A 57,070-nucleotide genomic window follows, 5' to 3' on the forward strand; every position below is an offset into this window, starting at 1 on the left:
GTTAGGTTAATGTTGGTGTTAGGTATGAATTGGTCATGGTGGTTAAGGTCAGTGATAATGTTTTGGATAGGCTGTCCACAATGAATGGAAGTCAATGCAAAATCTGGCATGAGTCTGCATGTGTGTGTGCGTGGAGGAGTAAGAGTCGAGATTGAGGAAGAAGTGGGAAGTAGACAGACACGGGGTCCTTGACTGTTGTCATGGCAACATATTAGAAAGCCGTAGGGTAAACAGGTGTCTCCTTTTAACTTAATCAATCCCGCTAAATGAGCTAATCAGCCCTTGCGATGTGATCCACGGGGCAGAGAAGGAGCCGCGTGAGCTCCTCACCTCGGCCTCTCTCCAGCAGGTCCGCCGCCCTGATCCGTCCCGGGGTCAAGTGGATTTAGACGCCTGCGTGGCGTTCTATTGGCTCGCCACGAGAAGATTTCCACCAGCTAATGCTGTTTGTGTATATGACCACCTACCATCATCATTAGCATCTGAGAGAGAGAGAGAGAGAGAGAGAGAGAGAGAGAGAGAGAGAGAGAGAGAGAGAGAGAGAGAGAGAGAGAGAGGGCACGTGTTGTGTGGATTATTCCAGCCGCACATGCTATTATCATAACAGTTCCGATAGCTATGTCTCCGTTGAATGGATAATCAGCAAGGTATTATGTGCTGGGATAATAGCACCATGTGATAACTGTGAGATGCACTCCCGGCTAACGTGCGTGCACAAGCGTACAAATTATTACGAGCAGGGGTTCATGCTGCATTCTGGTAAAGCTGTGTACTGCCACAGATCTGATTACGATAACAACAGACTATCTTGCGATGATGATTATTAGGACGATCGCGGCGATGATGAGGGTGTAATTTCCAGGGCTGAGCTTACCTTTGTGTGTTCAACAGCCGTGTGTGTGTATTAGTGTCACTGTGTGTGTGTGTGTGTGTGTGTGTTTGTGTGTGCGAGAGAGAGAGAGAGAGAGAGCAAATGGATGTAACAGAAAATCCCTGTATGTGTGAAAGAGACATCATCTGTCACATTTAACACAAAAGTAGCAGCATCCCTTCAGTGAGACAGTTTGTGGAAACGGTTAAATGAACTTAGTTTAAGAAGCTAGTGAGGAGATGATCTCACGCTTAGTTTGTGTGATGATGCACCTGTGTCTGTGGGACTTGAAACTAATGTTAGCACTTGTCATCAGGAGAGACCTTTGCACTAATTATCTCATGGCTGTCTGTCTCACATCCTGCTCAGCAAAAGGGAAAATTCGAGACAAGTGCATATCCACTTGAGGTCTTTATCACCTTCGATCTCGATCAAGGATGTTCAGAGACGCTTCACAGCAACAAAAACACTTGAGTGGGCGGGGGGGGGGGGTAAAGAAAGGTGGCCAGCAGCTGAAATCAAAGACTCGCTGTTTATACGATTAAATCTGCTGAATCGAGAGGTTTGCACTGCTCTGGCGTCTCCGCGTCTTATTTTAAGAGGGCAGCTTTTTTTTTTTTTTTGTTGCCTTACATCCCCCCCCCCCCCCCGCCGCCGCCGCCGCTTTGGGCATGTACACATTATTAAGCTGCTCAGGCCTCTCACCAGCATCAGGCCTCCACCCCTCTCCCCCCACCACCGCCCTCTCACCCAGCTCCCCAGAGATAATCAGGGTATTACAAATGAAAAGTCAGAGCCATAAATCAGAACCCCACCCGCCTCCTCCTCCTCCTCCTCCTCATCCTCCTCCCCCACAGGTTTCCACAGTCTCTCCCCCTCCCGTCTTCGTCTAACCTGGACAAAACGGTGGCTCCGCTCGTCCTGCCCGGTGAGAAAAAGGACGGGCAGAGCAAGAGACAGAGGAGATGTGGACGGAGGGGGAGAGGGACTAATGAGGGGGGGGGGCTCGGTAATCCGGGATTTCCACCGAATGACGACAGCAGTTGGCCCATGTCATCCATCAAACTCACATCTGTGTCACAAACATTCCTGTGTGTGTGTGTGCGTGTGTGTGTGTGTGCGTGTGTGTGTGTGTGCGTCTCTGTGTGCTTGTGTTGCAATCCCACATGAGTCAGTTGCAGCTGGTCTGCTCTGTGCTGCTAGGATGTACATGCAGGGACAGAGGAGGACGTAGAATGATTTTCAGGAATTTAACTTTGATGCTCTGTGATAATCATTCATCGAGAAATTGAGTGATGGAGACACAGAGGATCTGGGTTTTCAAATCCACCAGATTAAAACATGCTTTTTTTTTCCGTTCCCTTTGCAGAAACTACAGCAGCCACAGACCGATGAGAAAGCGACATAGACTGGGTGAAGTCCTCAAACGTCCCTATAGCAACAGATGAAAAGCTGCTGCCGCTGTGTCAAACGGACGAGGACACAGGGAGTGACAAGCAGACTGATCCAGGTTTCAGCTTCAGACTGCCGCAGCAAACAGACAGAGGGAAGGAGGGAAGGAGGGAAGGAGAGAGGGAGGGAAGCATGTCTCCCTCCCTCTCCCCGGCCTGTCAGTCAGTCACAGAGGGAGAGAACGACAGGCCACAATGGGGCCCTTCAGCGCCTGGGCTGAAAGTTGTAATTTAGCATGAAGAGCCATCGAGGGGCGAGACTAAATATAGCCGCACATATACATTGTGTCTTGTAGAGAGAATAGCAATTAACAGCCAATTAAATGAATGACTGGGGTCAGCAGCAGCAGAAAACTAATGGTGGGTGTGTTGCTGCGCTACCGGATAATCCAAAGAGACAATAGGAGAGGTTGGGGAGAGAGACAGGGCAAATTTGTTTGAAAAACTTTTGAGCAAGGCAGCATAATGAGATTTGAAGGGTTCCAATTATCTGTGTCACCTTAGCTTTACGTACAGCATGTGGCTGCCATGCACAGCGCTGGGATGCACATAATAACTATACTGTGTGCACGTCGCTCTGCGTTCACTCACTCAGACATTAATGCATGTATGTGGTCGTCATTAGGACGAGAAGAGAGAGAGGGGGAGCGAGTTTGTTTAAAATGAGTTTTTGCACAGAAAATTTGACCAAAATGTAGCTGCAGCTGTGTAGCGTAGCCGCCGCATCACTCCCATGTGTGTTAGTGTTTCACCAGTCACCGCTGTCCGGCTCTGACTGGCCAGCAGGTGACAGCCTCACTAAGTCACTGCAGTCGCCCAAGCACAACAGAACAAGTCCGCGTCTAATTGCCTTGCAACTCCTCGTTTCAAAAAACAAGGCGAGTCATTAACGCCGTTCTGGCAGCCGTCCCTCCTCCACCCCACCACCCCTCTCTCTCCCTCTCTCTCCCTGCTGCAGCTGATAACACCTTGTTCAGAGCCAGTGATCAAGGCGGAATCATCTCCTCCTCACCCCCATCTCCTCTGCAACTCCACCTGCGTAATTGCTGCACCTAACCTTTTCAGTGCTGCCTCCGTTGGGAGTCAGCCAGCCAGCCCAATTGGGCTCAGGGTATTAATAGAATCTCATTTCATGCCTCCATCGGATAAAACAAAGGTTGGGTTTCACCGAGCAAGTTTGATCTTATTACTGCGACTGTTGAGAAGCGAAAGGTGCACGGTGAAGTCAGGAAGGTGAGTGTGTTTGTGCAAGTAGGGCCAGACCACGGGTGGTAGCAGGGTGTTAGCCAACAGTGTGAATGATCACAGTAACACTGCCCATCAAGAAGAACTGGATTAAACAACGAAAAATGTAGTTTGTCCTCACAGATATTGTAAGGCTCTCTCACAACCTTTGAAATTTGAAATTAAAAATAAATCGGAAAATCTCTTGTTGTGATGTGACCGGCTGACATTTGGTTATGATTAGGTAATCATTTTATTTGGTCAAAATTACTTGGTCAGATTTGGAGCAGGGCCATTTTCATTTTAAAACATCCTTCTTGGGTCATAGTAGAACACATATACAAGTCTTATTTAGAGAACTTAATTATTTATTAATTTGTTTGATTGTTTTATGCCTTTTTAGCCTATTCATACACCGAGGGGTTTGCTTTGTGAACTCATCTTAAGCTTATTAGGTGGCTTTTACTATTCCTTCATTTTGTTTTTATTTCCTCTTCTTTTATTGTTATTTTAGTGTACAGCACTTTGGTCAACTCTGGTTGTTTTCAAATGTGCTTCATAAATAAAATTGAAATACTTTGCAATAGTTAGAACTGCAGTGGAAAATGATAGTGCCCAGTGATTTTATGGTCAAATGGACCCATCGAGGTCCGTGACCGTTCAGTGCTGCCGTTAAATGAAACTCATTAGTGGCTAAATACTCGATGAAGCATTCTCTGAGTTAACATATTTCTCATTTTTGTGTCAGTGGAGCTTCTTCACATTGACCTTCTTTAATTAAATCCAAATGAGAGCCTGATTGCCCAGTTTGTTATAGAGCCACCCGGAGCTGTTCCTGCTCATGAATCATGTACGATTTGTCAAAGATCACTGACATCATAAATAAAGTGAAAAGGTAAATTGTTGCCCTACGGGAATTTTCAGGATTTTATTTTTCTCTTCCGGACACACACTTAATCCATTTTTTGGTTTGGCACCTGCTGTAGGTATGAAGGGACAGAGCAGCGCAGGTTCAACGTCCTTTACCCGACGTGGAGCCTTTTGACATGTTGCATTTTAATAGCACTGTGCTCCCATTTAGAGATCAACGCCAGCCTGGCCCGGCTCACGCTGATGTGAGCTGTTCGTGGATGAGATACATCTTGGGAAATCTCTTTAATGAACGAACACAGTATAGAGAGCGGTGGAGCAAGCTTTTTTCCGCTTAGCAGTCACATCACTAACATACTGAGGAATGCATGGCCACATTTGGCATTTAAAATGTTAGCCTTTTATCATTAGTCGCACTTTCTCCTCGTGCCTTCCTCCGTGCTTTGTCTTCCTGTTCCTCGCTCTGCTTCATATCTTTTAGCTCTGTAACTAGGGCTGTGGCAGACACTTTGCAGGCTGTTTTTCTAGCCTTAATAATGCATAGATGTTGTGGGTGATGTGGCAAAGGCATCTTTGTTCAGGGAATCCCTGGTGTGACACAAATTGATGGAGATCTATGAGAATCCAGCTTGTTACGAGGGAGCCGGGGCCATTTATGAGGTGGGTGTGGGTGTGGGGGGGTGTGAGCCGGCAGACGGAAGGTAGAGGAGCAGGGAGGGGCGCAGCAGGTCACCGAAGACCGTCCACCGGCTCTCATTTAGAAAACGATCGAGAATGACAAAGGTTTGCTTTCATCCGTGGCCGGGGAGAGGAACAGAGGAGGGATCATTATACAACATACGTTTACACACACACACACACACACACACACACACACACACACACACACACGCACACACACAGACTCACAGAGTTCAGCGAGTCTGCTAGCCTCAGCTCAAACCCCTATAAATTAAAAGTCTGACCAGAATAAAGCATTTATTTGCAATATGTGCAATAAGGAGGTGTATGGGTGGGTGGGCTGCTGTCTTAATTGGGAATTAATGAGGGGGCCGATCGAGGTAGGAAGTGAAGCCTGGCAGGGGGTAGAGCGAGCAAGAGAACGAGAAATAGAAAGAGAGGGGTGGGATTACCTTGCAACAGTACATTTGGGTGGGAGGGATTCTCCTTGCGGACTGAGGGGACAGGAATCTCCCAGATCTCACACACCAAATACTTTTCAAGTTTAAATAGTCAAAAGACAGAAACAGGTGAGTCCTGAGCTCTGAAGCCGGAGGTGCAGGGAACGGTTCCCTCGGCAGCGATGTTGTTGTTTTTCGGACGAACCTTCAAGTGTCGCTGCAATTTCCCTCTGAGTTGTGGGGAATCATTTGGAGCACTACTGTGAGTCTGCAGGGACTGCTCCACTTTCACCCATAATCTCTCATTTTCATTCACATCAGAATACATTAATGAGAAATGAGGCTCTGCCGTACATTTCACGGCTCAGGCCTTTCAAAGAATACTAAATATAACAGCTTGCTCTCTGTCTTTCTTTCTTTCTTTCTTTCTTTCTTTCTTTCTTTCTTTCTTTCTTTCTTTCTTTCTTTCTTTCTTTCTTTCTTTCTTTCTTTCTTTCTTTCTTTCTTTCTTTCTTTCTTTCTTTCTTTCTTTCTTTCTCCCCATCTCTGTTTCCACACCATCTCTGTCTATTCCTTTCTCTCATCTATATTTATGTACTCCATATTGAAAAGTTCTTTTGGCTTCACAGTGAAGCTGTGCGTGGCTCCTCACTGCAATTACTGATTAATTACAGGGAATTAAAGCAATTAGAACTGCAGAGATATACAATTAACGAACACACGCTTCATGATGCCACACACAGGCTGTGCAATCACTAGATTGCAATGCAAATACCTCTCTTTTAATCTCTCACAGTTTTTCTCTCATTTTCTCATCCTGCTCTCCAGCATCTCCTCACTATGTTCTCCACAAATACTCACAAACACACACACACACACACACACACACACACACACACACACACACACACAGAGAGAGCAGGGTGGGGGGAGGTTTTCCAGTTCATTAGATAGTATTTAATTTGAAAACACCTCTGTGTCGAGGGAGATGCGAGTCCCCCCAGGGGATGAAAGCTGAAGCAGTAGTGGGCGATGACAAAGGGATTCCTCCATCTGTCCCACTCAGTCCGAGAAAGAGAAAGAAGACACCAACAGCTCCTCACCAACCACAGGAAAGTGTGAAGTGATCTTTGTGTCCAAATTTGAGTTGACATTGTGAATTGAGAGCAGTGAAAAATAGCACTAATTATAAATATGCACCCTGAACTCACACACAGACAATGCCCCTCTTATTGTCCACTAGACAACACGAGATGAATCAGAAATCATTTTAATTTGTAGAGTGACTTGTTGATGCTTATGAAAAGCTCTGCAGTGACGACAGACACATGTTGGGCCACATGAAGCTGTAATGCAGTCGAAACAATTCAAAACAATCATTTTTAGTCACCACCTAATAAACAACAGAGGATGAAACATGAAAACAGAAAATCAGTGGAACTCAAACATAAATCATACAGGTCCACTTAAAAATATCTGCAGAACCGTTTGACGAGAGTCATATTTTGGTTATATAATCTCAGGTGTATATTTTTATTAAATGGACAATGGATAACATCGGTTCAACTGTTTAATTCTACAAATCATGGGTAGCCTTATACCATTTATTAACTAATTCAATAAAATATTATACTCACTCATGAAGGCAGCATAGCGATTCAGCTGTGTGCTGTTTGTATGGGTTTCCTCATGATGCTCTGCTTCCCTCCCACACTATGAGAAATGTTAGGTGAGAATCTGCATGAGAATATTATGACTGTGAGGGAGCGTTTGTCAATCTGTGACGGCCCCAGTGACTGAGTGACTGACTGGTGATCTTTTCAGAGTCTGCGGTGGCTGTGAAAAGGATCGAGTGGGTAGAGACTATTAATGAATTCTTGACTCTCTCACCCAGCTCGGCAGCGATGCGAGTGTGCAAGTGTCTGTGAGGCTGTGGTTTGCGTGAATCACTGCGAGTTAGTGATGAAAAAGATGATTTCCATCATCTGTTCTGTCGGGATACAACAAATAATCTCAAACATGGGGGGGAAATGGTGGCGGAAGCACAGAGGCACTTGTAAGAGAGAGCGGTAAATACATTTCACTGGAATCGCGTGTGTATAAACTATACTGTTATTGTACATTAAAAGAAAACTGACAGCGATAACGTTGACAGCCCAAAGACAATAAAAGACAGATTTGCAGTTCGGGGGCCCTCGGTGTCCCGTCTCTGGAGTTTCCAAAACAATAACACACATTCACTCTGAGCAGTGCACAAGTTGAAGAGCAAAGAGGTTGAAGTAAGAACAATTTGTGTAAACAGGAGATCGGAAAAAAAACCGGAAAATAAATAAAACCTGAAGAGGAGAGATTGATAGGTGACAGGATGCTCCTCCATTCCTCTGTCTCTCTCGTTCTCTCTGTCTGGCGCTGAGAGGGTGATGCCCTGAAGCCATGCCCACGGATACACTCTCCTTTTTTCCCCCACCCTCTTTGCTTTTATTCAACAAAAAAAACCCACATCATCTTTGTGACTCGTATGAACTTTCTCTTTGCCTTTAAAAAAAACTTTTCTTTCCTGCACAAATTCATCCTGTACATCTACTCTGTTTAATTAGTTTACAATGATTCCACAACAGACCACCAGGCTCCCAGAGCTTATATAAAAGCTGAAATATTCATATACATACATATTTTTCCCTTCAATTTTTTTCTGTTTTAAAAAGGAACATTTTTATGCACTTTAGGGTTTGCTATATTTATGAGGAGGGCAGGAAGTGTCCCCACAGCAACGCACAGTGACTCATCCCAGGGTCTCGCTGCAGGGAAGAGACACACTCACACCCTCTGCAACACACATGCAGACAAATACACACGTGTGCAAACACACAAGGGAGGAAAAAAAACATTATGGTTGGAGACACAAGGTCAGTGTTCTTAGAAAGAGGAAAATAAAAGTCATGGTTACAGTAAGCAACACAAAAAAGGTAAAATGTTAAAAAAAATATACACAATAAAAACAAATAAAGCCTGGCACGTCAATGGTTAGCCCGATGTTTCACCTTTAAATCTGTCTGAATCTTTTGCAGTCGGACAGGGGACTGTCCCACTGCTCATGGAAATGAGTTCAGGTCAGTGGTATAGCCCAAATAATGACGCTGACTAGAAAAATTCGCAGAGATCTAGATGAAAAGATGAAATCTATGATGACATTCTATTTACCAAAACCAAGTAGATGATGTTTCTCTCAGCTTATGGACACTGCTTTCCCTAGAGCTTGTTTTAAAAAGAGCAGAGGGTTTAGAAATCAACACACAATCATATCATGCCGTCTATTTTCAAACTGCCACCATCTACAGCTGTTACTGTCATGAGCAGATTTACATGAAGGTCGTGCCATCACACGCAGACCAGCCTCAGTTCACTGGCTGAACACGCCAACAATGCTGCAGCAGTAAATACTGGAGGCATTAGCGATGCACAGGGCAGGTTCGGGTCAGCTTTCAAGAAAATATTGCGGGTTGCAGGCCGGGTGGATTCAATATTCCGACCGTGTTTAAATTACTTGCAGAAGCGTGCCGTACAACAGGCTTTGTGTTGCAGAGGAATTGCATGCAGTATTAAGAGGAGATTACTAGTTATAATAATAATAATAATAATTCATTTTATTTGTAAGGCACTCTTCATCCGAGGATCTCAGAGTGCCACAAGTACATAGTTAAAAACAAAGTCCTAAAAAAACTCAACTCAAAGTAAAAACGCCTTCTTGAATAAAAAGGTTTTTAGGCCAGTCTTAAAAGAGTCCAGGGTCTGTGTTGCCCTCAGGTGGTCAGGGAGACCATTCCATAAGCGGGGCGCTGCTGAGCAAAAGGCCCGGTCGCCCATGGTGCGGAGCTTGGTGTTGGGAACCCGAAGGAGCGAGCTACTTGTAGATCTGAGGGTGCGGGTGGAGGTTTGGGGAGTGATGAGTTCTTGTAGGTAGGGATGTGCATGTCCATTTATGCAGTTATAGGTGAGGAGTAGGACTTTGTATTCAATCCGGGTTGAGACAGGGAGCCAGTGGAGTGAGTGGAGAATTGGTGTTATGTGCTCATATTTACGGACTCTCATCAGTTCCTCTCTTCTCTCTTCATCAGAAAAGAGTTAAAAACACAAATACAAGGGTCGTGGGTCAGGCTCGGGTCGTAGATTGTGGCATATATTTGAGGGTGAGGATGGTTGGCTCTCGTAACAAGTCTGGTGAGTGCAGGAGATTAAAAACCATGACCTGCACGTCACCAGTAGGTATGACAAAAAAAGACAAGAGCCCATTTTCATTTCCCATTCTCACGTCCCTGCTGATCCTCACTCCCCATGAGACGAATTGTTATTTGTGAATGTGGGCTATACAAATAAAACTTGATTGATTGATTGATACAGGCTGCAGAACACCTTAACCGCTCTGTAAATGGGACAGAGTTTACCATCACTCTCGCTCCGCTCCTATTGTTTCCCAGTTTAACACGTAATGACCGCACAGCTGTATACTCACACAAACGACATCTAATGCAGTCAGCTCTGATAATGTGCACTGTGGCATGTTCCATTTCCATACCGCTGCTTAGTGCATCACCATCACAAGAAGCCATTATGGTAATACGGCACCTGAGGGAAGAGAGACGGAAAGAGTTGCCAAAGAGACGGAGGGATAGGGGAAGGAGGGGGAGAGGTGGACAGATTGAAGAGGGGTAAACGGGGGCTTGTGTTGACAATGGAGGACAAGGTTGTGTGATTGGATGTGATCTGTTGAAATAAGTTTCCTTACAGGATTAGAATCTAAGTGGCACAGTGGCTTCAGCATTTGAACACAGGAAACAATGGTTACGTTCAGCAACATCTGCTCTATGAACTGAAAGAAGATACAACAGCCAAGGTATTTCTGTGCTTCCTCAAATTCAATTTCTCCATAATTTGTACAGGACTGTTGCCTGTTCTGGTTTTGAATCAATCTTAACTTGATTCTGTCTTTGTCAACTTAAAGCTATTGTTGGTAATCCTAGAACGAGCAGGCTTCACTTTAAAGAAATGCAAGTGATACATTCCACACCCTACCATACAGTCAACGCTACGCCTCCAAAACACATTTGCACTTTAATACTATTTTTCACACCTGTATCCAGTCAATGCAAGCTTTTGAATCAGCGTTGGTAAGTCACTGAGCAATATTGCTTTCCACCCCAGGACGACTTGTCCAAGGTTTCCCCTCTGACATGTACACATCTAACCGATCAGAATGCATGTTGTTACCAATGTGACATTTTGGATCAGTCACTGTAGCAGAACAACTTCCTCCTCTATCCAGTCTGATACAGAGTTTATTTGTCCTTAGCTATTACTCAGTTATTTATAACGGTTTAGTTGTTAAAAGATTTGAAAAGCTTATTAGGATCACAAAGCAGGCAACCAACTCATCTTCGTCAAATAAAATTACTATATTCTTGGTGGCACTTATTGCGATGTGTAAAGGCCTTTAGACCACATTTTTAACAACCAGAATTTAATTACTCAATATTATCTGTTTCTTCATTTTATTGAAAGATTTTATGCAGCAAAGCCTGTAGACTATTACAGATATCAATGGATATAGATCCTAAATATAAAGTAAATTATCTTCATATTCTACATTTACACTGAATCTATTCAGGTAAGTGTGTGGCGGCTGTCAGGAGTGGGACTCTCTTTTCAAAGAGCTACGTCAGAAACATTTTCAGAAACTTCTCATCTCCAAACGTTACTCACACTTTGAAAAGCCCTCCTGCTTCTGAAGGCTTTTTACAAACTGTTACATGTGTCTTGCCCACAAAAGACAGCTTATAACACCATAAATGCAACTTTATCGACTCGGTTGCAACATCACATGCCGGTTGGTCTCTCGTGATTCCTCGCTCTCCATCTTCCTCCTCACTCACTCTCTCACCATTATCACAGTCTCACCTTTCCCCCCACCCCCCCACTCCCTCCGCCTCTCTCTCCATCAATAACACACAGTGACAGCTTATGTAACATGCCAAGTTCCAAACTGAACTCAACTCTCCTTGATCTGCAGCCTTTTCCCTCTTCTTCTAAATGACTCACTTCTGTTATAACACTTCAGTCTGAGTGAGAGACACAGCGGAGAGGGCGGGAGGAAGGGTGGCAGACAGAGACATGACATGAGAGGAGAGGAAACGCAGGTTTAATTATTCATACCTACTGCAGCAAAAAAAAAAAGATAGTGAGCAAGGGAGAGAGAGAGAGAGGGATAGAGAGAGAGAGAGAGAGAGGGATTGACCCAAATGGGGAGGTATTCCTAGTGCAGCAGTGCACTCTGGGAGCCAGAGCTGTGTCACCCCGGGGCCATGGGTGTGAGGGGACTCCGCCATGAGACGGCAGAAGAAACCAGAGAGGAACAAGGAGGGAGGGAGATAATCATGAATTCTATCCAAACTCACCCATAAGTTTTATTCTGCTTCTTTAACGCACTTCTGCTGTTATCTATGTTGAATTCCCTTTTTACTTTCCCTCGAGTCCACCACACCCTTCCAACATGAACACTGGCGAGACAGAACCCAAGTTTTATCCGTAGTGCTCGCTCGGCACAACATCCTCCAAGGTGTGTGCAGCAGTCTGTGTGCAAATGTGTGTGTGTGTGTGTGTGTGTGTGTGTGTGTGTGTGTGTGTGTGTGTGTGTGTGTGTGTGTGTCCAAAGCACTCTCTGAAGCAGGGTAAATGTGAACCGGAGGACCCAAATCCTGCCGTCCCACGGATGCTTCATCCCAGGGATGGCGTGCCGCTGTGGGGATGAGTGCTGAGAGAGAGAGAGAGAGAGAGAGAGAGAGAGAGAGAGAGAGAGAGAGAGAGAGAGAGAGAGAGAGAGAGCAGGGCCTCCCCGTTCAACACTGGTGCTCCCCAGAGACCAGCTCCCTTTCATCTCCCAGTCTCCTCGGGGTGCTCAACAACAAACCACCGACGGAGGGAGAGGGGAAAGAAACATAGATGAAGAAGTCTCGGCCAGCGGGGGAGATGGCGAAGCTTGAGCGTTCCCAGCGTGAGGTCAACCCGGTCTGTTTATCTTAGTTTGGCTGGCGTATCCGAGAACCGGCTGTCAACATAACCTTTTTTTCCCCCTCGTTACCAGAGGTTATAGATATGGAGCCAGGAGGTTGTATGAGCACAATTGTCTTTTATTTTTCATCTCTGATCCTTTTCGCCGAGAGCAGTGTAGTGACTGTCTGGACGAGGATGTTGAAACTTCTTAATATTTCAGAAGAGTAAGAAGAGTAGGGGCCTGTGTGGCAGTGGCCCCGGTGATTAGCAGTGATAGTGATAGTGGGAGTGAGGGAGGATGGGAATGGGAGGAAAAGAGAGGGAGTTTTACAGAGATGAGTTGTGGCAGGTGTTGGACAATGATGGGAACAAAAGAGAGATTTGAACATCACACTTCAAAAAAACTCTTTCCCCCTTTCTATTCTGTGTGAGCCCTGCCTCATCCACCGCTGAGTCTTTCTTCCTCTCCCTTCTTCCTCTCTTAATTGCTGCTCGCCGAATCCCTTGTTCTTTCTTCTCATCCCCCCTGTGTTCTCCTTGTCTCCCTGCTCGGCACCCCTTGTCCCCATCTGTCTCCTCTCCCTCGTTTTAATGTCGTCCTCTTGAAACCCCCCCCACCACCACCACCACCACCACGACCCCATCCTCGTCTCCTCTGTTCTAACCCACTCCGCTCCGATTCTCATCTCCTTCATCCCTCTCTCCTTGGCTCTGGGTTCCTCTGCGATGAGGCACTCGCACGTGGTTTCGGAGGAGGCAGTGAATCGTCACGGACGCGGTGACTAAACTTCCGATAAAATCAATGTTTAATTCAGATGACTGCAGGCCATTGACAGAAAAAGTGGAAGCCTTTCATCTATAAAAGGAGCGAGAAAGAAAAGGGGGGATTGAGAGAGAGACAGATGGAGGGAGAGGACTGACAGGATTAATGAAATTGTCATCAGTTGTGTCTTTAGCGACGAGAGGGAACCAGCAACCCTCTCCATAACCTGCACTGAGAGCCAGCATGCAAATGATTTCTCAAGTCCCCTGTTGTTGTCCCTCTTCCGCCCATCTTGTTGTATCCAGCTGTATCATCTGCCCCTCTTCACATTTTTTTCCTTGTCATTCATGTCCTCGCTATCTTTTCTTTTTTAGATTATCAGTCTTTGTACCACACTGCTTGGGGAGTGATTATAATAAATGTGAAAATTGATGGTGGAGTAAAAGCCACAAAGCTTGTCAACCTTACATGTGAAATATGGTGAGCCATTTCCGTAAGGTCACAGACATGTATACGTGAGGTTGCTTACACACATGCACACATATTCAGTTCAGGCAACATGCAGAATTTCCCTGCACGGCTGTGTGTGTGTGTGTGTGTGTGTGTGTGTGTGTGTGCGTGTGTGTGTGCGTGTTTGTGTGGACGACATCACGTGGTTGTGAACATCAACCCTGCCGGCTCTATGTTCAAATGTCAGACCTTTAACCTTTTCAATTTGACCTGAGGCGGCGTCCAGGCACGTCAGTCATCGACAGACAAGACAGAGGGGGGGGGGGGGGGGGGCGGGGGGGGTAGATAAGACAGAAAAATAGAAATGAAGTACCAACACTGGATCCTTCTATCTGCTGTAGAACAGATTGAAGTGTCATGCAGAGAGAGAGGAGAGAATCTGTTCCTGTACAGGTGGCGAACAGAAGGTGAAGGCTGAGGGGAGGACGGGTGGAGAGAGGGAGGCGAGGAGAGAGGAGCGAGTGAGGAGGGCTGTTACTCCCATTACATAATGAATGAGGTGAGATGCCACATATTTGCTGTGGAGGCTTTAATCATTTTATTCAGCTGTATGTTTGAGTCCCTGAACCCAGCACCAGCATGTGCACAAATCCGTCCTTCTATATTTGTGGGGACATTGCGTTGACTGTTAACGATGCAGAGGCCCATCAGCATAACCTCCTCATTATTCTAACTTTGACTATAAACCCTTGACGTTTAGCCGTATGATCACATAACACACAACAGTAAAAGCTGCGTCTTTGTTTTTCTTGTCCACTGTATGGGGGGGGGGGGGGGTAATTACGAGGTGAGAGCAGATGTGCGAGCGTGCCACTACTATGTGCGCAGCGCAGCCTACATGTGTTTGTGTGTGTTCAGGCACATGCAATTGTGTCAGTCCGAGTGATGAGCTAACAGGCAGCCCAAAGACTGACAGGTGACCACACTACAAAGATAGAAATGTCAAGCTGAACTGAGTGATTGGTGGGGGGGTGGGGGGTGGGTGGGCCGGGTGAGGGGTGGGATGGGATGGGATGGGGGGGGCAGCGTCAGGAGAGGCGGTGGGGAAAGGCAGGAAGCCCGGAGTGATGAGTACATCTCTGCAGCCCCTGTCACTTCCTATTAGCAACACAGACACACAAACACACGGGCTGTGATTGTAATTAATTCATTAGGCTGGTCTGCAAAGTGTGCTAGTAAGTGTGCGTGTGTGTGTGTGCATGTGCATGTGCATGTGCATGTGCATGTGTGTGTGTGTGTGTGTCTGTGTGTTTGTGTGTGTGTGTGTGAACAACGTGAGCATCATTGCAAAGAATGAGAGCTGACAGAATCTATGATGGGACGCTGTGGGTTAAACCAACGGGAAGTTGCCGCACACACTGTGACACGATTAGCACTGTTTACATTCAGTTCCGCCCACTTGTGTGTGTTGGATTAACAGACTGGCCGGTAGGTTTTTCCGAATACATCAACATACTGAGAGGAAGAGCTGGGGATCGAACGATAAGTGGAAGAGCCGTCTACCTGCTCCGCCACAAATGGAGCGACGCCTGCAAGTGACAAACCTCACTCTCCACAACCATCTATAATAGACACACTATTTAAGCACAGAGACATTTCCCATCATCCCCTCTTGCTCACACTACTCCTGCAGTATTGCTACCAGTTGCTTCAGCCCCTCCAACCCCACAGCTTCCACCTGAAGGCTCCGACGGGGGGGTTTCAAGTATTTGCTCATCACTCCCATCATTCCTCTGTATTCATAAGGGGGAGTGATTAAGTTGGAGCCTAGACACCGAACTCTAACCCTGTTCTACTGCTGCAATAACAGTTTGAACGTGAGTTGTCTGCCTGAACTGTGTTGGGACCAGTACAACTTGAAAGCACAACCTTCACTTCCTGAAGAGACTCAAACAACTGTATCGGCAACCAATCACCTTGCTGATGTGTCCTTCAGTGACACACAACGTAACAGAGAACCACCAGCTACACTTCTGCTTCCAAGTGATCCTGTGCTCACATGTATGCGGTGCAAAAGCACGACACTTTTTATTCAGTTATTATCTATATTTCATCTGAAGTTCAGGAACCTCTCGGCTTTTTTAACGTATCCACAGATATTTTTTGTTTGTTGTTTTCATGGCAGCGGCTGGAGATGTGCCTTTGTTTTCCTGCTGCGTCTCAGTTTTGGGGCCATAAGAGAAACTGAAATGTATTATCAAGGGATTGCATTGTTTTTTTAGCTCTGCAGGCACTGGACAGACCCTGGGACTGATATAAAGACTACATGCAAAAGAAAGTGAGCACCCTACTGTACTGTAATTAAAAATGAAAAACACTGTAGTCCAGCAGCTAAACCTTCTTTTGGGAAGGACTCGCATTGAAAGCTCTTTTTTAAAGCCATACTGTCTGTAATCACACAACAGTCAGGTGCACATAAAGGTGACATCTCTTTTTTCAGAGCTGGCGGAAACTATATGATATCACTGAGGAGTGTCGCTCCGTAACTAAACAAAACCTCTGGGTCGGATCCAGGTCCGCCCACAAACTTGTGGGTGGCTGCTTCACGAGTGAGGCCCACTAATCTGAGCTCGGGCTCTGACCCAGATCTCACTGAGCGGGAACCACCCTGACCATCTGTGGGTCTCCACACCCTCCTGGCACCTCACACTGCACAAGAGCACCAGCACCATAACTGTTACATTCTTCTTCATATGAAAAGTCCCTGTTAAGGAACGGGAGATAAGGGGGGAAGAAGGTAGAGCAACATGAGTGACCGAAATACAAGAATGTGGGAGAGAAAGAGAAAAGTGGCTTAAAAAAGATATAATTTGCCTTTGTGTTATTCAGGTCAGTTTGACTTAAGGTCATTGTTCCTGTATATATGACCTGCTTAATGACATAGATGGCACGAGCTGGCTTTCAATACCATGTTCTGGCTCTTCTTCCTCCTCTGGCACGGAGCTGTTGGTCTGGACGGCGGCGGCGCAGGGCGGGCGGGCGGCGCGGTCGAGTCGACCTTCTGCGGTGGCCGGGCGGGAGGGCAGGAGGACACCCTGCACCCCCACCCAGGCCTGCCGAGAGGCCATCTGGACGGGGGAAACACATGCAGAGTACCTGGCCAGACCTGGAGCTCGACACTGACTCACAATCGCAGTCACATGCACTCGCAGTCCGACACATGTATACACACACAAGCGGCACAAGCAGCATGGCTGGGAACAGACGCACGGCTGCACTCACACTCACACGTACTCGAAAACCCGATGTGTGACAGCAGAAAATTCCCACTATTCAAGCAGTGGCATGTAATCTAAGGGTGCATATATGACACATAAAACGATCTTTGTGCATTATGTGTATAATCAAGACTACATCAGTCGACTATATCCAGGCTGAAACTCCCACTCAAACCCACACACGCCTTCCACACAGCACTCGTCAGACTGCGGTGATGTTAACGTTAAGCCCCTCGGATTCTGCCAGCCCATGAGTGTTTCTCATTTGGTTAAAACAGTTTCTGCCTGTGCTGCTTTGGAGAGTGCTACATTTGGTTAAAAGCCATTATTATGGTAATGTAAGGGTGCTTGAGATAATGGCAAGATGAGAGCAGCTCGACTGCCTCTGACATAACAACCCTACTCTATCTATCTCTTCAGCTTCTTCTTGCTCGCACTCTCTATACTGTATTTTGCCTTCTCTTTACCTCACAGTTTCTCTCTCCACTCATCTCTCCGGCTAAAGTGGATTTTTTTTATTCCACCAGATACCTGCTTGCCGCAAAGCTATTTTGTGATTAAAATCAAACATAACAGTACAAGAGCTTTCTGCGCTTTTGCTGTGGCCACATTTCAACGGTGTTTAAGAGATTGCTTTTCATCTGTTGTTGTCGATCTGAGGTATTATTGAAAATTATGTGGTATCCAGCTTCAATCTGTTGCCGTTCAGCCTGGGCACTACCTGTGACACCAGCTAACCGAGTTTGTCCCCGGGGAGAGGATGCACGGCAGAATCACTACTGGCAGCAGAAAACAGAGGATCAGCTCAGAGAAGAGGAAGCGATGCTATAAGTCACTGGCAACACATTTTTCAGGTCACTAGCGTTGAGAAATTGGAAAGCGAAGGACAGGAAGAAATGGAGGAGGAAAGTCAGAGAATGAGGGAGAGACGAGCAGAAAGAGAAAAGAGGGAAGATTGAGAGCAAAGTAATTCCATGCACATCGAATTCCCCTTAATATGATTTTGTGTTCTGTGTCTATTCAAGTCAGCCCTGATTTGGTTGTGTGTTATAATCGCATCAGAGCAGGGATTTGCTGTGGCTTTTTCACTGCTGTTGTGTTGTTGTGTTTTTTTTCCTCTTATTGGAGTTGGCATCAGCCTTCATGACACAAATCCCCCCTGATAAATTAAAAATGATTGATTCAGAGTCAAAGATGGAAACTGCACCGCAGGCAGCGAGCGAGTGTCCCCACTCGTGTCCACACACAAGTGCACGTTTCAAGTGCGCGCATGTGCACGAGTGCTGCTACGCAACGCAGAGTGCAAGCCCCAGTTCATGCAAGCGTGTGAGCGCTGCTGCCGGAGTGCATGAGTACAGTACGCCTGTACGTTTGTGGCTGCTGCAAGACGGAAGGGTGGGCTTACTCCATTGGATTCCTGACACTTTTAAAGAATGTGAGAAGATGGCAGATACCCGATGTGTGAACCTCAAAGCCATCGGCGTGCATGTAAGACTCTAAGCTGCGCATCTTGCCAACATCAACTAAAAGCGTGAAATTCTGGACCAAAGAGTGTGAAAATCCACCGAGAACACAGAGTGAGCTGTGAATACCTCCACCGTCTCTATCACATACATTTATGCCACAACATAGAATATGTAGGCCTAATTAAGTGAGTATATACACTATAAGTCTACTTTGTCTTACATTCACTTACTCCTAAAACAGATACACTCTCTTTGTGACACACACACACCCTCGTTGTGGGCTCTGGCTCCCCCAATTAAGCGGAGGAGTGTTGTGGAGCATCGGTGTCGGGGGATTCTGCTTTCTTCTCCTCTGTCAGGTCCCATCACAAAGGCTCCTCATTAGTGTCAACCTCAGCTGTGCCACCACTTGCTCCTTCCCTCTTCCTCTCTCCCTCTCCCCTGTCTCTTTGACTTTTCTTTCTCCACATCTCCATCTCTCTGTCTTCCCCCTGTTTGACTTATTCACAATGCCTTCATAGCTGAATACCTTCCCTGAAAGCCACCGCTGATCACCCTGTCGACGCTCCTGTTGCCGTCCAGCCCTGTCGCTCTCCTTCTCGTGAATCGCACTTCTCATAGGAGATGGCAGAGCTGCCGGTAGCATCGCAGGGTGAGAGCGGTTTGTCACATCTGCAGCGGTGACAACAAACAGGTGCGTTTTCACAGCGCTTTAATGGCAATGAGCGCAAGAAAAAAAAGAAGACATTTCAACAAAAAGAGGTTTGCAAAGTTAGTCTGATCATTAGACCAGCGGAAAGGATGGAAGAAAAGTTGATTTGTGACTTGACACGCAGTATCATAGACATATAATGATGTTAATGATCAACGTGCTGTGAACACAGCGGCGGCAACAACATGTAAACAAGGCAACAGGGGAGTTGGAGTGAAAGCACGGGGTTCAGAGATCACTCGATGCATGCAGAGGACGAGACGTGGAGCAAAGGCAGCGAGATAAAACAGATGATTGTTGTTTGTTTGTTGTTGCCGTTTTTCCCTTGAGCAAAAGTTCCCTCTACCCCTTTACCCCCTACTGTTACCCCGTTCTTCCATCTCTTCATTTCCTTACACCCTCCCTGTAGTCCGTCTCTGTCTTTATCTACTTCTCCCTGAGTGTGTGTGTGTGCGTGTGCATGTGTCTGTGTGTTTCTGTGTGTGTGTGTGTGTGTGTGTTTGTGTGTGTGAGAGAGACTAATTTCATTCTTTAATTAAGAAAGTGAGCTTTGATTTCAGGGAAGGGTTATGGGTGCCATATTGGGATTCAGCAGATCCTCCTCTCACCGAGTTTCACTCCCTGAGTCCCAAGTCCCAGTCTGAACCTACTCGCTCTCTCTTAATTCTCTCTCAAACTGCTCTCTCTCTCTCTCTCTCCCTCTCTCTCTTTTTCTGCACAGTTTAGTATCAAAGATATGATAATTAGGCTGAACAGAAGTTCATCTGGATTCTATTATTTCTCTTTAATTAATAGTGTATAATAATGACATAGAGATACTCCAGTGCACTTTGCAACTCGTGTATATGTGTGTGTGTATGTGCGTGTGTCTGTGTTTGTGTTTGTGTTTGTGTGTGTGAGTGTGTGTTTGTGTGTGTGTGAGTGTGTGCGTGTGTGTGTGTGACTGAAGCTGTGCCTGCACATGCATGTGCCTGAATATCTTTAAGAAAACACAGAATTTCTAACCCTGAGACGCCTCAGATAAAAGATGCAGAATGTCATAAACTCACGAACTTCTCTCTCCCTTCTCTCCTTCCCTTCTCCCTCTTCTCTCCTCTCCTCTCCTCCATGCACCAGCCTCCCTTCACCGCATTTGTGGAGACCTAATGAGGACATTTCTGTCACGCTCCTCAATCATACACACAGTTGCCAGCCCCTGCCTGCTCTAAATCCCAGGTATCTGAGACTTCACTCCTTTTTTCTCCCAGATGAAAAAAACAACACATAAATAAATAAACAAACAAATAAAAGCACATTTAATGCAGTGCAACGATGTGAAGAAGAAGAGGCAGGGGGAGTATAAGAGGGAAGACTTAAAAGGAGACACAGTGGGAACAGAGCAGGGCTGAATTCACTAATCTCCGAGGAGGCATAAAGTGAACATGCCAACCACCTTCGGCTCCAAGGAAAAATTCCATTGGTTTGGTGATAAATAGGATTTAAGTTAGGGTGACAGCTCCTCTGTATGTATGTGTGTTTGTGTATGTGTGTGTGTGCATGTGCGCCCAAACGAAAGTGTGTGTTTCTGAGCGCCTAAGCACATTCGCCTGATATGCGGCAGTGGGCATCCTTCCAGCTCGCCCCAGATGCTTTGCTCTGCGCTCGTTGTGACTTATCTCTCAGAAACAAAGATGGATGTGTCAGTGCGCTTATTAAAACGTGCTTTTAGCCCTGGCCGCCACTCTTCAGGAGGAAATCGCTTTCTGGCGAAGATTGACAGAAAAGAAGAGAGAAAACAACATCCTCATTTTAGGCCCAACATCTCGGACATGATTGCTCCCTTTAAGCTGGGTGTTCCTATTGAGGTTTTTAATTGTTGTTTGCTTCTTTTGCTCAGAGCTCCACATTCACCACCCAGGCGTCCACGGTTGGAATCTTTAATTACCTTCAATACTTGTCCCCCGTATTTCAAACAAATGCATGATTAAATGTCTGCTCTGCAGTATGTATATGCCTTTTCCTTTCTGTGTCCTCAAAAACACCACAGTTAAGCCAACAGTTTTCGCTCGTTGGCTTGTTTGTTAAACTGATGAGCTTTTTTTTTTTTCTTTAAGCCACAGTTCACAAACTGACAAAGGTTCCTCTTGTACGGTGGCAGAGTAGCGACGTGGTTTTTGAACACGCCCTGCTCAGATTCAGATTCAATCCGTCTCCTCCTTTATGATATTATCGCGCAGACATGATGGTCTCAGCTTACAGAGGAAATGAAAAGATTGTTGTTGACAAATCAACGGTGACAAGAGTAGCTGAAGAGATCCCTCCAGCTTCACACAGGATTAGCTGTGTGCCATCTTAAAGACAAGCAGTGGCCCATGTGTTGCTATTTCCATCGGAGATGAAAACAAAGGCAGGGGGAGAGGAAGGCTTGTCTTCAGTCTTGGCGAGATGATGGGCTTTCTTCATTCAGTATTAGCAGATTAGACTTGTGTTGTGAGCCATTCACTCCAGAAGATACTGGTGTGTGTAAATGCAGGAACACAGCGGGGCAAAAAAGGGGGATGGTTCACATATAGATTCATAATTAAAGACGGAAAACAATATGGAAGGAGAAATGTTGTCATCTGTTCTGATCTACTTTAACAATAATGTATCTGTTTCAGCTCCATCTTCTATAGGCCCTTTGAAGAGACTGTCAGCTGAGAGGAAGTTTGCATACGTTTGATCTTAACCTGATACCTAATTCATGAACCACACCACTAAACTGCCATTTGCACACATGTAGCTGTCGCTTCTGCCAATCCTTAGCCTGCACATGCATCTGTTACGTTCCAAAGAATAAAAATAAACCAATAGAAAACAGCGGATGGAATCTTTAATTTGACCAAAGTGCCACGATGTGAGATGGCAGATCCCCGCTACCTACCACCAAACATGCAACTGTAATTCTTTGCTTTGTGCCTCATTCCTGATTTCCCTCTTATGTCTTTCCAGAGTAATTGCTGTAATCTAAGGGAGGAGAGGAGCAGAAAGGAGAGGAGATATGTGGAGAAGTGGGCAGAGAGGGTCTGCCGGCACATCAGATCACATATAACACAAGTGCAGCTTAAACTCCTGGGATTCACCTCCCTCTCACACTATCCGGCCATCAACAACCGCAGGTCTCCGTTTGGTGCATGGCTTTAATTCCTCATTAAATGCAACGCTTTCCTCAGAAGTGTCACAAAAGTGTGACAAATGTTACCTCAATCATTCAACTGTGTTACAAACACACAAGACACTGGATATGCAAAACTAGATCTTTTGCATGCTTAGATATTCACCAGGTTCTGCAATAAAAATAACAAATAAAGACAAATCCACTGTCGGCCAATCAACTGATTCTAGACATGAACTCTGAGGATGTCGACACAGTTAGGTCCGGACTGGAGTTTGACCTTCACACATAAACAATGTGTTGTTGATTCTCTGGGTTCACATTAGAAATATCTGATTTCAGCAGGCATGACCTAATGCATACATAGGTCGCGTAATTTTGTTTACAGCCCATCGACACTGGCGTCGACACTTAACACCGAAAACTTTCTTGAAAACCTTTGTCTGTGTCTTCTTTGTGTATGGCACCACTTTACATCCTGACATATTTGTTTTCTTTTTGTTATTTTTTCAGTTTTACGCCTGTTGCATGTCAGAAACGTCACCAACAGGCCCAGGTACTCACAGGGAATCCTCCAGATGATCTCTTGCTGTGGGGAAATTTGCAATATTACAAGAGTCAAAAATAGGCATCAGTAAGTAATAATAAGTAACATGCAATACTTAAGTATATATATAGAAAAATATGAATGGAATAAAACCTATGCAGTGTAAAAACAAGAAGAAATATGTACAGTGTGACAATATGTACAGTGAATGGATTGTACATGAACCCTTATATTGCACAGGCAGAATGAATATTGCACAGCTACGAGTGTCAGACTAGAGATAAAGTGCAGTCCATAAAAAGGTGTGTGTAGTTCTACTGGGACCAGAGCTGGCTGTACAGTCTTAATGCAGCAGGGGAGAACGGCCTGCGCTACGTCTCCTTCCACTTAGGAAGGCTGATTCACACTTAGGGTGAATCAGCCTGTCGCTGAAGGAGATGACAATCAACCACTCTTTGGAGCGCCCAGTCGCTAACACGTATTAACATGTTTTCCACCTCGCTGCTCCCGGTGGATGAGTGGACTGATCCTGACGTACAAGGTGCACGCAGAGCCAAAGGTGCACTGACTTCTGAGGGTGACTTCCCTGGGTAAAAGCTTTGGCCACTAGAGGGCACTGTTCTGGAGCTGAGATTGACAGTTTCATGATGGGTGCATTCATTATCTGTACTGACCGACCTATTTGGCAAAAACAATTTGCTTGCGCTGTCAGACCTGACAGGCCTCGGCTGACACGGACACACACTCGCTTTCTCTGTCACTCTCAAACAAATTCACACATGCCGTCGAAATTCTATTCTTTTCAGGACCTTATCACTAACACTGACTGCTGCATTAACCTAACCAAAACCATCTTATTGTTACCTCCAAGCCAAGTGAGGGATGACTTCACTTTGCAGGTTCTCACACAGATAGAAATACAGACCTACACACACACACATGTAGACACATGGTTTCATCAGGTCACCACCTCAGCTCATAATCAATCTTGTCAGCCTTTAATGTGGCTCTGAGTTTATGAGCGGCCGAGCCATGGTGGCTACGACGTGCTGCCCATGTTAGAAACGCCTCTGTCTGCTTCCTGCCATGTCCAGGGGGGACAGCCTCTACAAGCCAATCCTGGCCTGTCCCGTGCCCTCATGTGCCACCCTGCCTAGTCGTGTGGACATCTGCCATTCTGACTGGTGTCAGCGCCCGTTGACTCTCTTTGGCTAATGGCTTGTGACACCCTTGTACCCCGGGGCGCCACGCTGTGCCGAGTGCTGGGCATCTCGTTTGTGTAGAGCATCCACAAACCAGCAGACACATTGACCTATTCTTTTGGCTTTAGCATCAATGTCACACTGCGAACCGCCGCTTGTTCACTCCGAACACCTCCAGATAGACCCGGATGCCAGATAACCTCTTCACTGGAAAACATCAAAGAGACAAATAAGCTTGCCGACGAACACGCCTATCAGGGGAGCGGTGGAGTTAACCCTTTCAGCGGAGCACCTCTGGGACAACTTCAAACACATAAAGATGCCAGGGGCAGGAAGAGCTACTGATTACCACAGCAACTGCCTACAGTGGTTGCTATAGAGACAGCTCAGGATCCAAAGAAAGTCTGAGCATGCAACTCAGGCTGTTCCAAGTTGGTGCAGTTCTGGCAGTTGAGCACCAAATATAAACTTTCATAGAAGTGCAATCAGCAGAAGTTTCTTCCAAACTTTGAGGCAGTGGAAAATATTGTGGGATGCATATGCACATCAGCACATCAAGCTCCTACAGGCCTGTATTAAATGACTCTACTGTTGACCAACAACGGTATGCATCCTCTGTGTGCTATATATTGTAGACATATTGTTATATAAGTGTTAGCTTGGGGAAAGCTCTCCCTCCTGTCTGTCTGCTCGTCCTGATTTCCTGCTCACCCTGAGAGCACACTTTTGTATCAGACAACATAGCGTGCTTCTATTTCTGTGCACGGTGCTATGAAGACATGGTTTTAATGCTTCTGTGCTCCGAAGCTGTCCCTTAGTGTAAACACATAGAAACATGAGGAAAATATCCTTCAGTTGCACTGTTCCTCCTACGCTGCTCATGTCTACCGCAAACATGTGACACAGTCAAGAGACTAATTCCCGCTGGTTTCAGGACCATCAAGCCCTGGCCTGTAGCCTCTATATTAGATCATTGTAAACACATTATAAGAGAAAAGAGGCCAAGGTGTATTTGTATGAGTCCCAGGTATGGCAAGTTATGATTACCTATGGTGGGATAAATCTCAGCTTCATAAAGATGGTGGGTGCAGAGTAACGTCCAGAGGCGTGTGAGTGTGTGCATATGCACTTCTTGTGCGTGTGTAAGCGCACACGTATGCATCTGTGTGTGCGTGTGTTTGTGTGTTTGTGTGTGTGTGTGTGTGTGTGTGTGTGTGTGTGTGTGTGTGTGTGTGTGTGTGTGTGTGTGTGTGTGTGTGTGTGTGTCTACGAGCTAGGAGGCTATTGCTGCACCAAAAGATCCATTTAGAGGTAATATGTTCATTCTTTCTAAAGGTGAGACGAAGGGAGGGTGGTAAAGGGGGGATGAGGAGAGAGATGAGCGAACGTGTGGACTTAAAAGCCTCTGGGCCTTTAAGAGATTACTGCCTTATTGCTTTGAGACTATCCAATCTGACATCAGCTGTAGCACTAAGAACAGCTGACCACACACACACACACAAAACTCAGAAAAAAAGGCACGAAGCAATGATGGATAAAGTGATGGCCAAAGGAAACAAAGCAAAGAGAAATAAAACAGAGAATCAGTGATAAAAGAAGAAGTCAGTTATTAAAATGTATACTAAAGTATATGTGATGTGTGGCTGTTAGTGTGTGGTGGGGTCAGTGTTAAATAAAGGAAGCTGCAGGAAGGAGAAAGTAAACGGAGAAGAAAGTAGAGGAGAGCAGGGGGTCAGACAGGTGGGTGGAGGAGCTGGGGCGGTGGAGAAAAAGTCTTTCCTCAGACCACTGCGGCGTTCGGAAACCTCCATTCAAGACCAGAGGGGGGGGGGGGTGGCAGCGTGGGAGTAGGAGAGAGGAAAACCCATAAAAAGAAACAATGTGGAGGGACAGAGAGATGCAGGGACCGATGTCGCAAGAAAGTGAAAGATTGTGTAGGTGGGAAAGAAGGTGGAAAAAGAGGGTTAGGAAAGGACAACAGGCACAGGAAGGGGGCGTGGAGTATGAGCAGAGGAGACAGAGATTGGGAGAGAGGTAGTCCCATCTGTTGCCCCCTCAGCCCAGTGACAGTGTCGAGAGGAGAGAGGAGAGCCTGGCTGCTGGAAGCCACCCACTGAGCAACTGTAACCAGGGGAGCCCTGCCTGCCTCCCACTCTACATTCAATAACAGCCAGTACCTTTCCTCCCACCACACTGTTACTTACAGGCTCTACTTATTACCCCACCCACACACACACAACACACTGTGTATACTGTCTCACTCCGCACACAGGCGGACGTCTGATTAGTCAATAACGACAGAAATAAATTCAAAGCCGATGGTGTGAGCACGGTCACGTGACACGGAGGTTTGCTGCACCTCCACAGGGTTTCCTCTGGCATTTCCGAGAATGGGTGTCACGTTGACATGCTGATGCAGGTCGGACGACGATCGCTTAGTTTCATTTCCACAGCAGAACAGACTCACAAGTTGGTCGTTATTGGAAAAAAGGCATATGTTCACACCTGAAAGACCTGACTATGGTCTAAACCAGTTTAGTTTCACATTGTAATGTAGATAGCAGATTTAAGACTTCTGTCTGACACACTTACAACCTATTGTCATCAACAGCAGACTCTCCTTAACTTGACACTGAATAGTTGGTGAGTGGGCGTCTGTCTGACATCAGTATGTTGTCATTTCAGCAGAATAGCAAACTTTTTTGAATGAAGTGCATGGAAAAAAAGTTCTCTTTCCGTTTGAAGAGAGAACATTATTGAAAAATCTTGGTATTATTACCTACAAAATGAAAGTCCTCGTCGTTCAAAAATTATTTCATCGGAGGCAATGACCTCCGATGAAATTTTGGAACGACGAGGACTTTCACCATAATGTGTGGAACGAGACCATCTCTGTTGTCTGTACTAAATGTTGGTCTGTTGGCCTGGACCGTGGTCAGCAAAAACCTTTCACCCCTCAGAGTGCACAAAAAAGTCCAAAGGTCTGGTCATACAAGGAAAATAGATGGACCCGATGTCCCTTGTCTTAGCTTAGCATATTAGCATGCAAATGTTCCTATGAGCACTAAACACAATAAAAGGTCAAACTGAGGGTTGTCTTTAGTTTTGCGTGTATTTGGTTAAAAACCACTGTCAAAGTGAGGTTTAGGTTTCGGATGGTACCATGTGAGAAATCAAGGGGGTGAAGAAGGTTGTTATAATTCACACGGAGGATGACATTCTCAAAAATGCAATGGCATAAAAATCTTATTCTTAGACTAATATTAAAAAAATTAAAACATGTTGAAAATTTAAAAATAAGGAGACATTTCACTAAACATTTTAAAAAAGGTCACTTGATCTTGTGCAGCAGGGATTGCACATGTCTGAAATATTTCACAGTAATCCAGCCATTAGTTGCAGAGAAAAGTCAGCAGACAACCATGCTTGCAAACTTAAAGCTGTGCACCGATATTGAAAATAGCTGTTGCCATGTCTCAAGGTTGTTATAGTCACTGCCGGCAAAGCATCTCATACACTTTCTGTTTCAGAGCAGCTTGATTTTGTGCAACACATTTACAGAGGAAAGCAAGAGAATCACCAAGATTTTACTGAGCTGCTAACAACCTCAAATAGCCTTATCTTATAGCTCAGGCCTGGGTAGCATGCAGACAGTAGATATACAGGGTTTGTAAACGATAATCTTTCATCCAGCTCCTCAGGTGTTACATCAATGCTTCACTAGAAAGCCTGTGTTCACAAACACACTCACACACTCGCACGTCTGCTCTCTCTCGTAATACTTAAACTCCAGATGACAGAACTCAAGCCTTGTCTGTGCCCTTGGGTTGTAGAACAGAGTACAGTGGAGAGAGGAAGTAAGTCAGTGAAAACATGAAATCTGATAAAAACCCAATATAGATTATGAGCAAAGGGCAAGGAAAGAGAGAGAGAGAACAAGGAATAGAAAGAGAAGGGGAGTGGGTGAGAGATCCAGAGGCCGATCGCTTCGCAAAGGGCAAACATAATTCCAGAAAGCACAGCAACCGAGAGAGAGAGACAGACAGAGAGACAGAGAGAGACAGAGACAAGGACAGAGAGAGAGAGAGAGAGAGAGAGAGAGAGAGAGAGAGAGAGAGAGAGAGAGAGAGAGAGAGAGAGAGAGAGAGAGAGAGAGAGAGAGAGAGAGAGAGAGAGAGAGAGAGAGAGAGAGAGAGAGATGCACTGAGAGGTATCCAGAAAAAGTGAGTAGGTGGAGGTTAGCCCTTGGGCTTTCCCCAGAATCCAGCAGCCTCATTACAAAAGCAAACACACGCACACAAACACACAGACACACACACAAGTAGGCACAGCACAAAGGGCTTCCCCCATGCTGGAACAGCTGTGAGGCCTATGATCGCAGTGACGCAGCAGAGCAACCAACACCTGTAGTGTAACACATGAAACACTTTGTATACATCGGGCCCAATGCTCCTAAAGACACATGATTACATAACTAATGCTGTGTGCACACATTTCTACTGTTAACAAACACATTGTGTTACATTGTCGTTTAAAGGCCCTACAACGTTCTGCATAAAGTGCAGGGTTCTGACTTTTCTGGAGTTTCTGTTGTTTGTGTTGCTGCTTTGAACAAATAAAGAAGCAGAATTACAAGGGAGGGAAACCCATTAATGTCAGATTATTGATGTAATATTTATAAAGCCATATCAAGAGGGTCTGTTTCATTATTCAAAGCAGCAGTTGTACAGTGTGTGTGCTTGCGTGTGTGTGTGTGTGTGTGTGTGTGTGTGTGTGTGTGTGTGTGTGTGTGTGTGTGTGTGTGTGTGTGTGTGTGTGTGTGTGTGTGTGTGTGCGTGCGTGCTCGGCTCTGACTAACAAACTGCAGCAGGCAGCGGATGTGGGTGGAGAAGGGCTTTCCCAACGCCATTGAACAGTGAAACGCCTGCTACTCTTATGTAAACATGGACAATACAGTACAGTACAATACACACACACAAACACACAAACAGGGATGTTTATCAGCTACTGTGGGCAGCTGTTACATAAAGACAAATACTTCATCTAGTCTTTGGTTGAATTTCCATCATAATGTTGCTTTAACTGTTTATAGGACGGAGCAATTTAAACGACCTTCTGCGAATAGCACTGCTTTAGATTCTACATGCAGATTTCTGATTGAAAAATCAGGTATGACATAACATATTCATAATAACAAACATTTTGGACTTTTAGGTCAAACCATAGACTGTATATAAAGATGGATGACGCGTCTCCACTTCATACTATCGAGTAGATAAACTTAAAATATCTTGGATACGAACAGCGCCATTTTGCACATTTGGAACCAGAGTCTATACAGTATAGCGGTCGGGGGATGGAGCATGGGTGGCGACGTCCCACCAACACTCATGCTTGACCAATCATGAGTCAGTCTCAGCTGTCAATCATGATGTTGAATGAGGGTTTATTACCTACACTGGAGCCAGCCACCAGGGGGTGATCAAGATGCTTTGACGTCACTTTTTGGGAGTAGTCACATTGTCCATCTTTATATACAGTCAAACTAATCATATTTCATCAAGCTTACTGAATCAGGACTTGTTTTATTGAAATTGAATGTTTATTATGCAATTGATGTTGGGCCGTGTCTCCATGTTTGCGGCAGCTGAAAAAAATAATTTAATTTTAATGAATTTAACTTGTTCTGTGTTCTCCTCCCTCTCATTTTAATGGTGAAGCTGTTCCAGAGGTCAGGGTGGTTTCCTTCTGTTCTTGGTATTTGACAATAATTTGTTACAGGCTTCTGTCATTTTTTCAGCTTTCTATGAATGCACACTCACACACACATACACACACACACACACACACACACACACACACACACACACACACACACACATTAATGCTACCATTTGTCTGCTCTGTTCACTGGACCAGTATGATTCATTTGTTCTGTTGTCTTCGAAATGCTTTCTACTTCATTATTGATGAATGCTGCAGTACTTTCTTAGTTCGTGGTGCACTGTACATCAAGCTCAGTGTGTGGATGTGCGTGTGCATGTGTATGTGTGTGTCTTTAAATGCAAATTACCCCTATAGTAATAACATCCTTATTAAAGTGCAGATTATTTGAATGCTAATTTAAATCTGCTTCACGTTACCCTATTATGTATTTGTGATACAATCAAGCAAAAGTGTATCTCTCTTTCTCTGTAAACATTGGACACCTTTTGATCATCCCTTCCTTTCCCTCCATCCCATTTCTTGACCTCTGCTCTTCTCTAACACCTCCAGCCCTTCTTCCCTCTCTCTACCTTGTCTCTCTTGTTTTTGTCTCTTCAGAACATTACAGCTCAGCGGAAGCCCCAAAGTTCTTGTGCCTCGCCCCTCCTGTATGTGTACTTGTGCATGCATGTGCTTTCTTATTTGTCTGGTGTGGGGAAACAAATTGGTTTGTTTTCACTCTTCTGCTCTGCACCCAGAGAGGTCTTCCAGGCAACTGTCAGGACGAGCTTGTGTCACTCATCTGCGCCTCAGCACGATTCTCTCATTCGCTGTCTGTGTTTTCAAACTACCACAAGCACATCTGGACCACTGGTGAGCCTCTAAGCACTCCGTTCATGTGTCTGTGTGTGTATGTCAGCAGTTGGTGAGGGAGGAGAGCCATCAAACGTGTATAAAACAAGACCCATAGGTTGTCTGATCAAATTAACAGTCACATTTCATAGCCATCATCTTTAATATAAGAAATGTATTAATAATATTAATATTAATAAATGTTTTAATCAAAACACTTTTTAACCGCTAGTTTCTTAGATAGTTAGTATACAAACTTAATATCAACTTATTAAGAGGACAATTCGAAATCCACTACACAACTTTCTATTAGAATTTGAAAGCCATATAAAAGTTACAATGGTACAAATTGAAACTACTTTATAAAAGCATAGAGGAAAACTACAGCTCCCATGAAAATGTGTGAAAAGTGTGTCAGTGCAAAAGTCATTAAAGTCAGAATCTCTTACATTATTATTATTATTAGTGACATTATTATCTGACCCCTGTTATCTATTTCAACTATTCACATCCACATCCACGGTCTCTGCTTAACCTAACTCCAATCTTTGGACTGTGTGAGGAAGGGGGGGGGCCTTCACATAGAAAGACCCTGACCGTAATCTTCTTGTTGTGAGCCGACAATGTGAATCACTGTGCCACCAGGAGCAGTACTGTTAACCTCCATAAAAATCAGGGTGATATTTCTCACCAAAGACACACACACAAATTCTGACAGTAGTTTTACGTTGTTGGTTAGTTCTGACCCTGTCATGCTACACTGGACAGGAGTCAGTCTCCCCCACATCCCCTAGAAAGAAATCCCAAATCCTAAAAAGGGTCTTCCCTGACTTGAACCCACCCTTCCACCAAGTATTAATAAAAACAATACTAACAGCAATGAAAACATTGTATTTACTCCTTAAAGGCTTTTTTACATACATCGTTTTTAAATGGCTGAAATAAGAAAGTGGTTTTGCTGCTCTAATCTCTACAAGCAGGTCATTCCAGATCAAGGAGTGCTGACCACAATAGCTCAATCTCCATATGTCCCTTAAATAACTAGGGGGGCAAAGCATCTGCAGCAGCCAAGTGGCAAGGAAGAACACATCATGATATAACGAGGCATATGTAAAAATGTAATTATCTATTCTCAAGCCAATTATAAGCCAAGCGTAGGGATGCAGGGACCTGTGAAATAAGATCTTGTGTCTTAGATCCAGTTAAGATCCTGACAGCTGAATTTTGAACGAGCTGCAAAAAGAAGACATTTCACCAATGTCAGAAAATGTGGCAGCACAGCAGTCAAGAGGGGGAGTAATAAATGCATAAGTAACAGTTTCGAGATTTTTTAGCAGAGAGGAATGGTCTAATCTTAGAGCTGTTTCTGAGCCAATAGACTGAACACCCAGATTTCTTGCAGTTCTGGTTTAAGAAGTGGGATAGCAGGCCATGTCTCTCTGAAATCTGCCAGTAGATATGACAGTGTGTGCCATGACGGACAAGCTGCACATATTTTTAGTTTTGTTATTAAATGTGTGGATCCATATCATATTAAAAGAAGAGTGCTGCATTTCTGGATTGCTCCCAGCATAAAGAAGAAATGGGAATTTCAGCGTGGCCCCTTGTTAAACCTCCCCATGTGTACACCACTCAGCAGCCAGAGACAGGATACCCTCTTGTCTGCGTGCGCACAAACATTGAATTTACACACACACACACACACACACACATCCAGCCACCCATGGCCTACCTGCCCAACTGATCCCCGCCTCTATACCCCCCCAAATCTGTATCAGTTATGTAAAACGTGGGGCGAGGAGTATGGGAAAGGTCCCCAGAGAGCACCGTTGTCATCATACATTAAACAGCACCCCGGGTCTGACTAAACACCCGCTCATTAATACATAATGAGAAGAGTGGTTAAATTTAGATCCTCCCTCCATCTCCTGCCTCCCTCCCTCTACAGACCCCCGCCTCAGATGCGAGCCTCTCCATATGGAGAGCAGAGGAGCCGGCCTGCACCGTCCTGCTCCACGTTGGGCTCCTTCTTGTCGAGGCTCAGAACCATGGAGAGCGCAACTGTGACGGCTGCTCTGCATGTGTGCGTGTGTGTGTGTGTGTGTGTGTGTGTGTGTGTTTGTGTGTGTGTGTGTGTGTGTGTGTGTGTGTGTGTGTGTGTGTGTGTGTGTGTGTGTGTGTGTGTGTGTTGACAGCTCACCAGGTGTCCTCTCAGTATGAGTTCCTCAGTAAACAGAAGCCGAGCGGTAAACACCAGCCCTGCTGACGGTAATGATGTCAAACCCATGTCTCACCTTACCTCCCCTCTCTCAGCTCTCTCAACACTCACTCCGTCCATGCTCTCCCTCATCCATGTCTTTCTTCACCCTGCCCTCTACACTCTCTGCATCTCACACTTTACCCCGACCTTTCTTCCGCAACACTTTTGACTTTCAGTCCTTGCTTCCATCACTCCTGCTTGCCCGGCGTCCTTTCTCCCTCTCCATTCATATGTAATGTCGACGGCTCACTCTTTTTCCATCACCAAACGTGTCAATGCTTCCTCGCCTCGGTGCTCCGTCCAGTGAACACTTTCCTTTCCTCTTTCCACCTTTTTCTTTTTTCCCAGGGACCTCTATCCATTCTTCTGTCTGATTTAAGCTGCAGGACTATTTTTTACTCTCTCCCCTAAAGGGCAGATGGATTTCTTTTCATGATTCTGGAGAACAAGAAAGATGAGGAGAATTTGAAACCCCAAGGAGCAATAGAGGGGATAGGCTAGAAATAATGGGTGATAGTGGGAGTAGAAAGTAGCAGACACCTTGGCAACCTCCAGCTTTTTACCAGAGAGGAACAGACACAGAGTCATTTCAGAATAGATGTGTTTTCTGAAGATACATAAAGGGAAATTTGTGTTTCAGGGAATAACAAGACTAGGTCAAAACCTTCTACGTCTTGACCGTGTGTGGTCAATGTTGTAAACAACTACTTTCAATGGAAAGTACCTAAAGCCTGCTCTACAAGTAGCTAAAAATCACTAGCAGTGAATCTAACACAGAACATTGAGAAGACATGTAAAATGTACAATATGTAAAGGCCGGCGCATGCTTCTGCGTTTTCACGGGAACGGAGACGCAAGAGCCCTTCCGGGCCCCTCACGGCCCTTCCTACGTCCTTACGTGCGTCGGCCAATTTTTCTAACTAGACGGCAAAGCCCCGCAAGCGTCACCCGGCCGCGAGGGCTGTGATTGGTCTACTGGCTACATCATTTCCGGAGTCGCATTTCCGGTTCATGCCCGGAAACCACGGAAGATTTAGAAGAACGAATATGGACCAGATAGAAGAGCACTTGGCAGAAGAGATCCGACACTATGTCCACTAGTATAACCCGTCACTAACCGGCGGATTTTTCCGCCAGAAAAAGGCTCTGCGGAGCCGCCGTGGCGATGTAAATAAATCGCTCTTCTTCGTGCAACACACGAAGAAGAGCCGACTTCGACAAAAAACATTACTGCGCCTAGTGTTCTGGAGGGGAATTGCATGGCAACACGCGCAGCGGTTGGAGAACCATGAATGACGAGTCCTGCGTTACAGCTGCGTGCCTGCGGGCCCCTGACGACGCAGAAGCATGCGCCGGCCTTAACTCTGGCCGCTAGGGGGTCTCTTAATCGAAACAATAACAGACCCAGTTTGATGTTGTTTGGAAGCTGCGTGGGAGTTGTTGACTTCACCACCATTGACGATGAAAATCGAAATGACACAACTCACGTGCAATTCATGTTCATAAGGGAAGTGCATTAAAGTTTTATTCGAGTTATGCAGCAAACAGCAAATAATATTTGTGAACCATTACGAGTGAACAGTGGAAGGAAAAACACAGTTGACTGGCTAACTGGCTAGCAGCGTGATTATCAAAGTAAAGGTAAAAAATTATTGTCAATTCTGCCATATAATGTTATTTCATTCATTATACGTCATTTGTCCCGGATGTTATAGCAGAGCTGGGCAAAGCCACGACTAAAGCAGATAAGACGCAATTAAAAGGCCACTAAAATTAAACATCCTGTTACCTTAAATAAAAGAGGAATTGAACATTGTTAGAAACACTTTGGATAATGTCGGTACACATGTCAACGAAATACAAAACACAGGTCTAGCTGAAAATCAACACTTTAATGAAGAATTGTTTCATTTCACAACTAGAATGCCACTGAGAGCACATGCCTCTGCCTAAGCTGAATAAACTTACAAATGATTGTTTAGTTCTTATAGTAGAAATATGCAAGTAAAAAGGAAAATTAAAGTAAAAAATGATTTATGTGTCATAAAACATAGTTAAAGACATTTTAAAACAAAATCCCGGATCGACATCTTCATCCGCATTTGCAGCAAAAATTAAAGAGGTCTTTCAAATCACTAGATAAAAGCATCAATTAGAGTAGCTATATTAACTTTAGTATATGTTTATATCATATAGATATAACATAATATAGCTAGATTTTCAACTCATTGGAAACGGTGAGATGCAACTCCGGAATATGTTCTTTTTGTATGCAGTCTGTATATAAACTAAAGCAATACATTGGTTGATTCCTTTAAATTAAATGGTAATACAGTTGTTTCCTAGCAACCTATTTATACATACGACCAAAGTCTATGATAAACTAACACTCTTCTTTCAACTTAAAGGCATAGGAGATCATCATCAGCTGTTAAATGATTCAATGTGTTTACTCGTGTAAAAATGCCATTTATAGAGCATTAATGTGTGTGGCAGAGTCCAATATACATTTGTACTATTTAATGTTACACATAACCTGTGTAAGAAGTGATTATCTGACATGTCTAAGCCTCCAAAGTCAACATGTGGAACATTTGCGACAAAGTTTCAGTGTCTCCCATCTCAACTTTCCCCTTTTTTGTTGTTGTTCTCCATGGGAGAGGGACGTGACATTGTGCTTGTATTTCCGCCTTTTAGCATCTCTGTTATTACATTTTAAAGTTTGCTTACTAGTTTAAGATTATTGTGTGGTATGGTAACATTTTTATTTCTGTTATTATATTTCTGTCTCTCAAATGATGGGAGATCGCCTCCAAAGGTCCACGGTCGGGGCCTTTTCTTCCTAACACAACACACAACACTGGACACAACACTCTCTTTGCTCTGCTGCTTGTTGATGAGCAGGTCGTGAGGGCGTAAAGCTCCATAAAGCTTTACAGCAAGAGGTGGGTGTACAAATGTCAAAGTCTATCCAGTATCAAATTTATCTTGAATAAATATGGTTTACATTTTTTATCTAAATTTGATGGCAGAAACGATGCACAGAATAAGCCTAAAATAAGAGCGCAGACACCCCCCCCCACCAGCTAAACCTTCTAGGTGACTGTGATCATTTCCAGGTAAGTCAATCACATACTGCTGTGGACTCCTGGAGGCTGTGAAGGTCAAAAGCTCCACCTCTGGTTGGCAGCCAGCTGTCAGTCGGCCCAATCAGGTCGAGCGAGTGAAGGAGCAGGCGTGCGGGCGGGCGGGGGGGGCTTTTAACGGCTGGTAGCCAAGGATCTTGTGATTGTGCTCCCTTCCAAAACAACACCAAAAAAAAAATAAAAACTCATATAGAGACGAGAGCAATGTTTGTTTAGGGTTTTTTTTGTAATAAAGTGACTGTGAGGAGGCTGAGAGGAAGGTGTGAAAGGAGAAATGGCAAAAAAGGGGAGGGGACGGAAGAGGAGCGGAGGACCGGAGGGGAGGAGGGGGAGATACAGGGGTGAAGGTGGAGTAGCCAAGTTGTCAGTAGAGGAGAGAAGGAGCTCAGGATGGTAGAGGAGGGTGGTGGAGGATGCAGGAAGGTGAGCCAATCGTCCTGCTCACTTGACCCTTCCAATTACCACGGCGACGGTTAATTAGCGCCGAGGTAAGCTCGGGTAATTGCCACATTGTATCTCGGACAAGAGGCTACACGCACATATCACACACACCACACACACACACACACACACACACTCAACCTCGCACAACACACGCACAAACATGTTGCTATGGATACCTGCGATCCTTTCTTCCACTGTGCTGGAAAAACAGAATCAAAGAAGATAGAAATAGATACAAGAGATGAGAGGAAATAACGAGAGTAGAGACAAGGAACGGAGTGAAAGCAAACAAAAGCTCCGCAAAGGAAGTGGGAACGGTGCTTAGTTCAGAGAGGATGGTTGCTTGGTTCTGTGCATGTCGGCCACGTTGTGGGGAGACACACTTTAACGACAGACTCTTGCTGTCTAGGAATGACAGATGAAAAGAAAAACTACAAATCAGACACCAAGCAAACATATCAGCATTAAAAAAACTTGACTCTAAAGTGCAGATCTCTTCTTAGAGACAGTAGGGAACATCAGCAAGCTATAATGAGTCCTAGTATAGGAAAATAAGGAACACCTCAGAATCACACGTCCATTATTGCCTTGTCATTTTTCTACAGTTTGATTCATCCGCCACGTTTCTCACCTGTCCAGCTACGTATACCCTCAGCATGTATGATGGCCTCTCAGGGAGGATCTGACACACTGACCCTGGCTACAGCAGCCACACACACACCTGCACACCTGCAACTCACAACACCAACACATGCATGTTCCACATCACGTGCACAAAGATAGGTCGTGGCATTCTGACCTGACGACTTGCCCCTGCCAACACCTCCAACCCTCTGAAACACTGATATCGCACGCCCTGAGAGCCACATGTGCACACACAGGAACGTCTCCTCGGTTTAGCTGACGTGTTACACAAGCCGTCAGAAACTATACATCTCAGAAGGTAGAGCGTCGTGGGAACAGCAGCCTCCATACACCTCCGGGGAGATGTGGTCATGCAGCCTCTGACAGGCCAGTTCATTGGTTCATGTTTGGGTGAGAAGACACATGTGATAGCAGGTAGGAGGATAAAGTGTTCATTGTCCAACTCACTGTGTTTGTACGCAGAAATAAATATGAATGGATACTTATTGAAAGTAAATATGTCAACAGCCTACAAGCCTCTGATCGATTTTTGCCTCCTGTCAATCAGAACATGTCTCCTTTTAAACCCACACTCGTCCGCTGGGTGTGGCTGCCCCCTTCAGCTGAAACATTTATCACCACACAAACACACACACGGTAACTCAACGTCCACGCGTCTCTTTTCTTCTTTGTTGGGCAGACAGCGCCACCATGTGCTCAGAGATTGCGGTACATCTGTTCTGCATGGTTAAACATGGCAATTTGGATTTTGTCTTATTTGCATGAAACTTTCACTTTAATGTGGTCAAATTATGTGTAATCTATACTATATTTAGGTCTGAGAGTTAATGCAAGGTAGGAAGTGAATGCAGCTTTTGAGTCGCTGAGCTTTCGCTTGTCTTTGCTCTCCAGCTCAAGGAGCAGCCAGCCCCTTCAGGTGAGCTCATAGTATGGAGACTGAACCACAAGGTGGCGGTATACACAAGAGAATGGTCAATTTTCCAACAACCAACCCATCAGCTCCATAAATCCTTCATAGCATAACCTTTTTCAAATTTCCAGCATGCATCTTTTTAATTAAGACTCCTGTCATGAGTTATGAACCATGCTTTTTTTTAGACGTGGTTCACAGCAAATCATTCCTCTCATTCGTGAGAAAACATCAGTGTTTATTATCAATCACAGTGGATCTTTCATTGGCTTGACTCCGACTGGTTTTATAACGCCTGACTCCAGTTGGCTTTTGTTAATGTCATTAGCCCTAGTGTTCACAAACATTTTATAATCTACCCCCTCTGATTCTACAAGTGATCTAATCTGCCCATCCGATTGGCCCACTTCTTTTCTGTTCCATTTCAATCTGCCAATCACATTTATTTTACTCGCCCCTGATTACTGAATTGCTGGCTGGACATGGTTCTGGGTTTTAAAACGATTCTCTGATTAAAATTGACCTTCATTTGAATGATCCGATATCAATTCATAAAAAGGACGGATCCATCACACCCAGTTATCCGGGGGAGAAATAAGTTTCGTTTTTGGTGCTGGTTTCAGGTGCAGTCAAAAAAACAAAACACTACAGAGAGGACAGCCAAAGTCTCCAGGAGTTCACAGTTTGTTTATCTTATACAAACCCGGGCTGTTGAACTTGGTTTTAATATATTTTAAATGAATTAAAGCTGTATTAATTAAAATCATCTTCAGTGTTGTCTTTAAGTGCAGCATGTCTGTTCACAGCTTCCTTACTGAAACGCATCACCTGCATGTGTGCTTCCTTGCAGGCATACACAAGTCTGGCTGTGCTAGTCTGTCAGTGGCAAGTATAATAAATAATAATAATTTAATGATAATATTAATTATAATTATTATCATATCATAGCTTCGTTGAATTTTCTACTGTGACAAGTTCGTCAAGACTTGGAAAAACTCTTTTCCAGTGTGAAAAGTTGTCCACCCCAAATTTCCCCCCAATCTGAGCAGCCTAGATTCGGGCCTGATCTTTCCTATGAATGATTGAGTGATGTGTTCAGTATGGACGAGAGGAATATATGGTTTCTAGTGTTTGTTCATAACTGTAACTTATATGAAGATATTTTAAAGCTACACAAACATAAGTATTTCCTTAGGTTCCGCTTGCTTTTTATTTCCACTGTATTTTATACATTTGTTTACTTTTCTTTTAAAAAGAAAAGGAGAGAAGAACTGAAGCAAAGTGTTCATCTCTGCTCTCTGTTTGTTCAAGATTATTTCACCAACACAATGGTGTGAAATGAATAGGACAGCTGGAGGAATGCAGTCAGTCCTGAAAGACACTGGTAGTGATCAGCCGTCATAAGAGAAGGACTTCATGGAAATCACATGATGATGCGATGTCATTGCCAGTTGGTTCTGAATGATAACTGCATTCCCATGAATTTATTTTTAGGTTCACCAGTGACTCACACTGTGGCAAGCTGTGAAACGCTCCCACTTTCAAAACATTTACTGTGGCATCTCGAGAACCACGCTACACTCAAGTGGTTATTAGGTTCTGAATCAATCATGATTTATAACACATTCAAGATATCGGACCCAAACACCTTGCAGGGGTTAAAACTGTGTTTTCTAACAAAAAGTACAACAAAGACACAATAGATTTCTAGAATTACAAGTAACTAAGAAATAATGAATCACAACATGAAGGCCAAACACAAAGGTATCTCTAACAAGGGCCATTTGTGAGCAAACTAAATTATTATTATAGTTCACACTGTCCTTTCTGATGTGATGGCTGGAACTGCTGAATTACGGTGAGGCATCTGATGGTAGTGATACAACAAAACAAAAACAAATCTTCTTTGGTAGTGTCATGCATCGAGACGACAACGATGATGATGATGATGAGGAGACATGATTTGTAACAAGCTGGTACTTAGGGTCATTTGAACTTGTCTGGTTCAAGCAGCAGTTCGACAGGTCTCCTCTTCAGAGTCTCCCCCTGAACGAGGTTTCAGTCTCTCAGTCGTCAGCTCACTCACCACAGGTTGACAGTGTCAGGATCAGGTCTGGTGGAAACTTCTTGTTTTGGCAAGAACTTCGCTGAACAGCGTTTGTCTTTGCAACTCATCTTGTTCAATGCGTTTTAATGATGCTCGACCTTTGTTCTTGAATCATCACTGTGAGTGCGTCAACAAGAACCAAGAAACTCTCTGGACTTTCTTTTTACATGTCAAGATATAACATACAACAAAATATAAGGGGAAAAATTAGATTTCAAGAATAAAGTAATAATTTAAGCTACTTGTGATGTTAGAGGGGGAATACCTGAGGAATAGCCAGTTACGTGTCGAAACATTATCATTATTATCAGGACTTGAAACATATCGTAAGAAAGTGAAGAAAAAACCACACAGACTTGAAGGAAACTGCCTCTTGGTTATATTTGCGTGATATTAAACCTTCCACAGGTTCTCAAAAAACAACGAGATTGGCTCAAGATTTTGGATCCAGGGGTGAAACACAATCTGCTTGCTTTCATTTAATTTATTCCAGTAATATTTCATTTAAAATTAATAATTTTTCTGTGATATTGCGACATTAACCTCAAAATGTCCAATGTTTTGCTTCTATTTTGCCCCGATACTTACTTGTAATAACATCAAGCAACATGATACTGCAGTGTGAGTGTATTTGCATAATTCTTTTAATCACTCACTTCCACACAATGGTGGCCGCACCCATGCAACACCCATTAAACTCGACGAACAGCATTTTATCCTGTACTCACAATGGAGCTTGGCTTTGAAAACTGATTGGCCAGCGGATGGATATATAGGGCTCTAAAATCTAAAAAAACTACAATTCGACGAAAACCGCAACATAAATTTATTTTCCCCTTTTTCCGTGTAGGGGCAGGCAATTATTGGTCTCTACAGGAAACATTTAGAAAAACTAAGACTAAAAAAAAAAAAAAAAAACCTAAGTAACTTAAAAAAAAGTATTTTTTCACACCTGTCTTTTGGTAAACGAGCTTTGCCTGCCCCTGCATTGGGGAATAAGGCCCCACCCGTGAGGTAAGTCACAGCCGTTTCAAACTAATTGTTTAATAGATGGTGTTTTGTATGTAGCCATGCATTCATATGTAATGTGTGTATGTATACCTATAAAGTCCTGTTAAGATAAGCATCAAACCAACTTAAACAATGAATATGTTTTCATTTTATTTATTTAGCTTAAATTTGTTCTTTTCTTATCTTTGGTCTACTCTTATTTTTCCTCCCCAGGGTGCTCCAACATCCAACCATGGAGGTAATTGGTAACCGTAGCCTTTATTGCTCTGCCCCCAGATCCAGTCCCACATCAGCTCAGGTCCAAGGCTACCTCTAACCTAAACTGAACTTAGAATGTTTGTCAAATATAACACAAAAACCTACCTACTTTTTTTTACTGTGCCTGTAGTTTGAAGTATTTGATATGAAAATGAACAGAACCACATTAGTTTTTCACAGGCTGAAAAAGATTGCTTTTTATTTTTATATAATAAATATTTGAAATAGACAGCACTTTACTTTATACAGAAACAGACAGGTATCATATAGTTTGTTTGTAAAGCCCGTGGAGTTTTTTATATAAATTTGTATACTTTGTATATTGTCCACATCCTAATGCAATGGAATAAAGGAAGGTAAAGTAATCTCTCACTATTGCCCACATGCAAGTCTTGTCACGGAACAATTCTGAATATACAACACTTTAGGTTACTCATAAGAACATACTTTAGGTGACTAAGATTTTTTTTTTCCCTCACTAAGCAGGACCCAATTTTCATCTGTGTGAAGCCACTTCTATTTCTCAAAAGGTACATGAATGAACGTCTGCTGCTCCCATGAAAATAAGGAAATGTGAAAAAAAAGAGGGTTTTAAGCAAATCCAACAGCTATCTTGTCATCTAGAATAATGTATTAACTGGTGATAATAATGATATACTATTTTAAACATACTTCATCTAACATAATCTGGTTATACTTGGCGGTTTTGTATAATATTTTTCCAACTAAAATAAGATTAATACATCTGTGTTTTTTCTTCCACTGACTTGGATAAATCTTCATTCAGGTATTAGAAAACATGCACTGTGAAATATGTCCACTAACATTAATACAACACCACACATGTTAATATTTGACAAATATTTCTTTTCAGCTTCACCGATACATTCCGCGGACGTCCTGTGAGCCTCGAATTTGTCTTTATCATCCGAAAAGATTCAGACCAACACGAATTGAGACTAACCGTAGTGAGACGAGGACAGACAAGGTAATAACCTTTAAACAAGCAGTGTCTTAATACTTATTCGTAGAGATACATTGAATTGACACAGCCTTCATTTTACAAGCAGTCACCAGTTTGTTAGAAACAGGTCAACAATCCAGTGCGATTCATATCAACAGCCGTGACAGTGTCTTAGAGGATGTTAATGTTGTTTCAATAAGATGTGATCCAACACATCTAGAAGTCCATTCATATTTCATTTTAGTTATGCATTGAATGTATACTGGGTGCCAATGGTTGGATAATTAAATACCATAATTATTGAAATGGGAAGGCATAGAGAACATGAAGATCAGCTGGAAGGACTAGTAGCAAATGGAAGCAGTCTTAATAAGTGTGGTAGAACATATGGGGATATTCTCGATCTAGTTATATGTTCTAAATTAATGTTTAACACATGAATTTTACCTGTGGATTCAATTCAGCCCAACTTTTTTTTTCATTTTTCAGTGAAGGACACGCTCAAGACGAAAGAAAAACCATCATTTATAAATTCAATTCGAATTGTCACGGCTTTGTAAATATGCAGTCTGACCAATTTGCAAATGTTTGTAGTGCTGCTAAAAAGTTGAAGTATTTGAAAGATACTATCAATGAATCTTCGGGAAGGAAAGGTCAACATACGTTTGCTCGTTTTTACACTGAAGGATATCCAAACCAATCTTTTGATGTTCCCAAACCAGATTATCCTGAAAAAAATAGTCCTGACTTAAAAGTGCACACAGAAGAAAAGTTCTTAAAACTAATTAATGATAATCTGTTAAAAAGTGGAAGTTTTGATATATATTCACTCAACAGCCCATGTTTAAAAAGGGAAAACGATACAAAAGACCCTTGTATGTCCCAGCTCCTTGTTAAAGCCAAGCAATGGCTTTCTGAATATGACATTGACACCACTCTTTTTTTCACAAAATGTTGGGGACCTATTAGCTGGAAACATCCTGATGTTATTCAAAGTATTCCTGATCGATTTGCCGAACAAAACAAAGAATTTACAATTTTCATTTTGTCCAAAAATTTTACCGATGATTTATTTTCCATTGTTCCAGATAAAACAGTAAGGAAAACCATAAAAAATGCTCTTTTAAGCTTTAAGTTAAATGAAAATAAATTGACCACTCAAAAACATTTGGATAAGGGGAAGTGATTGAAAAGTGATTGAAAAACACACATGCCCAGAAATGAGTATAAAGGTTTTCAATATTTGGCAGGAAGAGGTAAAAAGACAGGAAAAGGAAAATATTGTTAAAAAATGGACAGAATATCTGAACGATATATCAATCAAGTTATTTCTACAAAATATTGAGTGTATTTTAGGGGAAAAGAGTCCTATAGAGTTTCATCAGAGCCCTCTGATTGATGAAGCATTTGACTTATGGATGAGTCAAATGCTTTATCTATCCCAAGGACAGACAGATATGGAAGACAGATCTTGCGGCTGTATTTGTTAAATTTGCTTTACATTCAGTTTTCATTCAAAAAATAAATACCTGAATTCCCCTTTAATTGCTTTTCCCTGGATGTTTGTTGTCTGCTCTCATCTTTAATAAACCAATTCAATTCAAGCTTAGTGTACTTTTTTTGCTGATCATCACCAAACTGTGACACCCTCAGCTCTAAGAAGCCATTTAGCTGTATGTGGACAGAAACAGAATAAATTATTATGTGAGGACAAAGATAAATGCTGTGTTAATACACGAAGAACAAAATCAACCTGAGAACGAAAAGAAGATAGAAGTGTGAGCCTCGAGAGGAGAAACTATACACCAGGCAATAGTTCAAAGATTTTATTTCCTTTATTTAGTAGTTTTAGTACTGATACATGACCTTGTTAAACCATTGTACCAGCACACATACCTTTATCCTTTTTGACATGGAGCTTTGAGAATTGGCACAAACAATATATGAACATCCCTGTATACAATACTGATTTTAAATAGAAAATAATCAACAATAAATATCCAAATGTGACACAAGTGGCATCTTGATAAGACATTGTTTGCTTTTGATTCAGCGTAAACATTAAACTAAGAACTTATGGCCTTAAAATACGTTATGACCAGACTGAGTAGAGAACACAGCAGGAAGTGAACACAAACCTCAGTTTAGATTCAGTCTTGAGATCATCTACTTTGTGAAGGAGAAGCGTTCATGTGCTTTCATGTGAAATGAAAAGTGAACTTCTTTATTAAAAAAACAAAAGAGAAACAATCACGTCCAACACCAGATGTTTACGAGTTTTCTCTGGTCTCGGAACCTACGATTTGTTAAGACTAAGAATTTTAAACAAGAGCCCACAAATTATGAAGAAATTAAATGGATGTCAGCCGGCATAGGGCAAGCAAGCTCTAACTCTATATACAGTTACGTCTCCTATTTACATAAGTGACTTAGCCAACAGTTGAGTTGGAGTTTGTCTCCCCCTATTGGTTCTTACTAGTGTCACACTGCAGACAGCAGTAACAAGTGCAGAAGTGGTGGTGTCATGCTATTTAAATCTCCCATTCCAGAGCACTCAGAAGAAAGAGCTCATAACAGAACTAAGGTCCACGGTGTTTAGAAACTCACACAGCCTGGTATGACCCCCCCCCCACATCTGAAACAGCATGGGAAGAAGAAAATAATTCTCAGGCTCTCTTTTGGTTGAATTATCTCTATAATGCTTTGATTTATCCCGCTTTTATAATGAGGTAAAGTGTCACCATACAAACAATATTACAGTGGACACCTCATCTGTGACCACTGTATTTAATTGAGAGAGAGTGCCATCATCACTCAGTTGAAGCATCACCACAAGAAGGCTGGATATGCACAGCAGATTATATCCATTGCCAATATTACCTGATGCACAGAACTGGATAAAACAGGAGTATAACAAATAAATGATCATGAGTAAATCACTCCGCAAGAGGGGGATGTCTAGATGAAGGATAACTAAGCCAACACTAAACAAACTACTCCCATGACCAGCACTGAACATGACATCGAAGCCATCGGCAGTGAGGAAGAAAGTTGACACACAAGTGAGACGTGAACATAACAGAGCTCACTCAGCGGTTTACTGAACATTAAACGCTTACACAAGCGGTTAGGTCAAAAAGTTTCAAATAAGATTTTAAAATTTTTTAAAAGAGAGAGAACCAAGACAGGTTTGATCATTAATAATCCTGTATAACTAGACTGTTTTATGACAGGACATGGTAGCTGCTGATCGGTAGCTACTATAACCTAAACTGAAGTCAAAAGTGTGAATGATGAGGTCTCACACAGGATTATTAAGGATGTCTACAACTATTGGTAAATTCAGGTTCTTAAAATCAAACCTGGTTAAAAGACGAGATGTTTCTGAAGATTTCTACCATCATGGTGTGTGGTCAACATTTGTTGATTTGCTCTTCAACTGGAACCAGTTTCTAGAGGTCACAGAGGAGACCCAAACCAAAAGAAGGGAAGTAGGAGTGAAGAATGTATCCAATTACTTGACATGCTTTAACCAAAACAGCTTCAATCCAGAATGAAAAACTGCAAATGGCCGGTTCATATTGTCTATTACGGGGACGTACATAGATGCCTACAGGTTTAAAAGGGAAACGTTAGCCTTGATGATTGGATTTACTAATAATCTTCAAAATAAAAAGATGTCTGAGAAATATCTTACTGTTAAATTTGAGTGAGATAGAAAAATGCAGCAACCCAGTAAAAGTAAAAGAACCGTTCCCACATATGGATAAAAACTACATCTGTATTTTGCTCTAAAAACCAGCAAGAGCAATGCAATTTTGGCGATTGATATTATACATACACATGGTGGGTATGTGTTTGTGTGGAGACGAAACAGAAGAGCGGTCTGCGGGCTGTGGGTGGAGCGTGTAGGCCGCTGGATGCTCAGGCCTCATGGTGGTGCCTCTGCATTACTGGTCGTGGTCTTTTTCTTTGTCGGTTTCTTCACCGTCTTACTTTGAGTCTTGCAGAGGGAGGGGAACGAAAGGAGGGAGAAGAAAGTAAAGACGAATTAATCCGACGACAGAAGAAAATGAAGAGAAACAACAGTGATCTAGTAAAGTCGAGAAAAGAGGTGTAGCGATGATTTAACAAGGGGTGTTTGATAGGTTCTACAATATGAGTGATATGTTTTTGGATGAACTGCCAATAAATTTGACAGATTTTCATGTTCTTCTCAGGATGAAAATAAAAACTTTCCCTCCAGCGCCATCATTTGGTCAAAATTTCAGTTTGTTGTATCCCATAGATCTGAGCAGCTAGCGTTGCCAGTAGTCTTAACTGTACATAAGCTATTGAGATGCATGCCTTTCTCTTTGTGTGTGTGTTCATTGGCTCTACCTCTGTCTTAGCAGCAGCAGGTTTCTTGGTTGCCTTGACACTGGTCACTCGTTTTGGGGCTTTGTCTCCAGCATCTTCATCAGAGTGCTCAGTCCTTGTGTCTGATTGGTCAGAGCTGTGTTGGGATGACGTGTCATCAGCAAGAGACGCGGATGCCAAAGAGCGGGCTGCAGGGGGGGGGAAAGAAAAAAAAGGTAGTTGCTCAGTTAGAGTTCATGGATCAGACAGGTGAAAAGACAAATGACTGAAACCAAAGCCAGTTCTGCAGTTGGAAAGTCCAAATAATCAGTCATCAGGTCAAGGAAGAGTGGTGGAAAAAGATGGGATGGAGAAGTCGTAGGGAATTAGGAAAGGAGAACCAAGGTGCAAAGAAAATCCAACTCCACATTGAATCTGCGTCTTTTACTTTTTAATAAACAATATTATTTATGAAAGAAAACACAAAGACTGTATGGTACTCTGTTCTCTGACAGTAAAAGTAACGTTTCCTTTCCAAAATAGAATGACACGTCCTGAGAAATTAGGGTTTCAATTTATATGGAGGGAACATTTAACCTTCAGTTACTAAAAGGAAGAAAGAACAAAATTGATATTATTGAAATTAAAAATAACACAAACAGGACTGATGTTGAAATAATACAATAATGTGAGGAATACATGTAAAGTGAACCTCATAAGTGGAGAAATGTATTTTGTGTGTGTGCTCTAAAATCAGGTATGGAAGTTACCTTTTAAATTTTGTATTTAGTTCTGATGATGACAGTGAACTATCAGTTTAATATTCTTGTTGTTGTGACAGAAGAAACTGGGAGCTCAGACAAATGTGAGGATTTGCATCAGTTCTGGATCATGTCACAACGATTTAATAGCGGCTCTGTGTGTTTTTTTATATTTAACCTGGATCTCTCCAGGTGCAACTACGAGGTAGCATTGCTTTGAATGTTGCTGCCACAAAGACTTGTAGGACGCATTTTGTCCTTTCCTTTCTTAAAGGATGGTCCGGTGTTTCCTATGCCAGACGAGACAAGTTGGGAAGCATTGATGCTCCTCTCCTAAATAACTTAAAGAATTCAAAACAGCTCTTATTATGGCGGCCGCTGAAATACTTCCAGGTCATTTTCATTTAGGAACCTTCTCAATCAAAATGGACTTTTTGAGTACAGCCCAGATTCACCAAATACACAACAGGGTCCAAACTTAACTCTGTCACCAGCGTTCACCTGCATTGTATTGCCTATGGACCAATAGGATATATTTTTTAAAACATTAAAATCAACAGTGCATTTACCTCTAAAGAAGATTTATCAGAGACAGCTGACGCAGTGCAGTGCCAGCCTCTCACACCATCCAGTGGCCAAAGTTACAAATACACTTTTTGATTGCATCAGTGTTCCTGTCCTCTGCCCAACTACCATTACAGCACCTAATGCTACATGAGCAGCAGAGAGTCCCTCCTTTTCCAAAGGATCTCTGGTGACGCAGCAACATTTACAATAAAGACTCTTGCAGCAAGATTGGCAGTCGTTCATTTATCTCTGACAAGTTATTCTGCAACATCCATCGTCAAATCACAGTGAAGGTTGTTTTTTTAGTCAAGCTGTTCTATGTTTGTTTGGTAGCAGGACTACACAAAACCAAAACCACAAAACCAAAACCACACAACCGATTTCCATTCAATCTTGTGGAGGGGTGGGACATGACACAAGGAAGAACCAATTACATTTCGGTCTGGAAACCACTTTTTGTTGATTTTGAAGAGAATTTGTGGATCTTGATTATAAAAAAAATCTGTCATGTTTAGGAGACTGATATTAATGAATATGTGCAATTTGTTGCAGTTCTAAGTTAAAATCAGGTCCTTTTCATTTTAAATGTGGTTTCATACAGGGTCTGTTGAGCCTTGGCAGAGGTAAGCACTTCAACGAGGGCTACTCCAGTTTTGCGCCATCTCTCTGTCCGCCTGGTTTTTGAACTTGCACATGGTTCTGTTGCTAGTATACATTTAAAATGCCCTCTTTTTGTCCATTGTTTCACTGTGTCTGCATTCAGTTCACAGCTCCTCAGGCCCACATAGGCAGCCAGCAGTGAGACAGTGAGACAGACCGAGCTCTTTCCAAGCTTCTCCTCCCACTGGAATCACATGCTCTGGCCCCCTCCCCTCTTTGTGTTGTTCCCCACATCTCCTGCCCTTCCCTCCCACCCACCATCACATGACTCCACTGGGCTCGACCTGCCCCAGTCTCACTCTGATGAGAGTGAAATAAAGCAAGTCCTTTGGGTTTACACTGCTGACTCAAGTCAACAAACTGGACAAACTATGTATATAGTGATGCAGATCTGTGCGGATGTTCACATTATGCGGCCTTACTCTGCCGTGTAGCAGTGCTCTTGGCCCGGGGCAGCGTGCTGGCCCCTGAGCTCATCTCCTCCATGGTGTCCCGTCTCATGCGGGCATCTGATGTGTGCAGAGCCAGGTCATCCTCAGCATTGATGAGAGTCAGGTCCTGCATGCTGAAACTCCGCAGCTTGTCTGACAGCACACCCTGCCCCTAAGCAAAAACATACGCAGGCAAGTTAGATTTGAAGCTATCATGTGTACATCCACTAAAATAAATTGTTTTCTATTGTCTTTTACTGATTGTTGTGTCTGTTGTCAAGGCACTGCAATTTTAGTAATTTGTTAGTCCTGGACATTTTCGTCAATTTCATAATACTGTAAGTTTTATATATTCTAGTTTTTGGATGTAATTTTAGGCTTATACTTTTTTGGATGGGTATTTTTGGCTAATTCTTGACATCTTTTGGACAAAAAGATTATTCAATCATTTGAAATTAATTAATCACATCAATAAATTAATTAATTTACTGTTTGCTGCAGCACCAGTATTACCAATAGAAAATAAGTGTCCGAAATTAAACAATGGCTTTCATAAAGACTTCAACTGAATATAACTGTACCCTCGGACTCAACGCAAACCATTTGATACCACAACTTTGATTGGGGAATAAGAACAATTTCCTGTTTGCACAAGCTCACCATAACAGCAATTGGGTGCACCTTGAGAAACTGTTTGTTTGGCTGGAGCAACAATTTGGTTTATAAAGATAAATAAGGGCAAGAGAGTTAGAACGTAGCATAACACATATGGATTTTGGGGGCAAATGCTGATGTTTAGGAGTAAAGAATAATTTACATATAAATACACATAGTAAACATTATAAAAGGGATTTTAACGGATACATTCTGTATAGCAATCAATCCGTCTGCAGAGGCTGCATAACTCACACACTAAACTTGACCCGAACCATAGATTTTGGCTCCAGTCATTGTGGAGGTTGTTTAGACATCGGCACTAAAATAATGTGGGAATAATCCGATTTATGTCAAATAGACTAATAAAAAATACAGCTGAGAATTCATCCTAAACACACATCTTCTCACTTGCGCAACATTTAAATACAACCACAGTTACAATGTAACACTAGAATTGACACAACTTTATGTTTAGCAGCTTAAAAAAGCAGGGGGGGGAAACAATGACCTCAGTGATCAGTTGTATTTGAAACAGACACTATCCACATTGAAGAGTTTAAAGCAGCCAAAAAACATTCATGTGAACATCAAACATTACTGAATTTGAAGTCATTCAGTAAGCAGGCCACACAGCTCACCTTGGTGGCTGCAGTGACAGCAGCATTAGCAGCCAGGTTGAGACCTCGTTTTCCAAACCTCATCATGGTATCGTAACTCCTGTCTTTGGCCTGTGCTATATACTCATCAATCTCCTATGGGGCAAGAGGACAGTGAAGAAAGGAAGAGAGAGCAATTAGTACAAACATGTAACGGTTAAATGACAAGAATATTTTTTCACGGATTAATACTATTGGTATAAATCTTTGGACTTCTGTAACATCTGAGCAGGTTTTCTCTGCAGTTAATAGACATTACACCAAACTGAACATGTTACAATTTCTGAATCAAAAACAGTAGAAAAGCTGAAGCGGGAAGTTATGTCGACTTCTGCCTGCCTAAGACACTAAAGACTTGGAACTATGGATGTGTGTGTGCGTGTGCGCTTTTGTAAGAGGGCACAACAGCGCTGCAGGTGGGTGATGAGTGAATCCTCATTTTCTCCTGTTTATGCTGCAGTTTGCACGTTTAACACATGGGTAAAGAAACGTTGCACAGGTATTTTTTAATGCCTCAGACACTCCTCCATTAAATAACATTTTCATCTGTGGTTAATAATCAGTTAACAAGGAGTTGGTTGTCAGGTTGTCAGATAAAAAAATTCAAAATGTGCATCCAGAGTGTATACCAGTTAAGATCTTAGAAAGGGAGTTAAAAAGGTCATGTTCCCACCTTCTCTTTGTTGGACAGGGTTGGGTGGACAAACTTGCGATAGAGGACACTGGAGCCTTTGGTGTATGGAGACAGGAGCCAGATCACGAAAGCGATCTTTAGCTCAAAGTAAAATGGAAACCTTGGCGATGAAACAGAGTAATAAACGATTAGCAATGATAGGAAAGAGTTTCATTATATTATGCGTATATTAAGTGAACAAAGATACTTAATTTGGAGCCATTTGTACTAAAAATATCAGGTAAACATGAACACATCTATAGATGTTATATAAGCCGTTTATTTATTACAAGCTAGTTGGACGGGAGGGTAACTATCATGAGCCGCTCCCCACTCACCATGATAGGAGCAGGTCTGTGGCTGTCTCTGCTGTGGTGAACAACGCAAATACTATCCAGTACATCATCCATTTCACCTGGAGACACAGACACACACAGATGGGTGAGAACATAACAAAAATAGCACATAAAAAACCCACAGCATCCAGTGCACACGTGCGGCGACATGTGGCGATAGACAGAAGCTACAGACAGACACAGAAACCCCAACATATGCTCCAGTCGTTTCAAATCACATCAGTGAGCATGGCTAATCTCTGGGGACCAAGGAAATGTAGGGCATCGACTAAATATGCAGTAACCTAGGCACTTAAGGGCAAATAAGCTTGAGATCTAATGGAAATGCAGAGCAATAATTAGCATATGGCTTTATCAAATGATACAGAATTCAAGACTGGACAGTAATGTCTGTTTAGAGGCATCATCAGGCCACAGGCACGCAGCCGTATGAACACCCAATTCTGAATCACTTCAATCCTTAGAAACAGGCCAAACATGAGGAGATGGGAATGAAAACATTGGTTCTAAAAATGGCGTCCTCCTCTCTCCCTCCTTCACTCATTCCGTGGCCGTCTGCTTGAGCAGCAACTGAGAGGGGAGGTTGCCATAGTAACCGACCAGGAGGGGATAGTTCTCTAGCACAGATCTAGGCGGAGGCCCAGAACGCTGCCATGTCCTCCCCCTCCTCCTCCTCCCCCTCCACCCGTATCCCCTTTCTCTCATCCCTTGCAGTGATGAGGTAAACAGGGAGGACCCCATTTCGGTCTCTCTCTTTTTTAGATCCACCAGCTTCTCTCCTTTAGCTCGTAGCTGATGTCGTAAAACTCAAGCGTGGACTGTGTTGAGTGATCAAATTGAGCAGAGAGAAATTTTGAGAATTTGTAGGCACAAATCAACACTAAGACAAAATGTTGGAGTGATCATTTGAACTATGAATCATTTAACATCAGGGGGATGGATAGTTTCAGACAGTTCACATGTTTTGGGTGTAAGTCGCCGGCCAAGTGCGCGCTACATCATTGGTTTTAAAAAGGTCAAAACGATGCAATGTCAATTTATGATAAATGAATTAGGATTGACAGAGATATGCAGGAGTTCTAATTTTTTTAGTGTCAATCTGGTGCCATAGCATCCCCCTTTCCATGAGTTGATTGGTGTGTCCCACATTAACTGCCATGTCATGCTTATGACCTTGTCTTTCAGATCTAGATCATTCATCAATCAGTCTTCAAGTGTCAGTGACCGAAAAAAAACTGAAATTACTCCAGATAATGAATCTGTGTCCTCTGACAAAACCATGTCAAGTTTTTGTTGGACCTAAAAATTATTCATTTGGCATTTGTATACCTTTCACAATGCACATTTACATCTACCAACATTGGTGTAAAAGTAGCTGAGAGCAGCCCAGGACCAAATATCCCAGAGTCAAATAGAGCAGGCAGGGGTCAGAAAATGGTCTGCTTTGGTGATACTCACATATTCCTTGACGTTCTTCGTCTTGACAGCCTTGTATGAGGAGTATGCTGGGTAGAGCGTCCCAAAGGCGAGGCTGAAAAGAGAAGAGAGAGCCAGGCTCAGAGGAGAGGGATTCCGTTTGAGAACACAGCCTGTGGGTTTCAATGCTGACACCACACAGAACATGGTCCTCCTTAAAAAAAGCAGGTTAGCTATGTTTACTAGTAGCTTATGTAAATACAAGAGGCTTTCTGTATTGGGTTACTTAGCAGTCGGTGTCTACATAGCTTGATTTGAATGAGGACGATCACAATAGAGAGGTGATGGGCAGTGCCTTGTCCAAACACACCGGTCGGATAATCACAGTCCGGAAGACGGCAGCACGATAAAGTGTAAAAACACACTAAGGTCTGCCAGGGGCGGGTCGACATGTTTTGGTCCTCGTGCTCAGAGGGACACTGCACACACGGCGGAGTGATCATGTGCATTTGGTCAAATCCTGTGCCACTGTGTTGATTTGTGCTGATGTGACAGAATGCCGAGTGAGGGGACGGCAGGGAGAATACAGTTCAGAGAGTCACAAGTTGTCTGTACGCTACGGTGTAATCCAGTGATCCAGTGACTTAAAGACTTAAACAAAGGATTTAACATTTATCAAACAAAGTCTCTGATGAGGCTTGTGCTCCTGGCTGTTGGCACCGTGAGCATATCTACCGTTTTTCTCAGCATTTAAGTCGTTCCTCTGTCCCAGTGTTGCTTAGTCATGTGTGCAGCGCTTCTCAGCTTTGTACAGTAAGCGGAGGCTGAGGCCTCCAGGCCAGTGGACTCCCTCCGCAGACACCCTGGGCCACTTTGTGTCCCCATCCCCGGTTCACTTCTTTGGGTTTAACGGCTGCCTCTCCTCATGCTTAGACTCAAGTAGCTGCATGTTTTAAGCAGAAAAAAGGGGTGAAAAAAACGACTGAGCATGTGTTAGATGTGCGGCAGCCATTATGATGCATATCCAGTCTCCCTATTGACGCATGACAACCAGAGGTGCAGTGAAGGGCAGGAACCAGCTGGAGGCCACTAAAAGTAACAGTTTGCCGGGGTTATCTTCTACTTATGTAATCTGGACTGTTAGAATATTCATAGGAATGAAAACAACAGTGACAGTATTCCACCTGGGCCTTTCCCAAGCAATGATCATAGCCATGTATCATTATGAAACACTTGATACATCTGCGTCAAACAGGTACACCAGCTTAAAAACTCAGTGCCAGGATTACAGCAGCATCATAAGTGATCAGGATGATGGCTTTAGTCAAGTCATCCAAACTGCTGCTGAGGATGTGCTGTGTTCAGGTGGAAGCTGAGGCCCGACACTGCTGCTACTGCTCGTCACAGTCATACACAAAAAGAGATCGATCCAATGAGTTTGTAATACTTGTAAATAAATATATGCAAGTCATCCCCATTTTTCTTATCATCTCATTTAAAAGATATTCACCATTCTTTTTTTATACGATGCCACCGAATCTTCAACTGCTCTCCCAGCTTGGAGCTCATGCTTTAAAACTCAAGTCAGGACTGTGTTGACTTTTATAGAATCAACATTAAACTGAGAGAAAATGTGGGAATTTGCAGACACAAAACGAATCCATGACTAAATCTGAGAGAGTAATCACTTGAACTTTGATTCATTTTTGCAATCAGAAGGAGTGATAGCACCAGGTGGTTAACACGTTTTGGATAATTGATAGCCAAGTGCCCGCTCGATCATTGGTTCCCCACGTTTTCAGCTCATTTTCATGGAGTTAGTTTAATGTTTTAGCGTAAAAATCAGAAGCATCATCAGTGATCAGGATGATGGCTTTAGTTGAGTCATCCACACTCCTGAGGATGTGAGGATGTGCTGTGTTCAGGTGAAAGCCGAGGCCTGACACTGCTGGTCTGAATCGATGTTTGTGCTTCTGGTGAATGGATAATATATACAAGTCATCCACAGAACATGGGCCCAGACCTTAGACTGTGTATAAAGAGACCCAGACCAGCCATGAGGATGGTGGGTGGATGGGTGGATGGATGGATGGACGTCCCTGACCGGGCTGCTGCCATCATGTTACCGGATGGTGGGATGCTCAGTCACCCCAGCAGCCTCCCTCAGGCTGGGGGTGTTGTTAGAAGCCGTGGCTCGCAGCCTGCAGGCCACTGGGAGCGAGGCTGGCATATGAATGAAGCCGCTTTCACTTTGGTTAAAGCGTCCAGACAACAACACGCTTCCCTGCCAGGTGGGAACCGTCGATGTAGCCAGCATACGCTAGCCGCCAGCAGCTAGCAGGGAGCGGGCTGCGCGGCATCGTGGTGACCGTTAGAAGACTCCAACCGCCCGGGAGGCAGAGGACCGAACCCGGGGACAGAGGACCGAGCCCGGGCTAGCGGGTCGTGGCGGTGCAGCGCTCAGCCTCCACCCAGCTGATGACCGGAGCCGTTAACAAGCCCAGCCCCGCATACTCACACGACTATCCTCGAAATGATCCACGACACCATGACCGGGGACCGCCGGCCGTGCGCCGTCCGCTACGAGGTGGTGTGTTGGTGGTTCGCTAGCGGGACAGGTGCCCCCCCATGCCCCTCCAGGACGCGGTGTGAGGTGACGTGAAGCCGGCTGTCTGTCCTCCGCTGCTCCGCCGCTGCTGCTCCGGGTGTCAGGTGGACTCACAGCTGCGGAGGATCTGCTGCAGTGTGGGGCTGGAGACACTTAAAGGGCCAGAGCACGCTGGGAATGGCCTCCGACACTTTACCTCCCAAAGCAAAACAGCTTCTATTCCAGAGATTTCATAGTGTAAACCCAGCAGGAGAAGATTCAGCTTCATCAAACTGCAGTGATGGTTTGGGCTTGTGCAGAGTGAAGCACTCCTCCTACCTGGTTCATCTGCACTCACTATTTCATAATCAAGTGTTTTGCATCAAACTTGCTACTTTCATCATTAGTGAGTGAATCATTAGTGAGTCCTCCACAAACATCTGATACTGTCACTTTTTACTGTTTGTGTGCAGAGCTTTTTAGATTCAATCTCCCTGATGCTGAGTGAAGTTAGATTACTTTGTGTACCATAGGGTCAGACCCATTCCTGATCTGTAATGTGTTGTCCCTATGTTTCTGTGATTTATGTATGTATGTCGGTGAGGTGTATAGGTGTATAAATGTATTAGCTACTGGATGACCTAAATTTCCCACTGGATTAATAAAGTATCCATCTATCCTACCTTGTTTATCTGCACAAAGTGTTTATCGTAAAATTTGTGTGATTTCAAACATGGTCTGTGTGGAATGGGCTGTTTTCTTTGCCTGTGTTAAAACTCTGGAGCTACTTCAGAATTACTCCATGTCATTAGTGAGCCCTCCTCAGACAGTTCTACGATATCCTGTCACAGTTTATTGTTTGTGTGCAGAGCCTTTTAGATTCAATCTGAGGCACAGTGAAATTACAAAACATTGTGTTCAGCAAACCTGGTTTGTCTGCAAGGAAGATTTATAGTCATTGTTTTTCATGAATAAAACCTAATTTGCTTTGCTAGTGTTCACATGTACGGCTCATACATATTTGAATAATTTACTTAGCTGGTATTATTTTTCATACATTGTATCTCAGCTATGTCAGAAGTATGTTAAGCAACAGACACAAGTCAAACTTCAAATCACAACTTTTCAAAATAAAAGCTCTGCAATTCAGCTTGATATAAAGCATTGCATGCAGCAACAGACAAATATTAGTTTTTACTAGTTTGAAGACAACTTGCAGAGGAAGTGTTTATATTAATGTTGCAGTTTCTGTGTACATATTTCTCCATACTTTGTTCATATAAAAAGGTCAGGGAAACAGTAACTTTTGGTTATTGTGACCTTAACCCTTGACCTCCAGGCATCAAAATGTAATCTGTCAATCTTTGAGCTCAACTGAGAGTTTGTACCAAATTTGGAAACATTCTCTCAAGCTGTTCCTAAAATATCATCTTCAAGAAAAACATAACTTTGTGAGGCCACATTGAGCTTGACCTTTGACCTTGGGCTACCCAGATGAAATCCTAGCTCAAGTGAATGTTTGTGCCAAATATG

At 43.5% G+C, this 57,070-nt stretch overlaps 1 protein-coding gene across 1 annotated transcript; it reads right to left on the reverse strand.

The window, feature by feature from the left end:
* Positions 1 to 44,273: 44,273 nt before the first annotated feature.
* Positions 44,274 to 55,611, reverse strand: reep2 (receptor accessory protein 2). Its single transcript, XM_061079832.1, has 8 exons — positions 55,469 to 55,611; positions 52,993 to 53,065; positions 51,517 to 51,593; positions 51,179 to 51,299; positions 50,488 to 50,601; positions 49,184 to 49,364; positions 46,816 to 46,982; positions 44,274 to 46,438 (listed from the first exon to the last, which is right to left on the reverse strand). Exons 1-8 carry the CDS (start codon positions 55,498 to 55,500, stop codon positions 46,367 to 46,369), a joined length of 837 nt encoding a protein of 278 aa, XP_060935815.1. The 5' UTR covers positions 55,501 to 55,611; the 3' UTR covers positions 44,274 to 46,366.
* Positions 55,612 to 57,070: the final 1,459 nt, after the last annotated feature.

This window comes from Limanda limanda, chromosome 10 (genome assembly GCF_963576545.1).
Source record: "Limanda limanda chromosome 10, fLimLim1.1, whole genome shotgun sequence".
Classification (NCBI taxonomy): Eukaryota; Metazoa; Chordata; class Actinopteri; order Pleuronectiformes; family Pleuronectidae; genus Limanda; species Limanda limanda.

Coding starts and splice junctions, on each gene's coding strand:
- reep2 (XM_061079832.1), bottom strand. CDS start 55,500: ATGGTGTCGTGGATCATTTCGAGGATAGTCGT. Junction 50,602..51,178: donor CCCTGTCCAACAAAGAGAAG/GTGGGAACATGA, acceptor CTTGCCCCATAG/GAGATTGATGAGTATATAGC. Junction 46,439..46,815: donor CTGCTGCTGCTAAGACAGAG/GTAGAGCCAATG, acceptor TCCCTCTGCAAG/ACTCAAAGTAAGACGGTGAA.